A 72,089-nucleotide genomic window follows, 5' to 3' on the forward strand; every position below is an offset into this window, starting at 1 on the left:
AGCAGGAGTGACATTAGCAGTGAACACAACAACTCTAATTACAGCTGGAAAATAAGAATGAAATATTAGGAGTTTTCTATCTGGCTTAGAAACTGTAACACACATTATCTTTTCTTTGATGGGGCCTCCCAATTTAACCCAGGAATGGTCGGGACTGGCAGAATCATTTGCAATGCCAATGGAGATATTATATCTGCTTATGAATGGGGATTAGACCCCCTCTCCAATAATAGGGCTGAAGCTCTCGCACTATACAAAGGGCTCATTCAGCTTCAAAACTCGGCATAAGCACTGCAATGATCCTTGGAGACTCGGCCATCATCATTAGTCTGATGGTATATAATTGGAACGCCTCCAATGTGATCTTGCAACAAACAATAAGTCGATGTCAAGAACTTACCTAGTAAATGAAAGAAGTCTGTTTTTTCCATATACTTCGCTCCCTCAACAAGGAGGCCGACTCTCGTGCAAGCAGAGCCTAATCCAAATCCATAGGCAATCTCCGATGTAACGCCATCGAATCTCAATGTTACCTGCCATGAATAGAAGTGAAACAATCTTCAGATCGCCTGCAGAGGTATCTAACAACATTAGGTACCCCCTCACTGTCATTCGCAATGTCTTTACGCTAAATTTGGTCCTTGTTTCAGCAGAAATCTCCTTCGAATCTTATGATGATGATAACTCTGTCACAATATCTCTGAATCCAATTCGAAAATCTCACTTTGGTCCCTTCCCCCAAGAAATTTTGACTCTTTCATATCTTACCCATGATCTATCCCTCAATTTCCCCGTGACTCCCTCTTCGCTCCACCTTATCCCCCTGCCTGAGCCTCCTTACTTATCTGCGTTTTCCGACGTCCTGAATCTCACCTCTATCTCCCCTTTGTTGTGTTCGATCTATCCCCTGTTTGCTCTTGACTGATCCCATGATGCATTGCGTTCTTTCTTTAGGATTAACTTCTGTTATTCTTCACCAAGCTCCCTTTTCCCCTTTCAGTCTAGACCCCTGCTCTTTGGAACAATGCATTAGCAGCCCTTTGTTTTTGCTACGCATTGGTAAATCAGTCCGATTATACTCAATGGCGAGAAGTGAAGATTGCTTGCACTACGCTGATCTCCAGGCAGAACTGGAGCAAATCCGAGCACACCAGAAGAACTTGGACACCAAAATCGATACCCATGCTCAAATCACCAAGGAGAAACATGAGGCCAACCTCAATCTCTTTCTTCACATAGTTTCATCACTTCAGGAGCAGTTCAATGACCTCTCAAACATATGCAATCATGTCCAAGAGTCCATTGACATCCTGAAGTACATCCTGGAAAAAAATAACGCTCCTAGAACCAGCTCAACAAATTTAAGAAATGCAGGTGTTGAAGGCAATCCTGAAGAATCCACTGCCCGCCAAATTAGTCATATAAACATTGATTAAGCATGACTTGCAAATTCTGCCTTCTATTGTTTTCGTTTGTTAGAATCTACACTAGTTCGATATTTCAAAAAGTTAAGAATGATAGAAGCAAAAGGGATTTTGTTCCTCCTGTTATATTTCCCTACTCTACTTCTCATGCATATCGCCTTGTAATAATGGAGCTTAGTCTCCCCAATCTTTTTTGAATACAAACAACAACCGATTATGTAAAAAAAAGAAGGATTAATAGTCTGCTTTTCAATTTCAATGGCCTCTCTAAGCTTTTTATGATGGAAGTGATCAACCCTAGCGATGATCCGAGAATCTTCAATGTAGGCATGGTGTTTGAATTTCACTGCATGTTCAGCTAAAGTCGAGGAACGAGAACGGTTGTGCTTAATATCTGCTGCATGTTCTTGGATTCTTTGGTTAATGGAGCGAGGAGTTTCAATGTAGGGAATCCCACATGAACATGAGATGGAGTAGACCCCTTTCATGTCTTTAGGGTTTACAAGGTCTTTGACAGATCTAAGATAATTTCTAATGGTATTAAGGGCTTTGAAGGTAGCACAAACTTTGTTCTTTTTGAGAATGTGAGAAATCTTATCAGTGGTCTCCTGGATAAAGGGAAGTTGAAAGCTAAAAACTGGAGATTATATCATCTTGATAAAGTTAATCCTTGATTCTTTACTAGCCCATTTGAAAAGCTCTGAGGGTTGTTACCTGCTATAGCCATTATTTTCAAAAACTTTCAAAAGATGAGATTTTTCCTCTTCTAAGTGATTCTCATAAGAAATTCTTAGAGCACGGGTGGCAAGGGTGTTGAGAACCCTGAGTTTTTGTGCTGGAAATTAATGAGAACTTGCATGAAGATATTGTGGAAAAATGATCTCCCATTTGTGGGATGTATCCTTAATCTAAGGTTTGAAGTAATTTCTTTTGATGTCTATAAGATGCAATTTTGTTTTGAGCTTGTTAAGATATTTTTATTATTGTTTATCTCTTTCATCATGAGATTTGAACCAATAAATCCTTAGTTTTTTTATAAGATTGAATTAATGGATTGTTTGTAAGATCACTGTAATTTTATTGTTTTATGTTTAGAAAGGTTTTTGACATATTTTTTTATGGTAGAATTTGTTTTAAATCTGGGAGGGATGTGTTGAAATCACAAGTTTGAATTGTGAACTCTACACATTTTTTTGTGAAATCTAAGCGTCTTGTGGGTTTTTCAAAGTGTTGAATCCATTTTGGTTGGTGAAAAACTTCAAAATTTAAAATAGTTATACAAGTATAGATCCATCTTAGCCATGGATCTAGCAAGGGTTGAGACAGATGGTGCATACCTCATAGAGAGAGATTCACTATGCATAATTTTTTCTTTAAATCACAATTTTGACTGCATAAATGAACCTTGAAAATCTCTTTGGACACCTGGGTTGTGTAGCAACATAGTCTATTTAATAAACAAAATTACCTTTTTTGAGCTTTTTTTTAGTTAGTATATTTGATAAACAAAATTTCCTTTTTGATCATTTCTTTTTAGTTAATTTTGCCAAATAGAGATTTTTAAGAATCATAAGTTTAAGCTATTAAATTTGCAAAGCTCAAGTGCCCTAAAGGTTTTTCAGGGCGATGAATTCATTTATGTATTTAAAAATGCATTTTAAGCAATAAAAAAGCACAAATCTGCACAAATTAAATTTAAAGTTTCAATAATTTTTTGTTGAATGTTAGACAAAATTAACTGAAAAATATACCTAAAAAAACGAAAATATAAAATAGTAAGATTACTTAATATATTTTATTTAACATCAATATTGAAATATTTTATTTATGAACCATATTGTCCATATTAGAATGTTATATTTATTAATATATTTTTAAATACAAGTTAATATTTTTATTTTTATTTTTTTGGTTATCTAATCCATCAAAGTCACGCAGGGATCACACCTGAATGGGCCACATGAGCCCTAGCCCTAGGCTTACTGGATCTTTTAGCATGTCACATGAGCCCTAGGCTTATTGGATCTTTTAGCATGTCTCCTCCCCCTAAGACATGCATAACCACCCCCGTGAGATTTGATCACGGGTGACCTTGCTAATGAGGCCCATCCTCAATCCATTGTGTTAGTGAGACTTGACAAATACACGTTAATATTACTTAGCCCTCCAAACTAAAATATTTTATCTATTAAATTTTTTATTAGTAATATTTTTAAATGTCACATATTAATTTTATGTTAGTAATTTAATATATTTCACATCTTCTTTTTATTATTTTTATTAGTAATTACCTTTTTTTTTCAATTACTTTTTCTCTTTAAAAATCAAAATATTTCAATCATGATTACCATTATTATTATTATCTCTAAATAACAAAAGTGTCTAAGACTTGATCAATTAAACTAATTTTAGATATTATAAAATTATATTACTTTATATAGAAATCACAAAATATTATTTGTTGCTTAAAAATAAAGTGAAATAATTTTACCATATCTCCATTATACCTTATTGTAATATCAATAATAAAATAAAATAAAAAAATTCAAATATAAAACAAAATATTTTATTTTTGTTTAAAAAAAGGTACCTCACATTTTAGCAAAGTAGAACACAGAAAAATTATACACCTCCCATAAAGTAATGTTAATAAAAATAAAACCCAGAAAAACATCTAACCAACTTAGCTATACTTTATAAATAAAATGCTCCACACATTTATAAAAATGCAGCCTGTCTTGCCCTTTTTACTCGCACGCTTTCTGAAAGACAAATAACTGCAACCGAAGGTGCCGGGATCCAATCGCCCACACTCGAATATCTGAATTGCGTTCAAGGTTTTGTAGTGGCAATATAATAACATGACAGCTGCTGCTGAGTTTACTTACCTGGCGAATCTTAAAACATCGGAAGAAGCCAAAGAAAAAACAAAAAGGAAAAGAGGAGCGAAAGAATCTTGGAACGATGGAGGTATTTTGAGCAAGTGCCTATTCTGTAGGAGCCCCTGGATATGCCTCTCTCCTCATATGCATCTGGCAGAAGCGTAAGATGGAGTGCCGCCGCGGAAATGCATAGAGATTCCTGACCGTTGCAGGTCAGGGCGCCAATCAATTCATGCGTTTCTTTTCCTCTTCTAACCAAGGAATGAAGGATGGAGTTACGCTAATCAAATGAAATCTGTGTTTACAGTCCTCTAGGATTTTGTTAAATACTCTTTACTTTGATTGCCATATGAAAAACCATTTTCCAATCGAATTTTCGTATTCAGAATTGGCAACCAATATTTATTAGGTTATTAACTCATTCCAATCGAATTTTCGTATCCAGAATTGGCAACCAATATTTATTAGGTTATTAACTCATTAATGGGGAGAGCGGTATATGCTAACAGCTTAAATCTAACCGTGGGTATATATAGCCGTCTATTAACGAGCCAGGGCCGTAAGAGCTGTATATATTTATTGTTGGATTATGTATTTATTTGAATTTTTGGAGTTGTTTTTATTAAGATTTTTTTGGAATTTTTAGTATAAATTGCTTTTCACGGTATATATAAATTTAGAGCTATGAAATTTTTTTAAAGTATTTTAATTCTGCAAGGTTATCTATCAAAATTTTAATTTCAATAAATCCCTATAGATTAAATAAAAAACCCACTGAAAAAAACTTTAAAAAATCTGATTAAAACCAATATACATATACAACCTTAGCATTAATAAATCAATAATACTCGTTGCCTTCAAAATTCCACAATGTAATATATATTTTCTTATATTTATTTCTGGGCCGAACAAATTTCTGGTCAGAGTGTTAAGGTCTCCATATATTTAACCTCATTAGTATCATTCTGAAGAAATGAGTTCCTTAAATTGATTGGAGTGAGAATAAATGTAACAATGAAAACATTAGTCAATTTATTTATTTAATTTTAAAATCTCCAGAAGTTCTAAAAGAAGAGCCAACAGTCTATCAAACTCCACACTTCCACAACAGGATCCTATGAGATGCTTATATTTGCGTCACAGTACTATTAATAATGCTTAGATAGTGGGAAATAGCTCCTCGACCCATAAGGGAAAGAATGGACATAGCGCGGACTAGGTTTTTATCTTCCTGCGACAGCAAGCATGGCGCGGCTGAGAGGTTGGGGTTCCTTGCTGTGGGTCGCGGGGTCTCAGGTCAAGGAGAGATTGTCCATGGTGTGATTCCAGTTATGGCTGGGGCCGTCGTTTGCCCCTTCTGGCCTTGTGGCAGAGTTTCCTCTGGTTCTACCACGAATGGTGTTTAGGGAGCTATACGGTGGCGGGCGTTTGGACCCAGCTGCGGACTTATCAGTAAAGTTTATACCCAGGACGGTTTACTGGAACAACAAAGACGCAGAGGGTTGCGTGCTTTGCATTGTCGGCGCTTTTATGCTGCAGAGCCGGCATCTTGTGGTTGCTGCTTATGCTTCTCATACGGGCGTGCGAAGCTGGTTCCCTCTATCATCGGCCGCTGCGTATGATTGCGGCGACAGCAGGGTACTCATTGCTGCCTATATTATGTGTATGCGTCACTTCTTTTTTGGGGACCGACGGATAGCATAATTTCGAAGCATATTTGGCTGCCTTCATATCAATATGCGCCCTTCTATTTTCCCCGAATCTGAACTGAATGCATCACACTTTGGGTGGGATCAGAGCCCATTTCAAATCTCTATTAAACATTTTAAATGGGATGTCCTCAGTATTTGGGTCCGGAACTCAGACAAACTGAAACAGAGTATTGGGGTTAAATGGTATTTTCCTGAGTTTCTGCAATGCCTACAATGGGGAGGGTTTTTCAAAACTCAGGTCAGATCAAAGAATATAACATACAAAGGTACTCTACTGTAGTCTTGAATATACCGCTGCGGGGTGGAGCTCCTTAGAATGGCACCACCTACCTTCTCTAAAACTGCCACCACTTTTAATGATAAAGTGAAGAGATAATCTTCCACATTCACGGAACAATTTCAAAACAGTCCAGGCCCCTACATAGTTGAACAAAGGGAGTGTATGGAAAGTTTAACTCCCTCTTTTCTACCCTGTTATCAAAGGCGATTATCTGCAGGTTTATGGTTGTTGTTTTTGTTTTTTTCTTTCTTCGTCAAAACGACAAACATTATCTCAATTTATTTTTGCGAAATCCCTTTTCGACCGGGAACGACATTTATTTAGGTTCCAAAAGCTTTTTTATTATCAATTTTGATATATAGAAAGATTATGATTTTGTTTTAAATGAAAGTTCATGGTTCTGGGATAATGCAGGGCTCTTCACAACTCCATGTTTTCTATATTTTGATCTAATTAATATGGTGGTTTCAAAAATGTCCTTGAGTGAGGCTCTTAAGTCTTCCTCTTCTGTTTTGAGGTTCTCAAAACTTCCTTTTCTTTTTTGGCGCCATAAGGTCTTAGAGAATATTGAAAACACCTGGGCAAATTTAAAAAAATGGACTATGGAGAGATATTTTCACCTATCCCAGAATATGTGTGCAGATCAGCCTTAACAAAGGTTTACCAAATCACATAAATTTAAAACAAAAATCTTCAACAGTCCCAGGTTTTAGACTATGTTTTAGACTATGAAAATACTGCATTCAGATGTAAAAATTGTTTTCAAACAAGACATTCCCAAAACACATGTCCACAAATAAAAAAATAAGTCAAAAAAAAGACACATAAGCAATGAGGATGGCAATTTACAGATTCACATACATCCTCCTGAAAATGAAGATGAAGAAGCTATGGAGAATTCAGCGAAAGAAAAAAAGAACACTCGGAACAAAAATGTTACTGCTTCCCAAAACAGTGTGTGCTCCATACAATTGCACTCCAAAAAACAGAAATCAGTAGACAATGAACCAAATGGAGGATGAATCACGGGGTATAAAGCGTGTCCCTGGATAAGAAAGCTCAAATTCAGATAAAGAACGCCCTCCAAAGACAAAGGTGAGTGTATTGGTTGTTGTTCTTGTCTGGGGCTTGGCAACATGGCCTGGAAAAAAAAGAAATGAAGAGAAATAAGTCGTATCCACATTATTTGTTTTCTCTTATTATAATTATATTATTTTTCCTTTTTCCTTTTTTTTTCCTGTTTCAAAAACATTTCACACTTAAAATATCGGTAGAATATATTTTCTTTTCTACATAAATGGAAGTATGAGTTTGTTTTTAGCGAGAAAAGAAAATAAAGTATGAGTTTATTTTAGCGAGAAAAGAAAATAATGCTTATATTTGGAGGCTTTTTATGCCATGACAATAAAATTATGGTTATGTTATGTTGAAAATTACAATCCAAACCCCTATTTATTTGAACAGGATGAAACTACGATCATTTACCTCTTTCTTCGAGAAAGAAGCCCTCCTCGTGACATTATTCCTCAATTTGTTATCGAGCCAGAAAGTGAAATGCTCACATAGGGCAAAACCAATGGCCCATTTTACATATTCCTCTCTTTTCAGACGATTTTGTCCCTATTAATGCTCCATATTTTCCTGAAAGTCCTGTTCGATCCCAGATCATGATCTCTGGATTTGATTTGAATCTCCTACGCAAAAGCCTAACCATGAATTGCGACTCTGTTCCTGCTCTAGTTTATGGAAAAAATTAGAGGATGTTATAAACATCCACGCATGTGGATGTTAATGAGAAAACAATATAAATGAAAAGAAACCTCATAGAAACCAGAATCAAATTAAGCCCGGCAGACTTCCATTGTAAAATGACTATTGAAGGTTATTGCAATATAAAATTTACCTTATACAAAGGTAAATCTCTTGAAACAAAATGACCAAATAATGATATTAAATACAAGGCTTGTGGCATCGCTCTCCTATGCCATTAACATAGATACATAGATGTACTACATAGATACTATAACTTCCTACAGCCATACATACCCAAATCATAACTTCCTACAACCATCCAGATTCCATAACCAACTCATTTAAATACATGACAGACCCAGAGCGCGCTGTGTAATGTATACGATAAATGGATCAGGGGCAGATGAAATCCATCATGTTATAGATGGCCGAAGAAGAGGGCGACGAAATAGACAACCATTTTTCGAATTTGGCAGCAACAGAATTGTTACTATTATTTTGCACTCCTCCAATTAACTCCAACAGATGACTTGTGAACTGCGATGTCAGCGCCAGCGGTTGAGCAGTACTTGGAACTCCTTGCTGCCCCTCCTTTTGTGAGGTGCGATCACGCAACTTGTGCAACTCTTCACACCAAATTAGTGCCACAATTGACATTTTTCCCCGAACTCGAAACAGAAAGAATGAATATTTAATATTCTCGCACAGAACAGTCGCAAAATCCTGCTATCTTGCTACTGAAACGCTGTTAGTAGATACCAAGCTTCTCGAATTGATGGAGACTCTCACGAGTTTCTTCCTAATTTATAGGCGGCTGAGGCTCCACAGATAGATAGCGCCTTTTTCTTCTATGTGCGGCGAATGGAAACATTTCTGCTGGTTTTGGGTAAAATTACAAGAGCGGATGTTGGTTTATGGCATTCGGGGTTGAAGGCGACACGGCAGGCAACGTGGGTTACATCCTCAAACTTTAATCATTAAAGTAAATTGCCGATGCGCTGAAAAGGAAATGCATTGATTATTTTCGAGATTCGATTAGCATGTTTTTATAATTGTTATTTGACATTGAATGAAGTAATGGTTGCTATAAGTTAGATTTTCTCTGCATGTTTATACACGGCGATGTCACGTCAAAGCGTAAGTGGCTACATGTTTCAAAAATTCAAATTTAGTTTTGGGAAGACCTATTGTTTCACAGGATAGGCGATTCCATGGATTTTTAAAAGCACAGTTTAGCGTTAAAATTCCTATAATGATGGTTTATACTTGGAATTTAGGGTTTTTTTGGGAAGTGGTTAAATTTTCAATTTATTTGTGCATATGAAATTAAGTAGAAACATCGATTTGGAAAGGAAGAATACGAACGCAGTGTGAGATGTTTTTGGTTTTGTTTATGTAATTTGTTTTTGGAGTTGTTTTTAGTGGGATTTTTTAGATTTTTTGGTAGTGGAAAAATTTGAGGTGAAATTTTGATTTGTGTTATTTAAATTAGATTTTTTTATGTATATACGGGTCTGTGAAAAAAACCCCTAAAGCACTTCCAATGTGTAGGTGTTACCCATCAAACTTGTGATTTCAATAAATTTCTACAGGATTTTAAAGAAATTAAACCAGAAAAACCCACCGTAAAGCTTCCAAAAAGTCGCATTTAACAAAAAATTACAATCTTGCTTGAACATGCCATTTCTACTATATGTAAAATTTAAGTTGTGTAATATGCCCAAATCTAATGTTTTATTGGTTTTTTAAGTCTTGAATCCATCTATACAATTAAAAATGCAATTTCAACTAAAACTCACAATCTAACAAAAATTTGAATCTAATATTCATATATTAATTTTAAATAACATGGCACTTCTCTTATCTGCGATAGCATGTCGCACTTTTTATAGCCTTAGACATATATATAAATTCTCATTTCAAACTTATCCCCTGCGGCTTATATCCCAACTAGGACTGTTCTATTCATTTCTGCGGTGAGGGCTATCAAGTCTTCTGCAACTCAGATCAAGGCTTCTGCGGTGACTCAATATTGTGGGGTGTCTGATCTTCCAAGGTTAATTCTTGATGCGGATAGTTACCAAAATTGATGTGGTAGTCTACAATTAGACAAATGGTTCACTTAAAAACCAATCAGCTGCGCGTTAATAAGATTATGTATGTGTATTTCCTCCCAAGGGTCCCGCTAAGCTAACCAATCACTGCCAGTCCCACTTTGACTTTTCCACTCCCGAACGTTTCACTCTGCACCATTGATTTGTTTACTCGATTCTACGAATATTGTGATGTATCGTGCGCCAACTAGTTCGGTCGATCTCCACCGTCGATCTATCATGTCCGATCCAACGACTACCATGCAATATCACACGCTGTGTAGCACGATTGATATCAGATTGAGAGCACGCGAGAAAAGTGGTTTTCTCGTGCTATGTGTCACCAATTTAGGTAATCGTGTGAATTTGAGAAATACCATTTACCATTATTTAAACATGCGAGATACCGCTTATCACTTGGGAATATTGCTCACGTGCTTAATACGTGCTTTTAATAAATACGTTTTAACAAAGGTTCAATGTTTAAGCCTGTAATAACCCTTAATGCTAACCGATTGTAACTTATCAATAAAATGCATAAACATAAAATAATACCCGATTAGGGTCTAGAATGTCGATACACAGATTTGAGGGAATTTCACACCAGGAATAATACGCAACGCCACACTTAATCAATTATTTCAATAAAATAGAAATTACAGAGTCTTGGCCTTTTCAGCTCGACTGCAACAATTTGTCTGACCTCTGTTTCACTCGTAAACACTATCTCTCTCTCAATCTCTTGTCAGCTCTCTATTTGTATTTTCCACTGCTTTCCTACAATCTGTCTTTGACATCTTCTTGTAGTCTTTGCATCTGCTCTGCAAACTCTTCAGCCTTTGCACTTCTTGTCTCCTATTTGCCCAAATTTCTGAGCTCATACACACCTCTTGGATTCATTCCAAAAACAATCTGAAATGGACTCATCCTAGTACTTCGGTTTGGAGTGTCATTATAAGCAAACTTAGCTTGAGCAAGTGCTAAATCCCACTGCTTAGGATTTTGATACACTAAACTTCTCAATATGTTTCCCAAGCTTCTGTTTACCACTTCGGTCTGTCCATCTGTTTGAGAGTGATATGTTGAACTAAAACTAAGGTTGGCACCTAGTTTCTTCCAAAGAGTTCTCTAGAAATGCCCAACAAACTTTGTATCCCTATCAGACACAATACTTATAGGCAATCCATGTAACCTTACAACTTCTGAAAAAAACAGATTAGCAATATGTGTTGCATCACTAGTCTTTTTACATGCAATGAAATGTGCCATTTTTGAAAATCTATCTACCACAACATAAATGGAATCATTTCCTCTTTGAGTTCTAGGTAATCCCAAAACAAAATCCATACTAACTGCATCCCATGGTCAGTCTGGTATTGGTAATGGCTGGTACAATCCTGTATTTTGGCTTCTCCCCTTAGCATGCTGATAGATCTTGCACTTCTCAACAAATTTCTTAACATCAATTTGCATCTTTGGCTAGTAGTAAAAAGCATTTACCTGAGCAAAGGTTTTGTCTTGTCCAAAGTGCCCAGATAACCCTCCACTGTGTTTCTCCTTGATTATGTTTTCCCTCATAGAACATTTGGGAATGCATAGTTTGTTACCTTTAAATAGTAAACCTTCTTGGATAAGATAATCTAACCATTGGCTTCTATTATGAACTGCTGGATTTTGTACCACTGCATAAATATCTTTAAATTCGACATCACCTTTATACATATCAACCATTTCTTCAAATCCTACAACACCAACTCTTAATTCTTGCATAATGAAATTTACCCTACTTAGAGCATCAACAACTTTGTTCAACTTACCACTTGTATGTTTTATCACAAAGGTGAAACTCTGCAAAAATTCTACCCATTTGGCATGCTTCTGATTCAATTTTGGTTGGTTGATTATGAATTGTAATGCATCATTATCAGAACACAATACAAACTCTTTTGGTAGTAAATAATGTCACCATTTTTTTAAAGCTTGAACAATAGCATAAAATTCTTTATCATAAGAGGAATATTTCTTCTTAGTTTCATTTAGTTTCTCACTTAAATATGCTATTGGTCTCTGTTCCTGACTTAAAACTACTCCAATTGCAACCCCACTAGCATCAGTTTCAACTTGGAAATTTTTTCCAAAATCAGGCAAAGCTAAAACTGGTTTTTCTGTAATTTTCTTCTTCCGCGACTTAAAATTTCGGTCTACTGCCTCTGTCCACTTGAATGGCTGATTAGTCTCTTTGATTGTTTCAATAATTGGTGCACAAATTTGACTAAAACTTCTGATAAATTTTCTATAAAAACTTGCAAGACCATGAAAGATTCTTACTTCAAATATGTTTCTTGGAATAGGCCAGTTCCAAATTGCTTGGACTTTCTCTGGATCCATTTTCAGACTTTCTTTAGAAACTACAAACCCCAAATAGATTAATTCTTTTTTCATGAAACTACATTTTTTCAGATTTATCAGCAATTTTTCTTTTTAAAGAGTTTTTAGAACCAACTTAAATTGCTCAAGATGTTCTTCTTTGCTTCTACTAAAAACTAGAATATCACCAAGATAAACAATGACAAACTTGCCTATATATTCCTTTAAGACTTCATTCATCAATCTCATGAATGTGCTGGGTGCATTAGTGAGTCCAAAAGGCATCACTAACCACTCATACAGCCCACTGTTTGTTTTAAATGCAGAGTTCCATTCATCTCTTTCTCTAATCCTTATTTGATGGTATCCACTCTTCAGATCTATTTTAGTAAAATACTTTGACCCACTTAAACAATCCATCAAATCATCCATGCGTGGTAAGTGAAATCTATACTTGATAGTAATCTTGTTTATGGCTCTGGAATCAGTACGCATGCGCCATTCACCTCCTTTCTTTGAACTGAGTATTGTTGGTACAACACATGGACTAAGACTCTCTCTGATTAATCCCTTATCCATCAGTGCTTGCACTTGTCTCCCAATTTCTACATTTTCTTGAGGAGTTAACCTGTATGCTGCTTTATTTGGCAAACTTGCTCCAAGTATTAGATCAATGTGATGATTAATACTTCTGATTGGTGGTAATGCATTTGGTAGCTCATCCACAATAATATCAGCAAAATCATTCAACATAGTTTTGATTTCTTCAAATAAATCATTTAAGTTTGTGGAAGTCAAAATTACCTTAGGTCTCCTTATGACAACAAAATGTATCTATTCATCCTTCTTGACTTCTTGCAACAATTCTTTCCCACTTATCAACATAACACTGTTTCTAGGTGCTTCTTTGTCTGTTTCATTTTTCAATGGCACCAGTGTATGTTTATTCTAGAGTATAAGTGTTTCTTCTCCCATCATGTATAGCTTTCCGATCAAATTGCCAAGGTCTTCCCAGCAATACATGGCATATATCCATTGGCATTACATTACATAATACAACATCCTTATAAGTACCAATTTGGATTTCTACTTTGCATTGTTTTGTCACAATTATACTAAAATTTGTCACCATGACTATTTGCAGTTAGTATGGCTCCATCAATTGTCATACTATCCTCCTTGGCAAGTCTCATACCTCTGCTCCTCATGTCAAACTCCAAGAAAGAGAGAAAGTCCTTCAAAAGTCAATTAACTCTGGTTACGCAGTTTCTCTTAACCTTACCTGCGTGTACGCACCCCAAGTTCACAATACCTGCGTACTTGTATGCTCTGTCTGTAAAGGGGTGGGTGCGTACTCCTGTAAAGGTCAAAAGGCGCGAGTTTTACTTCAAAAAAGTTACTTGTGGTCGATTCTAGAGCATTCTAGAAGATGGTTTGACGTGTATTGAGCGCCTCCAGATGGTTCATGTATCCCTATGAAAGAGGAACTTATCCCATCAAGAGGGGAGCTATCCCATTGAAAGAGGGGCTTATCCCATTGATGGTGGACCTAATTAACTTCCTCCAAAGCATTATAAATACAGGCATTGGGCCAGAGGGAGGGGAGGTTGAAAGCTGAACATTCCTAAGGGTAGATGCTGCTGAAATTAGGACTCCCTTATAGAGCTTGAGAGGAGAGATTCCCATCCTTTCTTAGCTTCATTTGGAAGTGGGTGAGCTGATCAAAGTAAAGGAGAACTCTTGCTAGACCCTAGGAGGGACTTGCACAACACCAAGGCACTGGTTGTAATGGTTTCTTTTGTTTCCACTTAATACAATTAAGTTCATTTTTCTCAACAAGTTGTTATATATAATTTATTTCATATACTCCTTGGTCTTTATGATGAATATGTTTTATTTTATGAGTTATTCAGGTGCTATGTAATCGTTTGCTTGTTAGTGAATGCAGGTTTCAAAGAGAAGGAGGAGCTCATCTGGATCGAAGAGGCTGGATTGCTACAAACAGCGTTGGACTAAAAGTATGCTTTAAACACCTGGTTGCTTGTATTCTAAATGCATATTTAGGGAAAGATAGTGCTTAATTGTCTTGTTTGTCACTAGAAAGCCTTAGCTTCTAGGGAGGTCGGTTTTGTCCGCAAAATTGACTCTTTCCGCATGATAAGGTTTCTTCTGAGACAAAGGATAACAAATAGGCTCATTTTTCTCTCTTTTCCCCCACCATTTCTAGCAAGTACCTCTTTATTTTTTACAAGCTTGAGGAGGATAACATATGCTTGATTATAAACTCATCCTTCGGATGAGTCCAACTTAGTTTAGATTCGAACCCTAAGAAGGAGTGGTTCGTCCCTGTTTGTAATCAAACAGGTCCTTTACTGTGAAATTTTAACGAGTCCAGTATAGGAGAAACTCGGCGTTTTTCAATTTTAGAGAGTCTGAAAAACTTAAGAAGACTCCAGGGTTGAACTTTTTCATAAATTTGTGTCTCCCAAGCCCGAAAAAGTATAAAATAATACTTGAGAGAACCGTTTGATCTTTTACGACCAAGGAGTACTTTCATGATTAGTGTCTTTGACCTGAAAAGTAAAAAGCGATCAAGGACACGTCGTTTTATTTCTAATATCGAATTTGAAACGACAAAAATCCGGCAATCTTTTCCTGTTTTTACGGTCAGAAAAGGGCTATAAGGGGACCGTCTTTTAATTCCGTTTTAACGAGTGTAAAAGAAACGCTCGGCAACCTTTTCATGTTTTAGGAGTCAGAAAAGGGCTTAAAGATGACTCTGATGTTTTTGTTTGTGAAAAATGACAATTTTCCCTGAAAATCCTTTATCCTGCACAAAAACCAACACATTACTCATACCTGTTTAAAGATAGATAAAAATACTTTGAAAAATACCTTTTCATGGTGAAAAATAAACAAATTTACCATTTATTTACCCAAAAAACCTATAAAAAGGGGTTTTACCAATTCATTTTTACCGTTTTACTGTTGAGGAGAGAAAAAGGGCTTTTGGCAAGAAACTTCCCGTGGACATTGCGGAGAATCCGACCGTCGAAATCGAACGCTGTCTCATCAGGTATTCTACAACATCCTCCTCTTCATTTCCATCCGTTTAGAATTTGTTTTTAGGCCCTAGTTTCATTTTTTGGAGGCTTTGGGGTTTCAAGGTCCACCTTTCGGGGTACGCAGGTGCTCCACTGGTGACCTGCGTACCCAGACATTTTCTCAGTTGGGAAAATGCCGGGCGTACGCACCTTGCCTTAAGGGAACCCGCGTACCCACGCCCTGTTCCTAAAGGCGGGGTGCGTACCCCGCAAAACGAGTTTTCAAACCCCAATTTCTTCAAAATGGACCAAATTTTTTTGATTTCATTGACTCTAACAGATGTTTTTTGGTGTGTAGATTGCCCACCATGCTTGATTGGCGCGAGAGAGAGCACGAAGATGTTGATTTGGCCGCCATTAATCATCAACCGTCCATTGATGCTTTGAAGGCATGCGACCTTTACAAATACTGGGCCATACCTGGCATGAGGGCCCAGGTGCGCTTTCTAGAGTGGCTGGTAGAGAGATGGAACGTCCAGGACCAGTGCTTTTACATTGGAGGGCACCAGCTCGAGATAGAGCTCTCAGATATTTACTTTCTCACTGGTTTGCCCAAGAGGGGCGAACACTTGACTCTGTCTGGGACTAGGCCGGGTGGCCAGTCCATTGCTAGTCTCCGACTAGAGTGGTGCAACACGCAGAACCAGGAGAAGGGGATAGAGATCAAAACTATATCCCGCCCTGAACTTATGGTCATTGCTTTTACAGTTACCAGACTTTGCGGGGCTGCCACTTTACACATTGCCACTGGATCCCAGATGCGGATGGCGATTGATTGCTATCGAGGCATCATTTTCAACTGGTGTGATGCTGTGTTGGCTAACGTAAAAAGCCAACTGACTAAAGCCAAAAACGGACAGCTGAAGACCTTTGGTTATGGGGCTTTAGTTGTGAGTTTTGCTTTAGAGAGGGTTCCGATGCTGATCCCACAGCATCTCACTGTTGAGGCTGGGCTTCCCCGAGAGCCCAAATTGACGCGATGGGTTGCGGTTATGGCCCGTCATCCTGACGAGGGCACGGAGGTTGTCCGATTTAGACCGGAGTACTTTCACTGGTTAGAGGACCAGGTCTTTTCGATACAGGATTTTCCTTATGCCGGAGTTGATTTTCATGGAGATCCGGACATGGTTCTTCCACCGGGAGAACAATGGGATGACACAGGTAATTCATTTTTCACAAGTTTTTAAATTATCTATTTTTTTTTGTTTTTTATATCGTCTCAAAACTGACAGTAATAATTTTCAAAATGCAGATGTAGGCCCACGTCGTCCAGCCAATCTCCGGCCTTTCGAGAGGAGACTACCAGTTGCAGCGGCGCCGGCCCCACAGGACGAGGCCACAGAGACCTTAGCTGAGTTGGAACAAGACCTAGAGCGTCTGACGACAGATATACCAGAGACTACTATAGACGATATTCCTATCAGGCTTCAGCGCTACGTAGTCGCAGTCCCAGGACCTTTTAGAAGGTTCTTGTGTAGGGTAGCTCGTGCAGTGGTGTCATATAGAGAGCATCACCAGTGATTGGATGGTCGTTTTGTAGACACATGTGACATTTTGGTTTTTTGTACTTATCATTTTTGCCGATCATAAGGTGTTTTTCAACCTATGATCGAAGACGATGTATTTTTTGACACACTCCTATCTATATATATCATTATTACCGGCTTATCTTGTTAAACATGTGTGATGAAATGTTTTTAAATTTACATGTATGATTATTGCAAATGTCTGTCTAACATTCGAGAAGCAATTGCATCTGCTAATGTATTTAAAGACCTTGGAATATGCTGATATTCAATGTAATCAAATTCACGTTCCAAGAGACGCACTCTGAAAAAATAACCTTAATAACACTGGATTTCTAATGGCATACACTCTATTAAGCTGTAATACAATGAGTTCAGAATCTAACCTCACTATCAAACTCCGAATCCCAAATGAAATCGATTTAGACAATAACTCAATCACTGCACTGTACTCTGTAATGTTGTTTTTTGTTTGACCGAGGCTTACCCCATGCATAGAAACTAACTCGTTAGAGGGCGAATAGATAACCCAAGCTGCGGAAGAAATATTCCGTGTACTACGACAAGCACCATCAGCAAACCTAATGTATGTTTGGAGAGGCATCGACATCTGCAAACATCAAGCGTAAAACCAAGATAAGCAGAATAACGATGAAAAACACACTTTCTAAGCTAAGCACACTGTCTAAACTAACAAACACACCAGCTAGAAAGAAAAACCTAACCTAACTAAAATCTCCATACCCATCATTTAAGCATAATACCTCTTTAGGTAAAGTCCATTTCTGGGTTTACCCAAAGAGTCCCCGTCAAAGTCAACCAGCTCATAGGCCCCTTTTGCTAGCTTTCGCTTGACAATATAGGGCCCATGCCACATAGGAACGAATTTTCCATCACCTAATTTATCGTTAGCTTGATCATATAATAGCACTAGGTCTCCTTCCGAAAAATTTCGAGGGGTCACATTTCGATCATACTGAGCTTTCATACGTTTTGCATGAGTCTCGATCGCCAATGCAGCATCACGTCGAGTCTCATCTAATTGAGCTACGTATAATAAACGCTTCTCCTCTTCGGAAGTAGCTGGAAGTAATTCGACGGCCATTTGAAGTGACGGGATTTCGCATTCAATGGGCAGCACAGCTTCGAAACCATAAACTAGTTGGAAAGGAGTGAACCTTATTGATGTTTTCACTGAGGTTCGGTACGCCCAAAGTGCGGAAAATAACATGTTGTGCCAATTCGACCGATGAATACCAATGATTCGTCGGATCATGATAACTAAAACTTTGTTGATGGACTCAACCAGACCATTCGCTTGTGGATAATAAGGAGTTGAGCTATCGTGACGCAAACCAAGCTGGCCTGTAAGTTCTGTCATCATAACGTTTCGAAAATGGCACCCATGGTCAGTGATTATTGCTTGTGGGACACCAAACCTAGCAATAATGTGATTGAATACGAAAATTGCAGCTGTCTTGCCGTCTGCCTCGAATGTAGGCATCGCCTCGGCCCACTTAGTAAAATAATCTACCGCAAGGATGATATACGCATGCCCCCCGGCCGAGTGAGGGTTACATGTAATAAAATCGATACCCCATTTGGCAAAAGGACCAACGGCAATTATAGGGTGGAGAGGAGCAGGTGGAGCGCGCATCTTGCGATCAAACACTTGACAGTTGTGACATTTCCGGACCGCAGTAATACAATCTTTAAACAAGGACGGCCAGAAGTAGCCAACGCGCAATATCTTTTGGGCTGTGGCATACCCAGACATATGACCGCCACACGCTCCAGAGTGACAGTCATTCAGAACCCTTTCAGCTTCCTCATGAGTTAAACAACGTCGAAAAACCAAGTCCGCCCCACGGCGATAAAGAGTATCTCCAATACTGGACTCATTAAAATTTCACAGTAAAGAACCTGTTCGATTACAAACAGGAACGAACCACTCCTTCTTAGGGTTCGAATCTAAACTAAGTTGGACTCATCCGAAGGATCAGCTTATAATCAAGCATATGTTATCCTCCTCAAGCTTGTAAAAAATAAAGAGGTACTTGCCAGAAATGGTGGGGGAAAAGAGAGAAAAATGAGCCTATTTGTTATCCTTTGTCTCAGAAGAAACCTTATCACCACTCTTGAACACGACACTTTTCATTCACCTGGGTTGGGAAATCTTTTGCCTAATAGTTGATCAAACCACATTGAAAATCTTCAACCAGTTCTGGGTATTAACTTTGGGTCAATTGTCACCAAGCCATCTGTCGTGTCGTTATGTGTTCAAGAGGTCACTGCAAATAAACTATTCATCTGCAAAATACCTGTCATCCATTTTGACCATCCCTGAGTCAGTCCTTACAGCTACATTTCTTCAACTTGATCTATGATTTCGTGTCGAGGGCTTGCCTGCAACGGGTCGCTTTCTATCGACATCGGCACATTATCTAGAAAGATGACCTAGAAATCGTCAGTACCTTGAAATCTGCATGCATCAATGGCAGGTTTCTTGTCTTTGACGACAATTTACATCATTGACTTTCGATCGAAGGATTCCGTGACATGTTCGACATCAACACATTCATTCACATCTCATGGATTGTACTGGGTACTTTGAGAACCATTGACATCACTGGTGGTCTCTCTCACATTTGTTAACAGTTTACATCATCGACTGGTAATCAAGTGGTTTCTACCATGTTCGACATGAACTCATTTATTCGCATGGATAGAATCGTACCATTTCGAGAAGTAGGAATGAAGACCCTGGATCTAGTTTCCACCATCCAAGCTGCGAGGAGTTTTGTATTCATTATACAGTAGACTAATCATAAACAGATGGCTACGTCCATTCTGTGTCTACATGAGTCTATGATTATGATGTACTGCAAAATCATTCCTGTATCAGAGCAGTAGTTAGTTTGTTAGTTAAAGTTTTCAATCTGAGTATGGGAATGCCTACCTCAGTGATGATATGATCTTACATATGTATTTTGTGTTGAATATTTGCAGACTCCGACTGGGCTGTCCACAAGATAATCCTTGAAATGATAAAGTACTTCACCCTTCCTAGATGATATGAAACCCTAATCTACAACAGGCTTCGCACTTTAGGGGGCAATCTGTTACACAAAAATTTGTCACCATGACTATTTGCAGTTAGTATGGCTCCATCAACTGTCATACTATCCTCCTTGGCAAGTCTCATACCTCTGCTCCTCATGTCAAACTCCAAGAAAGAGAGAAATTCCTTCAAAAGTCAATTAACTCTGGTTACGCAGTTTCTCTTAACCTTACCTGCGTGTACGCACCCCAAGTTCACAATACCTGCGTACTTGTACGCTCTGTCTGTAAAGGGGTGGGTGCGTACTCTTGTAAAGGTCAAAAGGCGCGAGTTTTACTTCAAAAAAGTTACTTGTGGTCGATTCTAGAGCATTCTAGAAGATGGTTTGATGTGTATTGAGCACCTCCAGATGGTTCATGTATCCCTATGAAAGAGGAACTTATCCCATCAAGAGGGGAGCTATCCCATTGAAAGAGGGGCTTATCCCATTGATGGTGGACCTGATTAACTTCCTCCAAAGCATTATAAATACAGGCATTGGGCCAGAGGGAGGGGAGGTTGAAAGCTGAACATTCCTAAGGGTAGATGCTGCTGAAATTAGGACTCCCTTATAGAGCTTGAGAGGAGAGATTCCCATCCTTTCTTAGCTTCATTTGGAAGTGGGTGAGCTGATCAAAGTAAATGAGAACTCTTGTTGGACCCTAGGAGGGACCTGCACAACACCAAGGCACTGGTTGTAATGGTTTCTTTTGTTTCCACTTAATACAATTAAGTTCATTTTTCTCAACAAGTTGTTATATATAATTTGTTTCATATACTCCTTGGTCTTTATGATGAATATGTTTTATTTTATGAGTTATTCAGGTGCTATGTAATCGTTTGCTTGTTAGTGAATGCAGGTTTCGAAGAGAAGGAGGAGCTCATCTGGATCGGAGAAGCTGGACTGCTACAAACAGCGTTAGACTAAAGGTATGCTTTAAACACCTGGTTGCTTGTATTCTAAATGCATATTTAGGGAAAGATAGTGCTTAATTGTCTTGTTTGTCACTAGAAAGCCTTAGCTTCTAGGGAGGTCGGTTTTGTCCGCAAAATTGACTCTTTCCACATGACAGTCACAATAAGCTGATGTCCTTTTTGCAGCCATAATACTTTGTAAGGAGTAAGGTGTACTGTTTTTACTAATCCCAACATGTCCACCATTTCTGTAGAAACAAGGTTATGAGTGCTTCCACTATCAATTATGTTGGGTTGTATTATATTTTTTCCACGACTAGCCCACGTAGTTAACTGGGGGGTTAGAGGGGGGGCGGAGCCCCCCCTTCATTGTGTCGATTGCATAGCGGGGGGGTCACAGGGGGTTTGAGGGGTGCAGGTAACCCCACTCTATGGGGTTTGGGGCAGCGCCTTGAAAAATTTTGGTTTTGGAACCTATGTTATGTTGGACGGACCCACCTATGGTTTTGTGCATGATTTTCGCACATGTTTTTGGACGTGATGGTTTTCGGTCCATGGTATTGGACGCAATGGTTTTCAGTCCATGGTATTGGATGCTTCGGCATGTATAAATATGTATTATAACATTGAAAAGAAAATAATGAAAAATCAAGCTGGTAGTCTCAGTTTTGGGATCCAGGGGAAAATCTTTGTGTATATGTGTTTTACGTGTTATGCTCTCGCATTGTTTATTTTATGTGTTTTAGAATTCGTATGCAGGTAATTTTTGTACAGGGTTAAAACTTGCATTTGGTATCAGAGCTATTTTGGATTCAAGGGGACGCCTTTGTTGCTGAGGGGTTTCGCTTAGACCTGTGGTAGACCCTGTTCAGTGGGAGATCTACGAGATCGATTTTGGCGGTGAAAGAAAATAGTGAGCAGTGGAAAGATAAAGATCAAGAAATTTAATGGTCAGAGTTTTGAGTTATGGAAACTCAAGGTGGAGGATCTGTTGGTGGATAAAGATCAGTGGATCGCGGTAGATCCGGGTACTAAACCAAAGGGAGTGTCCGATGAAGAATGGAAGAAGTTGGATCGGAAGGCAAAGAGCACAATACAATTGCGTGTCTCAGATTCAGTATTGTTGAATGTATCAAGGGAAGCTACGGCAAAGGCTTTGTGGGACAAGCTAGGAACTTTGTACCAATCTAAGTCTCTGGTGAATAAACTGTTCCTACGGAAACAGTTGTATAACCTGAGGATGAAAGATGGAGACTCTGTGACAGAGCATCTGAACGCATTTAATATTGTGGTAAGTCAGTTATCATCTGTTCATATTAAAATTTTAGATAAAGATACGTGCATCAGTTTGTTGTGTTCTCTACCAAATTCGTGGGATAGTCTGGTTATTGCAAGAGGTAGCAATGCAACTGCCTTGCAGTTTGATGAAATAGTCTCATCCTTACTGACGGAAGAGATGAGATGGAAAAATATGGAGAGCCAGAATGGTGATGCCTTGTCTGTACGAGGATGGTCCGAGAACAGAAACAAAAATAAGTCATCAAGTGGGAGATCTAAATCTATAGGGAGATCTAAATCTCCATGAAAACTTGTAAAGGTGGTGTGTTGGAAATGCAGAAAGGAAGGGCACTACAAAAAGGACTGTAAATCTAAATCTCCTGATAAGAGAAATGAATCTGATGATGCTCCTTCTGCAGAGGTGAAAACCACCTCAGATGAAGGTGGGGATGTGTACTTGGCTTTTTCAAGTACACATGTAGATCATAAGGCATGGTTGATTGACTCAGGTGCATCCTTTCACTTCACTCTCCATAGAGAGTGGTTCTGTGAGTATGAAAAATACGATGTTGGTGATGTCTTTTTAGGGGATGATAGGAAGGCTAGAATCGTTGGTCGTGGAAAAGTAAAATTGAAGTTGCAAGGTGGAAGGGTTAGAACATTGCTGGGTGTTTTGCATATTCCTACTGTTATCTCAAAATCAGACCCTGATAGGCTGCTGGTTAGGTTGACTCTAAGTAACTATTTCAAACTTGCTTTAGGCTGAGGCTTAGCCTCCTCAACCTGAGAGGGCTCTCTCTAGATGGGTTAATGATTTTGATTAAGATAAGATGGCTAACTCTTGTAGAACAACTATGACAAATATGAATGCTGGAAACATATTAAACAACTATCCATTGGGCCTATGGAGTTAACAACACCTCAACATAACAGTGAACTCAACCTTACATAGAAGTCAGGGCACTCAGCATTTAGATATTCGGAACATAATTCATATAGGACCACAGTTTATAAATGCATACAGGAAATCAGAGCACATTCAGTGAGTTCTAAGTGATTATACATCTATACCACTGCAAACAAAACTAAGGAAAGGACAACATCACACATTCTGAATATAAGAAATCCTTCATGAATCCTGAGAAGTAAAATCAAAATTCTATTACTGAAATGAGTCTTTACATAAGCCAAATATAAGCTGTGTCATAAATTTTCCAACCCTGATTACATTGCTGTTTCAGCTATATATAGAGTTCTTATTCTAACTAATCGAGATTCCTCCTCAAGCATGAAGGGAACTCCAATTCTGCCTATGATGACACCTACTAACATTTGAAACTAACTAATAAATACAGAAGACTACAAATTGACAGCTCTAGACACCTAAAACAATTAGGATTCTAATTCGACATCATGTTGAACATAGCATTTATTACAATCAAAATGGTGCTCCTACGAGAAAAAGGAGAAAACAGGCTCATTCTCTGACAATTGGTCTTTTTTAGTTTAGCTGTGATGGATGCTCGAAGCTTCTTACTGGTCCTTAATGTCGTATCCCTTTACCTCTGCTGAGAAATAGGAAACTGTCCCTGTTTTTATGCCTTTGTTTTCCTCAAAGATATTCGGAAGTAATTAGCCATGTTCTTTATCCTTTAATTACCCAAAATGGAGCAGACTGCCACGTCCTTGATGTGCTGTAAGCTTTTCCCATGTACCTGCCAATGTTCGTTACAAGGACACCTTCTGCATCCTCAGGAACTTCAATGTCCACACCATCCACTTCTAGTCGAATATGCCAAGGCAAATCAGCTCATGTTCTATCCATAATGTCCTTGGCACCTTCTCTTGCATACAAAAGCTTATTCAGAAACTGGTTATAAAACTTCTCAGGGCTTTCTTCTCTTAGGATATGAATGTCTAATGCAACTTTTGCATCACATCCAATTTCAAGATAATTGTTCAAGAATTTCACCGTTTGGTCACTGTTCTGATACTCTTTCGTGGATTTTAATGATTGATCGCCATCACCATTCTGAATCTGCTGTGATATTTTCCCACTTATTGTGACTCGCTAGCGATCAAGCATCGTAACTGCTGCATGATCGATATGGTGCAGAACCATACTTAACCCCCCTTGTCTCTCTACTGCACCAAGGCCTCCTCCCCATGACAAAACTCTAGCTAAATCATTTCCTGTCCCAATAGGGAGTATGGCAACAGGTGGGGGGAATTCATAATTGTGCTTCTCAATAGCATCAAGCACCCACCCGACTGTACCATCACCATCACAAACAAGAACTCTGAAGTGTAGCACTTGGTCAAACAAGGCCAAACCCATCTCAGGCCCATGTTTAGAGCTCAGCTCAAACACCTGGATAGGGTTTAGAAGAATATTTAAGCGCCTTGTAAGAGAAAGGCCATGTTGAGCACTGCTCTTTTTGTTGACGAAAACCAAAAGAGGCCTACAATCAGGAGGTAAATTGACTAATTTATATTGCTGTTTCATCTCTTGCAAACCACTGCTGGGCTTTACTGATGCACACTTTGTCTGGCCCTCTTTGACTCCTGCTCCTCTGCTATTTTCATCGTCCTGATATGAATCTCTTCCATTTCCACAATCATTGGTCCTTTTGTCTCCTCCTGTAATTCCATTAAGTTCTTGCTGTGAATCTTTGGTACTGTTTCCACAAATGTCCAATATGCCATTGCTCATAGCATTCTGAAGTGAAGAATCATTCCCTCGTTTACTCTTCCGCCGCCTTTTTCTGATACGGCCCTGAACAGAGGATGCCAATTCATTTGCTCCCTGGGTAATAGAACACAAAAGCCCACCAGTAATAGTCTTATTACCCAAATCTTTAACACACAGTGGTGATATAACAAGCCTTTTGTAAAAACCCAAATCACAAACAACGTCCAATTTTTCCAACATTTTTGTATGACATTCAATATGAACCAGACGTTGACACCACAGACAGCGCCAGATAGGAGAAACTGCCAGATACGAAGCACAGCATGGCTCTTTACAAAAAGTACAGTAATAAGATGTTTCAGGAATGTCCTCTATTTCATTCCATACTTCAGTCCAGTGATGCAGCAGCTGCTGAAAATCAGCCTGCGCAACACATTTACAATCTCTGGATGCAATCTTAGAACAGGACAGATGTGCCGCCACGCCACAAACAATACAGCATTGAATTGAAGAATTCGAAATTGCCACGGGACCAAGGGACTGCGGTGGCAGAAATGACTTCAAACACACACAACAGGTGGAAGGTTGTCCGCGATAACCAAAATCTTGGTTCCATGAATGGTGAGCCTCCAGGGTTCTCAACTTTGTTTTTGACTTTCACGTTGCTCTAGCTGCAGCTTTCATTGACATCCAACGAAGAGAAATATTTCTTTTCCATTGTAAAATAACATAGGCAATAGCTATAACCCCCACCAACGCAGAGAGTAGCAACGCCGACACAAATAAACTGGAGTCATAAAAGCTTGATCGTGAGAACTCAAGGACTCCGACAAACGCCTTGAAGCTATCCATTCAAAACTTGTTTCGCTTTGTCGGTTGCGAAGTCCTGTGCCTTGATTTCGAGCAATGCTAGGAAATAACCGTTCTTTATGTGAAGGCTGTTTCGTGTCAAGATATCTGTATCCTCCTGAAGGTGAAGCAAAAGCTCCTCAACAAAGATGGCTAACGGAAAACAGAAACCTGAGAATGAAATGCGCCCGAGCAATATAAATTCTCACAAGATACCATTCAGCACACATTGGTAGTAATCATACTGCCTTGTCCGTCAGGCATCTAAACTGCTGTTGATGAGAGATAGAACCAAAGAAACACATTGCTCTTCTGTCAAACTTAAATGAAAGCGCTTTCGCAAATTTTGTATTGTTTTTGGTCCACCTTTAAAACATGGGAAACCAGAGTCCTGCAACATTTCAACCAGTAATATGATCCGTTCTGCATGTTTTCTACATGTCAAAAATCCCTGAATGCATAGGACTTTGAAATAGTCGAAGAACTCGCTCGGACTACCCTCTGCATCAGAATCCATTACCTCTAGAAGTTCTCGAGTCAACTTTGAAGGGAGCACTTTCAAAATTCACACCACCAGGAGAATTGGATAGCATAAAACCAAAATCAATATGTATGATATGTCCTTCCTCATCCATCAACAAGTTTCCATTATGTCGATCTTTCACCTGAAGTAGGTAGCACAATATGGAATATCCAGCCATGCTCTCAACAAAGTTTCTCTGAGCAAGCTTGAAAGAAGGTGAGTTTTCCTTGTATTTGTCTGTAAAGAACTCCCGCAAGCTTGTGATGTTTGGATGCCTGCTTTTAATAGCATGTAATGATGCCGTGTCTGGAATCGTTTCGATCAAAGCAGTATACGAAGAAGTAACAAGAACTTCATAAGGACGCAACCAAAGCGGTAGCCCTGCCTCCTGGAAAATATCATAGAAATGAGAAATAAGTTGCACAGCAAGATGCTCCTGCCTGCAATCATCACCACTTTTCACAATAATAGAGCGGAGATCCCAGCCAGGTAATTTCCCATAGATAGAAGCCTTTCTGATCCTTTCCTTTTTCATCTCCCATAGCTCCCCTGCTAATGCATCTGTTGCCTATGGCTGGCCACCAGAGTCTTTTGATTGATGCCAGCAAGCAACTTTGCATTAAATGCATGCAGATTATAAACAGAACCCTTTGTCTCCTTCTTAGCAACAACTGCAACATGTGCCAGTACCACGACACCTAACGATCTAAAACACAATGGATTCTGATAAGTATGACAGCTGGGTGAGATTTGCTATGGATCAGCACAAAATCACTTAGACCGTGTTTCGCTACGAAATCACCAGAACATGTTGCGCTGCAAAAACACCTAAAATTGACTTATGCGCTACGAAATCACCTAAAGAGCTTTGTGGCACATAATAACCCTTGAAAAAAGTTGACACCTGGAAATTGTGTAAATTATGAGACTAGTGGTGAATGAGGATGCATAGTGTACTCCTTAGACTCAGACTCTAAGGCAAACAAAAACTCAAAACTAGACTAGCACTGGATTTTTTTTACCGTCATACTAATGTGAGCGGTTTTGAAGTTAGAATTATTAAGTGATAACAGTGGCTCCACTTGGGATAGTGTGCTCCTGTAGTACACTAAGAACTCGTATGTCCAGTGCCTTATCCATTTATGAAAAACAGAAATTTGCTTGACAAGCATCTCCTTTAAGCTTCTTGAGCCTTCACCTTAGATGATCACTGTAGAAGAAAGGAATCTATATCTACTGAAAAAATGCTCAGTCATCCTTAAGCTTATTTGCATTTTCCTACCTACCTACCCTATCAGCTACAAGCTCCACTTGTAGCTCAAGCAACATGATATTTCCAATAAAGCTAATCAATTGTCTTATCTGATATTGGAGGCTCTTGACTGCATCCGACCTCAAAATAACCAGGGTAGTGAGAGGACCACATCAACTCATAATATACTTGATCTTCATAATGCAAATGAAAATGAAAGACCGGAGTGCAAAGCTTGTCCATATATTCACTTATAGGGTCAAAGAATACATGGTTATGTTGATGATCATCATAACATTCTACATCTTTAGACAACTGATTCTCAACCACACAAGATTCTTTTGATATGCTATCGAACTGCTTTTCTGAATGCTGCCTACAAACAATGTAATTTTCCTCTTTCTTATGATCATTTATTGTTGTAAGCTGCTGTGAAGTTTGACATAAAGAACCAACCTTTTCCTCTGCCTGAGGGTCGTAAAAGCTATCTTCCAGTACTTCTTCTTGTTGTGTGTAATCATTTTTATCTTCATTATGATTCGAAGACTGAGAATATTGCTGCATCTCTTCATTCATATCAAAGGATGAAACATGGTTTTCACAAGTAAACCCCTGCTGCTCTTCATGCTGCGTTTCATGAGATGTTATACTTTCTTCTTGGTGCTGAAATGCATTGTTATGAAGAGCCTCTAAAATTTCTTCATCCATAAATTCATCATCATCATAACAATCCTCCAAATACTGAATAAGACTTAAATAATGTCTACAGCAATCTTTGAGCAACAATAAGGAAGGATGACATTCTTTATACATCTCATAGAATTCATCATGAAAACTAGCAAGCGAATATATTGAACCATTTTCCAAACTTTTATACCAAGACCATGCTTTTTCCTTCTAAAGTGGTCATAAACATCTTCATGAGACAATCTTCAGGAAAGTGAACCTTAAGACTGCGTACATGCATATGAAACCTAACCAAATGAAGAGCAGCATTGTCTTTCTTTTCATCTTTGAATATCGGAAGATCCTCTAACCAATCAACCTTTGGCATAGGATTTGGAAAACCAGGGATATGAGACCGATTCATAGGAGCATACCTGGCATTCATTCTTGCAGTGGAATTCATCTTGGAACTTCATTAAGCTACTGATCTTCTAGCAGTGGAGTCACCTTCCAATTTGTTATTTGATGTGTGGAGTCGCCAAGGTAGTTTTGCAGCCTCAAAAAGATGTCTGAGCTCCTGCTACCTTCAGAAGTTCAACCTCTTAATTTCGGGAATGAATAGACTTCAGGCTCCCGGCAGACGCACCAAAATGTTATGTCAAAATCAGACCCTAATAGGATGCTGGTCAGGTTGACTCTAAGTAACTATTTCAAACCTGCTTTAGGCTGAGGCTTAGCCTCCTCAACCTGAGAGGGCTCTCTCTAGATGGGTTAATGATTTTGATTAAGATAAGATGGCTAACTCTTGTAGAACAACTATGACAAATATGAATGCTGGAAACATATTAAACAACTATCCATTGGGCCTATGGAGTCAACAACACCTCAACATAACAGTGAACTCAACCTTACATAGAAGTTAGGGCACTCAGCATTTAGATATTCAGAACATAATTCATATAGGACCACAGTTTATAAATGCATACAGGAAATCAGAGCACATTCAGTGAGTTCTGAGTGATTATACATCTATACCACTGCAAACAAAACTAAGGAAAGGACAACATCACACATTCTGAATATAAGAAATCCTTCATGAATCCTGAGAAGTAAAATCAAAATTCTATTACTGAAATGAGTCTTTACATAAGCCAAATATAAGCCGTGTCATAAATTTTCCAACCCTGATTACATTGCTGTTTCAGCTATATATAGAGTTCTTATTCTAACTAATCGAGATTCCTCCTCAAGCATGAGGGGAACTCCAATTCTGCCTATGATGACACCTACTAACATTTGAAACTAACTAATAAATACAGCAGACTACAAATTGACAGCTCTAGAAACCTAAAACAATTAGGATTCTAATTCGACATCATGCTGAACATAGCATTTATTACAATCAAGATGGTGCTCCTACGAGAAAAAGGAGAAAACAGGCTCATTCTCTGACAATTGGTCTTTTTTAGTTTAGCTGTGATGGATGCTCGAAGCTTCTTACTGGTCCTTAATGTCGTATCCCTTTACCTCTGCTGAGAAACAGGAAACTGTCCCTGTTTTTATGCCTTTGTTTTCCTCAAAGATATTCGGAAGTAATTAGCCATGTTCTTTATCCTTTAATTACCCAAAATGGAGCAGACTGCCACGTCCTTGATGTGCTGTAAGCTTTTCCCATGTACCTGCCAATGTTCGTTACAAGGACACCTTCTGCATCCTCAGGAACTTCAATGTCCACACCATCCACTTCTAGTCGAATATGCCAAGGCAAATCAGCTCATGTTCTATCCATAATGTCCTTGGCAACTTCTCTTGCATACAAAAGCTTATTCAGAAACTGGTTATAAAACTTCTCAGGGCTTTCTTCTCTTAGGATATGAATGTCTAATGCAACTTTTGCATCACATCCAATTTCAAGATAATTGTTCAAGAATTTCACCGTTTGGTCACTGTTCTGATACTCTTTCGTGGATTTTAATGATTGATCGCCATCACCATTCTGAATCTGCTGTGATATTTTCCCACTTATTGTGACTCGCCAGCGATCAAGCATCGTAACTGCTGCATGATCGATATGGTGCAGAACCATACTTAACCCCCCTTGTCTCTCTACTGCACCAAGGCCTCCTCCCCATGACAAAACTCTAGCTAAATCATTTCCTGTCCCAATAGGGAGTATGGCAACAGGTGGGGGGAATTCATAATTGTGCTTCTCAATAGCATCAAGCACCCACCCGACTGTACCATCACCATCACAAACAAGAACTCTGAAGTGTAGCACTTGGTCAAACAAGGCCAAACCCATCTCAGGCCCCTGTTTAGAGCTCAGCTCAAACACCTGGATAGGGTTTAGAAGAATATTTAAGCGCCTTGTAAGAGAAAGGCCATGTTGAGCACTGCTCTTTTTGTTGACGAAAACCAAAAGAGGCCTACAATCAGGAGGTAAATTGACTAATTTATATTGCTGTTTCATCTCTTGCAAACCACTGCTGGGCTTTACTGATGCACACTTTGTCTGGCCCTCTTTGACTCCTGCTCCTCTGCTATTTTCATCGTCCTGATATGAATCTCTTCCATTTCCACAATCATTGGTCCTTTTGTCTCCTCCTGTAATTCCATTAAGTTCTTGCTGTGAATCTTTGGTACTGTTTCCACAAATGTCCAATATGCCATTGCTCATAGCATTCTGAAGTGAAGAATCATTCCCTCGTTTACTCTTCCGCCGCCTTTTTCTGATACGGCCCTGAACAGAGGATGCCAATTCATTTGCTCCCTGGGTAATAGAACACAAAAGCCCACCAGTAATAGTCTTATTACCCAAATCTTTAACACATAGTGGTGATATAACAAGCCTTTTGTAAAAACCCAAATCACAAACAACGTCCAATTTTTCCAACATTTTTGTATGACATTCAATATGAACCAGACGTTGACACCACAGACAGCGCCAGATAGGAGAAACTGCCAGATACGAAGCACAGCATGGCTCTTTACAAAAAGTACAGTAATAAGATGTTTCAGGAATGTCCTCTATTTCATTCCATACTTCAGTCCAGTGATGCAGCAGCTGCTGAAAATCAGCCTGCGCAACACATTTACAATCTCTGGATGCAATCTTAGAACAGGACAGATGTGCCGCCACGCCACAAACAATACAGCATTGAATTGAAGAATTCGAAATTGCCACGGGACCAAGGGACTGCGGTGGCAGAAATGACTTCAAACACACACAACAGGTGGAAGGTTGTCCGCGATAACCAAAATCTTGGTTCCATGAATGGTGAGCCTCCAGGGTTCTCAACTTTGTTTTTGACTTTCACGTTGCTCTAGCTGCAGCTTTCATTGACATCCAACGAAGAGAAATATTTCTTTTCCATTGTAAAATAACATAGGCAATAGCTATAACCCCCACCAACGCAGAGAGTAGCAACGCCGACACAAATAAACTGGAGTCATAAAAGCTTGATCGTGAGAACTCAAGGACTCCGACAAACGCCTTGAAGCTATCCATTCAAAACTTGTTTCGCTTTGTCGGTTGCGAAGTCCTGTGCCTTGATTTCGAGCAATGCTAGGAAATAACCGTTCTTTATGTGAAGGCTGTTTCGTGTCAAGATATCTGTATCCTCCTGAAGGTGAAGCAAAAGCTCCTCAACAAAGATGGCTAACGGAAAACAGAAACCTGAGAATGAAATGCGCCCGAGCAATATAAATTCTCACAAGATACCATTCAGCACACATTGGTAGTAATCATACTGCCTTGTCCGTCAGGCATCTAAACTGTTGTTGATGAGAGATAGAACCAAAGAAACACATTGCTCTTCTGTCAAACTTAAATGAAAGCGCTTTCGCAGATTTTGTATTGTTTTTGGTCCACCTTTAAAACATGGGAAACCGGAGTCCTGCAACATTTCAACCAGCAATATGATCCGTTCTGCATGTTTTCTACATGTCAAAAATCCCTGAATGAATAGGACTTTGAAATAGTCGAAGAACTCGCTCGGACTACCCTCTGCATCAGAATCCATTACCTCTAGAAGTTCTCAAGTCAACTTGAAGGGAGCACTTTCAAAATTCACACCACCAGGAGAATTGGATAGCATAAAACCAAAATCAATATATATGATATGTCCTTCCTCATCCATCAACAAGTTTCCATTATGTCGATCTTTCACCTGAAGTAGGTAGCACAATATGGAATATCCAGCCATGCTCTCAACAAAGTTTCTCTGAGCAAGCTTGAAAGAAGGTGAGTTTTCCTTGTATTTGTCTGTAAAGAACTCCCGCAAGCTTGTCATGTTTGGATGCCTGCTTTTAATAGCATGTAATGATGCCATGTCTGGAATCGTTTCGATCAAAGCAGTATACGAAGAAGTAACAAGAACTTCATAAGGACGCAACCAAAGCGGTAGCCCTGCCTCCTGGAAAATATCATAGAAATGAGAAATAAGCTGCACAGCAAGATGCTCCTGCCTGCAATCATCACCACTTTTCACAATAATAGAGCGGAGATCCCAGCCAGGTAATTTCCCATAGATAGAAGCCTTTCTGATCCCTTCCTTTTTCACCTCCCATAGCTCCCCTGCTAATGCATCTGTTGCCTTTGGCTGGCCACCAGAGTCTTTTGATTGATGCCAGCAAGCAACTTTGCATTAAATGCATGCAGATTATAAACAGAACCCTTTGTCTCCTTCTCAGCAACAACTGCAACATGTGCCAGTACCACGACACCTAACGATCTAAAACACAGCGGATTCTGATAAGTATGACAGCTGGGTGAGATTTGCTATGGATCAGCACAAAATCACTTAGACCGTGTTTCGCTACGAAATCACCAGAACATGTTGCGCTGCGAAAACACCTAAAATTGACTTATGCGCTACGAAATCACCTAAAGAGCTTTGTGGCACATAATAACCCTTGAAAAAAGTTGACACCTGGAAATTGTGTAAATTATGAGACTAGTGGTGAATGAGGATGCATAGTGTACTCCTTAGACTCAGACTCTAAGGCAAACAAAAACTCAAAACTAGACTAGCACTGAATTTTTTTTACCGTCATACTAATGTGAGCGGTTTTGAAATTAGAATTCTTAAGTGATAACAGTGGCTCCAGTTGGGATAGTGTGCTCCTGTAGTACACTAAGAACTCGTATGTCCAGTGCCTTATCCATTTATGAAAAACAGAAATTTGCTTGACAAGCATCTCCTTTAAGCTTCTTGAGCCTTCACCTTAGATGATCACTGTAGAAGAAAGGAATCTATATCTACTGAAAAAATGCTCAGTCATCCTTAAGCTTATTTGCATTTTCCTACCTACCTACCCTATCAGCTACAAGCTCCACTTGTAGCTCAAGCAACATGATATTTCCAATAAAGCTAATCAATTGTCTTATCTGATATTGGAGGCTCTTGACTGCATCCGACCTCAAAATAACCAGGGTAGTGAGAGGACCACATCAACTCATAATATACTTGATCTTCATAATGCAAATGAAAATGAAAGACCGGAGTGCAAAGCTTGTCCATATATTCACTTATAGGGTCAAAGAATACATGGTTATGTTGATGATCATCATAACATTCTACATCTTTAGACAACTGATTCTCAACCACACAAGATTCTTTTGATATGCTATCGAACTGCTTTTCTGAATGCTGCCTACAAACAATGTAATTTTCCTCTTTCTTATGATCATTTATTGCTGTAAGCTGCTGTGAAGTTTGACATAAAGAACCAACCTTTTCCTCTGCCTGAGGGTCGTAAAAGCTATCTTCCAGTACTTCTTCTTGTTGTGTGTAATCATTTTTATCTTCATTATGATTCGAAGACTGAGAATATTGCTGCATCTCTTCATTCATATCAAAGGATGAAACATGGTTTTCACAAGTAAACCCCTACTGCTCTTCATGCTGCGTTTCATGAGATGTTATACTTTCTTCTTGGTGCTGAAATGCATTGTTATGAAGAGCCTCTAAAATTTCTTCATCCATAAATTCATCATCATCATAACAATCCTCCAAATACTGAATAAGACTTAAATAATGTCTACAGCAATCTTTGAGCAACAATAAGGAAGGATGACATTCTTTATACATCTCATAGAATTCATCATGAAAACTAGCAAGCGAATATATTGAACCATTTTCCAAACTTTTATACCAAGACCATGCTTTTTCCTTCTAAAGTGGTCATAAACATCTTCATGAGACAATCTTCAGGAAAGTGAATCTTAAGACTGCGTACATGCATATGAAACCTAACCAAATGAAGAGCAGCATTGTCTTTCTTTTCATCTTTGAATATCGGAAGATCCTCTAACCAATCAACCTTTGGCATAGGATTTGGAAAACCAGGGATATGAGACCGATTCATAGGAGCATACCTGGCATTCATTCTTGCAGTGGAATTCATCTTGGAACTTCATTAAGCTACTGATCTTCTAGCAGTGGAGTCACCTTCCAATTTTTTATTTGATGTGTGGAGTCGCCAAGGTAGTTTTGCAGCCTCAAAAAGATGTCTGAGCTCCTGCTACCTTCAGAAGTTCAACCTCTTAATTTCGGGAATGAATAGACTTCAGGCTCCCGGCAGACGCACCAAAATGTTATCTCAAAATCAGACCCTAATAGGATGCTGGTCAGGTTGACTCTAAGTAACTATTTCAAACCTGCTTTAGGCTGAGGCTTAGCCTCCTCAACCTGAGAGGGCTCTCTCTAGATGGGTTAATGATTTTGATTAAGATAAGATGGCTAACTCTTGTAGAACAACTATGACAAATATGAATGCTGGAAACATATTAAACAACTATCCATTGGGCCTATGGAGTCAACAACACCTCAACATAACAGTGAACTCAACCTTACATAGAAGTTAGGGCACTCAGCATTTAGATATTCAGAACATAATTCATATAGGACCACAGTTTATAAATGCATACAGGAAATCAGAGCACATTCAGTGAGTTCTGAGTGATTATACATCTATACCACTGCAAACAAAACTAAGGAAAGGACAACATCACACATTCTGAATATAAGAAATCCTTCATGAATCCTGAGAAGTAAAATCAAAATTCTATTACTGAAATGAGTCTTTACATAAGCCAAATATAAGTTGTGTCGTAAATTTTCCAACCCTGATTACATTGCTGTTTCAGCTATATATAGAGTTCTTATTCTAACTAATCGAGATTCCTCCTCAAGCATGAAGGGAACTCCAATTCTGCCTATGATGACACCTACTAACATTTGAAACTAACTAATAAATACAGAAGACTACAAATTGACAGCTCTAGACACCTAAAACAATTAGGATTCTAATTCGACATCATGCTGAACATAGCATTTATTACAATCAAAATGGTGCTCCTACGAGAAAAAGGAGAAAACAGGCTCATTCTCTGACAATTGGTCTTTTTTAGTTTAGCTGTGATGGATGCTTGAAGCTTCTTACTGGTCCTTAATGTCGTATCCCTTTACCTTTGCTGAGAAATAGGAAACTGTCCCTGTTTTTATGCCTTTGTTTTGCTCAAAGATATTCGGAAGTAATTAGCCATGTTCTTTATCCTTTAATTACCCAAAATGGAGCAGACTACCACGTCCTTGATGTGCTGTAAGCTTTTCCCATGTACCTGCCAATGTTCGTTACAAGGACACCTTCTGCATCCTCAGGAACTTCAATGTCCACACCATCCACTTCTAGTCGAATATGCCAAGGAAAATCAGCTCATGTTCTATCCATAATGTCCTTGGCACCTTCTCTTGCATACAAAAGCTTATTCAGAAACTGGTTATAAAACTTCTCAGGGCTTTCTTCTCTTAGGATATGAATGTCTAATGCAACTTTTGCATCACATTCAATTTCAAGATAATTGTTCAAGAATTTCATCGTTTGGTCACTGTTCTGATATTCTTTCGTGGATTTTAATGATTGATCGCCATCACCATTCTGAATCTGCTGTGATATTTTCCCACTTATTGTGACTCGCCAACGATCAAGCATCGTAACTGCTGCATGATCGATATGGTGCAGAACCATACTTAACCCCCCTTGTCTCTCTACTGCACCAAGGCCTCCTCCCCATGACAAAACTCTAGCTAAATCATTTCCTATCCCAATAGGGAGAATGGCAACAGGTGGGGGGAATTCATAATTGTGCTTCTCAATAGCATCAAGCACCCACCCGACTGTACCATCACCATCACAAACAAGAACTCTGAAGTGTAGCACTTGGTCAAACAAGGCCAAACCCATCTCAGGCCCCTGTTTAGAGCTCAGCTCAAACACCTGGATAGGGTTTAGAAGAATATTTAAGCGCCTTGTAAGAGAAAGGCCATGTTGAGCACTGCTCTTTTTGTTGACGAAAACCAAAAGAGGCCTACAATCAGGAGGTAAATTGACTAATTTATATTGCTGTTTCATCTCCTGCAAACCACTGCTGGGCTTTACTGATTCACACTTTGTCTGGCCCTCTTTGACTCCTGCTCCTCTGCTATTTTCATCGTCCTGATATGAATCTCTTCCATTTCCACAATCATTGGTCCTTTTGTCTCCTCCTGTAATTCCATTAAGTTCTTGCTGTGAATCTTTGGTACTGTTTCCACAAATGTCCAATATGCCATTGCTCATAGCATTCTGAAGTGAAGAATCATTCCCTCGTTTACTCTTCCGCCGCCTTTTTCTGATACGGCCCTGAACAGAGGATGCCAATTCATTTGCTCCCTGGGTAATAGAACACAAAAGCCCACCAGTAATAGTCTTATTACCCAAATCTTTAACACACAGTGGTGATATAACAAGCCTTTTGTAAAAACCCAAATCACAAACAACGTCCAATTTTTCCAACATTTTTGTATGACATTCAATATGAACCAGACGTTGACACCACAGACAGCGCCAGATAGGAGAAACCGCCAGATACGAAGCACAGCATGGCTCTTTACAAAAAGTACAGTAATAAGATGTTTCAGGAATGTCCTCTATTTCATTCCATACTTCAGTCCAGTGATGCAGTAGCTGCTGAAAATCAGCCTGCGCAACACATTTACAATCTCTGGATGCAATCTTAGAACAGGACAGATGTGCCGCCACGCCACAAACAATACAGCATTGAATTGAAGAATTCGAAATTGCCACGGGACCAAGGGACTACGGTGGCAGAAATGACTTCAAACACACACAACAGATGGAAGGTTGTCTGCGATAACCAAACTCTTGGTTCCACGAATGGTGAGCCTCCGGGGTTCTCAACTTTGTTTTTGACTTTCACGTTGCCCTAGCTGCAGCTTTCATTGACATCCAACGAAGAGAAATATTTCTTTTCCATTGTAAAATAACATAGGCAATAGCTATAACCCCCACCAACGCAGAGAGTAGCAACGCCGACACAAATAAACTGGAGTCATAAAAACTTGATCGTGAGAACTCAGGGACTCCGACAAACGCCTTGAAGTTATCCATTCAAAACTTGTTTCGCTTTGTCGGTTGCGAAGTCCTGTGCCTTGATTTCGAGCAATGCTAGGAAATAACCGTTCTTTATGTGAAGGCTGTTTCGTGTCAAGATATCTGTATCCTCTTGAAGGTGAAGCAAAAGCTCCTCAACAAAGATGGCTAACGGAAAACAGAAACCTGAGAATGAAATGTGCCCGAGCAATATAAATTCTCACAAGATACCATTCAGCACACGTTTGTAGTAATCATACTGCCTTGTCCGTCAGGCATCTAAACTGCTGTTGATGAGAGATAGAACCAAAGAAACACATTGCTCTTCTGTCAAACTTAAATGAAAGCGCTTTCGCAGATTTTGTATTTTTTTTGGTCCACCTTTAAAACATGGGAAACCGGAGTCCTGCAACATTTCAACCAGCAATATGATCCGTTCTGCATGTTTTCTACATGTCAAAAATCCCTGAATGAATAGGACTTTGAAATAGTCGAAGAACTCGCTCGGACTACCCTCTACATCAGAATCCATTACCTCTAGAAGTTCTCGAGTCAACTTGAAGGGAGCACTTTCAAAATTCACACCACCAGGAGAATTGGATAGCATAAAACCAAAATCAATATATATGATATGTCCTTCCTCATCCATCAACAAGTTTCCATTATGTCGATCTTTCACCTGAAGTAGGTAGCACAATATGGAATATCCAGCCATGCTCTCAACAAAGTTTCTCTGAGCAAGCTTGAAAGAAGGTGAGTTTTCCTTGTATTTGTCTGTAAAGAACTCCCGCAAGCTTGTGATGTTTGGATGCCTGCTTTTAATAGCATGTAATGATGCCGTGTCTGGAATCGTTTCGATCAAAGCAGTATACGAAGAAGTAACAAGAACTTCATAAGGACGCAACCAAAGCGGTAGCCCTGCCTCCTGGAAAATATCATAGAAATGAGAAATAAGCTGCACAGCAAGATGCTCCTACCTGCAATCATCACCACTTTTCACAATAATAGAGCGGAGATCCTAGCCAGGTAATTTCCCATAGATAGAAGCCTTTCTGATCCTTTCCCTTTTCACCTCCCATAGCTCCCCTGCTAATGCATCTGTTGCCTTTGGCTGGCCACTAGAGTCTTTTGATTGATGCCAGCAAGCAACTTTGCATTAAATGCATGCAGATTATAAACAGAACCCTTTGTCTCCTTCTCAGCAACAACTGCAACATGTGCCAGTACCACGACACCTAACGATCTAAAACACAGCGGATTCTGATAAGTATGACAGCTGGGTGAGATTTGCTATGGATCAGCACAAAATCACTTAGACCGTGTTTCGCTGTGAAATCACCAGAACATGTTGCGCTGCGAAAACACCTAAAAATGACTTATGCGCTACGAAATCACCTAAAGAGCTTTGTGGCACATAATAACCCTTGAACAAAGTTGACACCTGGAAGTTGTGTAAATTATGAGACTAGTGGTGAATGAGGATGCATAGTGTACTCCTTAGACTCAGACTCTAAGGCAAACAAAAACTCAAAACTAGACTAGCATTGAATTTTTTTTACCGTCATACTAATGTGAGCGGTTTTGAAATTAGAATTCTTAAGTGATAACACCTACATTGGCCAGAAATCTGATTTTTGTAAGCAAGTTGGATGATGCAGGTGTAAAAAGAGTATTCGAGAATGATACCTGCAAGATGGTTCAGGGAGCACTGGTATTGATGCGGGGAGTTCAGATTGGAACTATGTACAAGCTACAAGGTAGCACGGTTGTTGATGGGTGCAACAGTTCTGTGGTTCCTGAAAGTGGAGCAAAAAATCTAGTGGTCTCTAGAGAGAAGACCATGTTGTGGCATAAAAGGCTTGGACATATTGGAGAGAAGAGCCTTTGAATACTTCATGGTAAAGGTATGGTAGAAGGTATGAGTAATAGCTCTCTGATTTTGATTTCTGTGAAAATTGTGTATATGGGAAGCAGAATTGAGTGAGTTTCCCCTCTGGTGGTAAGAAGGCGAAACATATATTAGAGCTTGTGCATAATGTTGTGTTTGGACTTGTGAAAGTTCCATCACTAGGTAATTCTGTGTACTATATATCATTTATAGATGAATTCTCAAGGAATACATGGATATATTTCCTTAAGAAGAAATCTGAAGTCTTTGACAGGTATAAAGAATTCAAGGCTCTAGTGGAAAATCAGATAGAGAAGAAGATAAAAGTGTTGAGAACAGATAACGATGGAGAGTTTTGCAGTAAGGAATTTGAAGAATTTTGTCAGAAGTGTGGTATAGCACGACAGAAGACTACTCCATATACAACTCAACAAAATGGAGTTGCAGAAAGAATTAACAAGACGTTTATGGAAAGGGCAAGAAGCATGCTCAGTGGTGCCAGGTTAGGACACGAATTATGGGCAGAGGTGGTGGAGACAAAATGTTACCTGGTCAATAGATCACCTTCATCAATGTTGGACGATAAAACTCCACAAGAGGTATGGACTGGTAAGAAACCCTTTCTTTCACATATGAGGTTATTTGGATGTGATGCATATGTACATGTTCTAAAGGAGAAACGAACCAAGTTGGATAATAAATCTAAAAAGTGCATCTTTATTGGGTAAAAGGATGGTTTAAAGGGTTATAAGCTTTGGAACCCAGTAACAATGAAGGTTTTGTACAGACAAGATGTGGTGTTCAGAGAGGTGAAAGATGTTATTAAACATGAAGTCCAACCAAAGGAACTTGAGAAGATAGAGTTTGAGCTAAAGGAGGAAGAATCAGACTCTACAGCAGAGGAGGAATCAAAAGATGAACAACCACAAACTCTGGGTGTGAGAAGATCAGTTTGAAAAAGAAGGTAGCCAGAAAAGTATAGTCCATCTGCTTTCTGTTCAAATTTTGTTTTATCTATTACTGATGATGATCATAGAACTGTGAGGGAAGCAGTAGATTTAGAGGATCGAAAACTCTGAAAAGAGAACATGGTTGATGAAATGACATCTTTGCACAAAAATGAGGCTTGAGATCTGGTGGAGTTGCCGGATAGAAGGAAACCCATTGGCAGCAAATGGGTGTTCAAGAAGAAGACAAATGTAGAAGGAAAGGTGGAGAAATACAAAGCTTGGTTGGTAGCAAAAGGTTATTCCTAGGTGCTGGGAATTGATTTTGGTGATATTTTTTCTCTTGTTTTCAAGGTAACTTCTATTAGATTACTTTTATCTGTTGCTGTTGCTTTTGATTTTGAGGTAGAACAAATGGATGTGAAGAGGAAATCTACATGAAGCAACTTGAAGGCTTTGCGGTGAAGGGTAAGAAAGAACTGGTATGCAAGTTAAAGAAGTCTCTGTATGGGTTAAAACAGTCACTAAGGATGTGGTATCAGAAATTTGATACATTTATACGGGGACTTGGCTTCACCAGAAGAAAAGTACATTTATTTGGTCTTGTATGTGGATGATATGTTGCTGGTTGGAAATGACAAATAAATTATCCAGGATTTGAAGACCCAATTGTCTTCCAAATTTGACATGAAAGATTTTGGTGCTGCAAACTATATTTTGGGCATGGAAATTAAAAGAGATCGAGCAAAGAGGAAGCTCTAGTTAAAATAGAGGAAGTATGTTGAGACAATATTACAGAGATTTAATATGCAGGATAGTAAACCAATGAAGGTTCCTATTCTTGTAGGTGTAAAGTTATCTGTTGAACAGTGTCCCAAGACAGAAGAAGAGGAAGAGGACATGTCCTGTGTTCCATATGCAAGTGCAGTCGATAGCCTGATGTATGCAATGGTCTGTACTAGACCATACATTGCAGATGCAGTGGGAGTATTGAGTAGGTTTATGTCAAAACTAGGAAAGGAGAATTGGACAATAGTGAAATGGGTTTTTCAGGTATTTGCGTGGCACTAATGATTATGGTTTTTGCTACCAATGAAGACTAGGATTGGACAGAGAGTTGGATATTTGTGGCTTTGTTGATGCAGACTGGGCTGGAGATCTGGATTAGAGAAGATCTACAAGTGGGTATGTGTTTAACCTATTTAGAGGTGCAGTCAGTTGGAGGAGTAAGAAACAATCTGTAGTGGCACTATCAACTACAAAGGCAGAATACATGGCAGCCACTCATGCAAGCAAGGAAGCAGTTTGGTTGCAGAGATTGTGTTCAAGTATGGGGTTAGTACAGGGAGCTATAAGGATAGACTGTGATAGCCAAAGTGCAATTTTCTTGGCAAAGAACCCAGCATATTATTCAAAGACAAAGCACATTGATGTTAAGTATCACTTTGTGAGGGATATGATAGAAGACAAAAAGGTGTTGCCGGTAAAGGTGGACACTTTGAAGAATATTGCAGATGCATTGACAAAATCTGTGAGCTCTGAGAAGTTCTCTTGGTGTATAGAAACAATGGGTATTGTTGGGTTGAATAAATGACTAAGCTCTCTTGTGGACCCCTATGGAAAGAAAAAAATAAGTAGGAGAACGTTGAGTTGTGCTATATTCTTTCCACGACTAGCCCACGTAGTTCACCGGAGAATTAGAGGGGGCGCAGAGCCCCCCCTTCATTGTGCCAATTGCGTAGCAGGGTGGTCACAGGGGGTTTGAGGGGTGCAGGTAACCCCGCTCTATGGGGTCCGGGGCAGCGCTCCAGAAAATTTTGGTTTTGGAACCTATGTTAGGTAGGGCGGACCCACCTATGGTTTTGTGCATGATTTTCGCATATGTTTTTGAACATGATGGTTTTCGGTCCATGGTATTGGATGTGATGGTTTTCGGTCCATGCCATTAGATGCTTCGGCATGTATAAATATCTATTATAACATTGAAAGGAAAATAATGAAAAATCAAGCTGGTAGTCCCGGTTTTGGGATCCAGGGGAAAATCTTTGTGTATATGTGTTTTATGTGTTGTGCTCTCGCATTGTTTATTTTATGTGTTTTATAATTTGTATGCAGGTAATTTTTGTACGGCGTTAAAACCTACAAATTATCACTTTACAACATTTTCCTTTGGACTTGCATGTAGTTCTGAATAAACTCTTTCTCTGAGCTGGTTCTCCTATCTCTTTCTCTGCTTTAAGCAATACCCATTTTAATAACAAAGATTCTCCTACTTTAGGTGATTCTTCCTTATTTGCAATTTGAGGTTTTTCTTCATTTCCCTCAGCCACATTCACATTCTGCTGATTTGTTGCTTTATTATGAGGACAGTCACATGATCCATGTCCCCATTCTCCACATGTATAACATTGAATTTCTCTTCCTCGTCCTCTTTTTCTAGGTGCAAATATTCCTTTATTAAAGTCTCCTCTCTGTGGTGGTCTACTACTTGAACCTCCTGCTTCACCCTGAGGGTGCTAAAATCTTGATCTGGTAGTTCCTCTACCTCTTACTGAACTTTTCCCTTTGTTCCTCTGCTTTTTTTCCTCAACATCTTCTCCTTTGCTTTCAAAGCTGCTTGATAGGCATCTTCAATTGTCTTCAGACTCAACAAGCTGATTTAATCCTGTATGTCATATCTCAATCCATTGATGTAACTGGCTACCTTTTCTACGTCATCCTCTGCATGTCCTGCTCTAATGCTCAACTTATAAAATTCTTTTGTATATTCTTTGACAGTCATCCCCTTTTGTCTCAAATTTTGTAACTATCTGAAAAGATTTAACTGATAATATTTTGGCATGAATTTACCTTTCAACCTACTCACCATTTTATCCCATTGTTTGATCTTGGGCTTCCCCTTTCTTTCTCTAGATGTTTGTAATTCATCCCACCAAATAGCTGCATGATCCTTTAGTATGGTAATTGGAAATTTCACCTTCTTTTTGTCATCGACATCCTCATAGTTGAAATACTTGTCTTATGAACTGATCCAGTGCATTAACTCTTCTACATTGAGATTCCCGTCATACAAAGGTATTTCCAGCTTTGGTCTTCGACTTACTTTGGCCAACGTTTTGAGAACTTTGGTAGCTTTGCTTTCATCCTCTTCTTCTTCTTCCTCAGAAGATTCCTTTGTATCACTGGCATCTCCTTCATCAGGTGCTCTCCTTTGAGCAGTTTCCATTGTCTCCATCCTTGTACACAGGTTTCGAATCTCTTCCAGCAAAACTGCATTTGCTATAGGTCTCCCTTGACCTATGCCAGCTCCTCTCCTAGGTGGCATGTTTACTATAGTAGACTTAATCCTTGAGCTCTGATACCAAATGATGCGGATGGTTACCAAAATTGATGTGGTAGTCTACAATTAGACTAATGGTTCACTTAAAAACCAATCAACTGTGCGTTAATAAGATTATGTACGTGTATTTCCTCCCGAGGGTCCTACTAAGCTGACCAATCACTGTCAGTCCCACTTTGACTTTTCCACTCCCGAGCGCTTCAATCTGCACCGTTGATTTGTTTACCCAATCCTACGAATATCGCGATGTATCATGCGCCAACTAGCCCGGTTGATCTCCACCGTCGATCTATCCCATCCGATCCAACGACTACCGTGCAATATCGCGCGCTGTTTAGCACGATCGATATCAGGTCGAGAGCGTGTGAGAAAAGTGGTTTTCCCGTGCTACGTGTCACCAACTTAGGTTAATCGTGTGAATTTGAAAAATACCATTTACCATTCTTTAAACGTGAGAGATACTGCTTACCACTTGGGAATATTGCTCACGTGCTTAATACACGCTTTTAATAAATACGTTTTAGCAAAGGTTTAGCGCTTAAGCCTAGAATAACCCTTAATGCTAATCAACTGTGACTTATCAATAAAATGCATAAATAGAAAATAATACCCGATTAGGGTCTAGAATGCCGATGCACAGATTCGAGGGAATTTCACACTAGGAATAACACGCAATGCCACACTTAATCATTTATTTCAATAAAATAGAAATTACAGAGTCTTGGCCCTCTCAGCTCGATTACAACAATTTGTCTAACCTCTGTTTCACTTGCAAACCCTATCTCTCTCTCAATCTCTCGCTTACTCTCATATTCCATCCGATCTTTATCATTACAATTTTTTCCTTTCTTTTATGGATCAAATGCTATCCTAACAACATTGACAACTCAATCTCTATTTTTATCAGCTCAACTATTAAATCCCTATTCTCAAGCTCTGATACACACCTATCCTAACACTTATCTCATGTTCTAAAAATAATACAATGATTTAATTTTTACAATAATTGAAGTAAAGATCAATTCGAGGGATCCAACCCTCTCTCCTAAGAATTGATTTTGACCACTCAAGTCAATAAAATCCATCTCTTGTTAGCCACAACATGTGAACATACAATCATATTGTTGGCTAAGTCTGGATGCTCCTACATCAGTTCTTCTTTGGGAGCTCCAGCTCGATGGCAAGAACCCAATGAAGCTCCATTACCACTATATCAATTCGCTCTGTGTATATTTAATTTATTCAACGTTTTATGTAAAGAAAAACAATCACAACGGCATTGGATTCTGATTTATATACGTACACTTCACTGCATCAAATTGGCAAGGCTTTTGTTTGGAGGAATTCAACCGATGTACTTTTAGCCAGGTGTGAATTAATCTCTGCCACTTCGAACCATTGCATTATAATATTTGTTGGTGTGAATTAATCTTTGCGGCCTCAGAGTCTTATATTATGGATGTGGTGAATTAAGTTATGTTGCCTCGCTTTGTATTTCCGTCGCTCGATTAAACAGAGGGTGTCTGATCTTTTGTGGTGAGTATGACATTTTATATTTTCTCTTGTGTTGTGCACATATATATTCACCTTCTCCGTTCTGTATAGGAAGGAGGTGATTAAACGGAGGCTCGATTTGTGTTTCCATCGCTCGATTAAACAGAGGTGTGACATTTTAAACAATTAATGCTCGAAGGTGTGGTGAATGCAACCTCACATTGGTTTTGCCTAACAGGTGCATGCGTTCCCACCTACCCTCTTGTTAAGTTTTGTTTTGTTACACTATGAGTACTTCCCCTCATATTTCTAAGCTCCCCTCTAACAAAGGCAGACCAAGTAAAATTACCTTAGAGAGTTTGTATGAGTATATTGAATCTTTAGAAAGACAAAGGGAAGAAAGAGAAAACCATTTTAAACTAAAATTAACTACAATGCTTGATAACAACCACAAATCATTAAAAAATAAAATAATCACACTCGAAACTGAACTCCAAGGAATGAAAGGTAAAATTCAAAAAATAAAACATAGTAAACAAACAATGGTTAAATAAAATGACACCATGAAAAGTGAGATTAAAAATCTAAAAGAACAACTACATAATAACTCAGCGCTAAATAACATAGAGAATAAATTAGATATTAAACCCATAAAAGAGGAAATTAATAAACTAATTGTACTCGACCATAAGCGCCACAAAAGAGCCTCAAACCTTATAATTGTAGGTATAGAAGGACAAAACAATGAAGACACATTAGAAATAGTTAAAGAACAATTAAAAACAAAATTTGAAATTCAAACAACTTATGTCACAGAAGAAATAAGGGTAGGAAAGATACTTGAGCATAAACACAGACTAATCCGTGTCAAGGTCAGTTGTAATGAACATAAATTGGATATATTCAGGAAATCCCCAAGCCTAAAATGAACAAAAATCTTTATAAATGAAGATATCATTCTGGAAGACCAAGCTGAACTTACGAAAGAAGTCCAAAAGGTCAAGGAGGGAAATGGGCAATCATTAGGAATAGGAAAGTTATTATTAGAGAAAGTTTCAAGCACGAGTGATAAATAGGGACTTGCATCACTCCAGATCCTCTTCTGGAATTGTCGTGGTTTTCGAAGGTGTAAATGTCCTATGTTAAGTTGGATCCCAAGTGATATTGACCTTATTCTTTCAGTCAAAACTTGGGAGCATGATGAATCTAGGGTCCCTCACCTTGACCATTTCACTCTTTGGTCAATTTGGAATAAGAAATCCTCTCGGAGAGGTTTTGGTGGTATATTATGCTATATAAGGAACATTTTTTCCTCTCACATCTGACTTCATAAAATCGACCCCTTCAATCAATACATTTGGATTGAAATCTCTGATTCTACCACCAATAGGTTCTTTCTTGCAATATTCTATTTTTCCCCTATAAACTCTACATCCTATAAGAAAAACAACTTGGATAAGAACTGTCCTTTCAATAACTTAGAAAAAGACATCTTCAACCTAAGGAATGAAGGTAATATCCTTTTGCTTAGGGAATTTAATGCTAGAATTGCTACTAACCAAGCTATTATGTTAATTAACAACTCTAACCCCTACCCCTTGTGGCTTGATGAAGATAGTAACTTAGCTAATAGATTCAAGAGAAAATCTGAAGACATAATTGAGAATTTATTCGACACTGAGCTCCTCAAACTTTGTAGTTCGCAAGACCTAATCATCCGTAATGGTATTAAAAAGTGGCCCCTCTTTGCTCAGATGCCCTGTTTCCGTGGGTTGGGTAGCAGTGTCGTGGATTATGCGATTTTAAACACCCTTGTCCTCAATCGTATTACAAACTTTGAGCTACTTAGCAGTTTCGAACCTGAATCTGACCACAAACTTCTATCTTTATCTCTCAATCTTGTTATGCATACCACCCACATGCAGGAGACTAATGAAAGCAAAAGACATTCGCTTCGATAGAAGTAAGGTTGACCTCTTATTAAGGGATTTAGAAAGGGATTTAGGCTCCATGACTTATAGTAGCAACATTGGCCAAATTTATTAACATTTTACTACTACCCTTTCCAATACCATTAGCAAGTTCTCAAATGAGACTTTGTATAAGCAGACTCATAGAAATTCCAATCCATGGTATGACAAAGACTGTAAAATTGTCAGGAAAGCAATTAGAGACGCTCCTAATGAAATCATTAAGCTCCAAAATATAAATATATACAAATATCTCATTAAGAAGAAGAAGAGGTCATATATTAATAAAAGGTAAGAACACCTTCTCCACCTTTCACGCCCAAAAAGTTTTGGCGGAATGTGCTTGCTCGTAAAACCAGAGATAATCAATCTATCCCCTTAGAAAATTGGGACAACTATCTTAAGAAGTTGTATGACTCTCCAAAATTTCTGGGCACCACCTTAAAGACTCCTGTTAAGGAGGATGTATTTTCTCTGGAAGACATTGAGTCTGGGATAAAAAAGCTCTCTAATGGGAAAGCTAAAGATATTGAAGGATGCCAAGTTGATACCTTTAAAATGGGAAGATCCATCCTCATTCCTCATCTCCACAAGCTTCTTAATTTGGCTTTAAAGCATGGCTTCCCTCAGATTTGGACACAAAGCCTTATTGTGTCTATCTTTAAAAATGGGGACAAAAGTGTTCCCTCTAACTACAGAACCATTATGATTAGCCACATCCTAGCCAAGCTATATGGGCTCATTTTGGAAAAGAATCTTAGCCTTTGGCTTGAAAGCCAGGGTAAAAGAGCTAAAGGGCAAGCTGGTTTTAGGAGACATCACTCGACTATTGACCATCTTGTCACTCTCAGGATCATTGTAGAGGAATGTCGCAACAGTAAACCTGATCTCTTCTGTTGTTTTGTGGACTCTAGAAAAGCTTTTGACACTGTTCCACGCGAGAAGATTTGGGAGAGACTTGAAGAGATCATGGTTCCTTCGGAACTGAGGACTGTGGTGATCCGCCTCTATGAGACAGTCACTACTAATCTTAAGACCAACAAAGGGTGGCCTAAAGTCATTAAATGCAATAACGGAGTTAAACAAGGGTGTCCCCTATCCCCTACCCTTTTTGGGACCCAACATGCCCTTCTCCTTCAAAAAAGTGTTGTCCTCGAATCTTGAGTAGTTCTGGATACTTCTGCATAAAATTCTCATCCTCCCATGTGGAATCTTCAGCAGATAAGTTCTTCCACTTGATAAGATACTCTGAAATTGATCGATTTCGTAGCTGTCGAGTTCTTGTTTCTGTGACTGCTTCCGGTTCCAATATAATTTTTCCTTCCTCGTCAAGTTCTGGCAATATTATTTGAACTGGGAGCTTGTCGCCTATAACCTTCTTTAAACATGAAACATGGAAAACTGGGTGCAATCGAGAAGCTGCAGGAAGCTCCAATTTGTATGCCATAGTACCAATCTTTTGCAACACCTTGTATGGACCATAATACTTTGGTGATAATTTATTATCCTTCTTAGCTTGCTTGAGGGACATTTTCTTATATGGTTGTAGCCGTAGGAATACCCAATCACCTACATCAAAACTTCTTTCACTGCGATGTTGATCTGCCTGTTGTTTCATTCTATTCTGTGCCAACACGAGGTTATCCTTTAAGAGTTGGAGGACTTGTTGTTGATGTTCGATGTGATGTTCCACTGCCTGAACCTTAGAATTTTCTCTTAAATATGATGTGATGGATGGTGGTTGATACCCATAAAGTGCCATAAATGGGGTCATTTTTGTTGCTGTATGGAAGGAAGTGTTATACCACCATTCAGCCAGAGGCAACCATTTGACCCATTGTGTCTGTTTATCAGATACAAAGCAACGAAGATATCCTTCCAAACATTTGTTTACTATCTCAGTTTGCCCATCAGATTGAGGATGATAAGATGAGCTATGAGCTAACTGAGTACCAAGACAAGAAAATAATTTTGTCCAAAAATTTCCAGTGAAAATGGGATCTCTGTCACTTACAATAATCTTTGGGTTTCCATGTAGCTTTTGAATTGTTTCCATAAATGCAGTAGAAACTGTACTGGCTTTAAATGGATGTGATAATGCACAAAAGTGTGCATACTTGTAAGTCTGTCAACTACCACCATGATGACACTCTTTCCCTCAGACTTGGGTAAACCTGTGATAAAATCCATTGAAACCTCCTCCCAACGTTGGCTTGGAATGGATAAAGGTTGTAATAGACCCGGTGTCTTAATTGTTTCAACTTTATTTTGTTGGAAAACCAAACATTCTGCCACAAACTTTTGAATATCTGATTTAAGGCCATCCCAAAAAATTCCTTCTTAACCCTGTGGTAAGTTTTTAAAAATCCTGAGTGCCCTCCTAAGGGAGAAGTGTGCAATTCCATAAGAATCTTTTTTTTAGCTGGGAATTCTTACAGAGGTATAAGCGATCTTTGTACCATAACGAATCATTTTGCCAGCTAAATGTATCAGACGTACTGGAATCTTGTTGTAACTTTCGAATAAGTGCCCACACTTCTTCGTCATTCTTCCATTCCTCCCTTGCTTCGTTTATCCAATCTGGTTGGATAATAGAAATGGCGCACAACAATGCTTCCACATCCTCATCCTTTCTTGAGAGTGCATCTGCCACCACATTTTGCTTCCCTTTTTTGTAGATGATTTCAAAGTCATAACCCAACATCTTTGTGACCCACTTTTGTTGCTCTTCAGAGGATAATCTTTGTTCTAAAAAGTATTTAAGGCTATCATGATCCGTTTTTACCTTGAAGTGTCTTCCCATTAGGTAGGGTCGCCATTTCTTAAGTGCATGGAGTATTGCCAACATTTCCTTCTCATAAATAGCTTTGCTTAAAAACTTTCCCTTGATTGGACGACTTTCAAAAGCAATGGGTCTTTCATCTTGCATTAGAACAGCACCAATTCCATTTCCTGAAGCATCACATTCCACAATAAAGGTTTTTGTGAAGTCCGGTGTAGCTAAGACCGGTGCTTGGCACATTGCCTCTTTAAGATGTTCAAAGGCCTTTGTTGCTTCCGGAGTCCATGAAAATGCATCTTTCTTCAATAATGTTGTTAGAGGTGCTGCTATTCTCCCATAATTCTTAACAAACTTGCGATAATACCCTGTCAACCCGAGAAATCCTCGCAGATGCTTTATGGATGTGGGGATTTTCCATTCCTTAATGGCTTTAATTTTGCTAGGGTCTACCTTAACTCCTTCATGAGATACAATATGACCCAGATATTCCACCTCCTGGACTCCAAAGAAACATTTGGATCTTTTTGCATATAATTGTTTTTCCTCCAATAGTTGTAGCACCCTGTCAACATGTTCAACATGATCCTTCCAAGACTTGTTGTAGATTAGTATATCATCAAAAAATACTAACACAAATTTTCTAAGGAATGGTTTGAAAATTGAATTCATCAAACCTTGAAATGTTGAAGGTGCATTGGTAAGGCCAAAGGGCATGACCAAAAATTCATAATGACCCTCATGAGTTCTAAATGTTGTTTTCAGAATGTCTTCAGTCTTCATTCTGATTTGATGATATCCTGAACGAAGATCCAACTTGGTGAAGTAAATTGATCCATGCAATTCATCCAGTAATTCATCAATGACAGGAATGGGGAACTTATCTTTAATAGTGAGCTTGTTGAGCTCCCTATAATCCGGACACATGCGCCATGATCCATCCTTCTTGTGCACCAATACTACTGGAGCAGAGAAAGAACTTTGACTCGGTTGAATTATACCAGCCTCTAGCATTTCTGCAACCATACGTTCAATTTCACTCTTTTGGACATAGGGATATCTGTACGGCCTGATGTTTGGAGGAACACTTCCTGGAATCAGATGAATAGCATGATCATGATCACGCATAGGTGGGAGACCTTTGGAGTCTCAAATACCTTGGAATGATTGTCCAGGACTTTTTGGAGATCTGGAGAAATAGATGATTCCGATGTGGAAACATCTAGCGAACATAATTGTGCAATTACACCTCTTTGCTCCTTTTTTAGAAGCTTTGTCATACCATTAGAGCTGATTATCTTTCCTGGTTTCCCTGCAATACCCCTTAATTCAACTTCCTTTCCTTCCGTAGAAAATTTGATGAAAAGTTCTTGAAAATTAAAAGCTATTGTACCCAAGGATTGTAGCCATTGGACTCCTAGTACAACATCAGCACCTCCCATTGGAATGGAAAGCATTGGGCTAGTCAATACATATTCTCCCATGGATAGCTTGATATTATGGCACTTTCCAGAGCAATTTATTGTTCCTCCATTTGCAATCATCACTTGACACTCTGGTGCTGGATATAGGAAGCAATTCAATTCTTTTGCTACCTTACAATGAATAAAATTGTGGGTGATTCCTGAATCAATCAACACTATTACCTTTTTTTCTTGATTTGTCCTTCTATCTTGATGGTTTGAGGAGTGGTAATTCCTGCCAATGCATTACAAGATATGGTCGGATTTATTTGTTCTTCATCTAGGCTTTGTTCCTGGAGTATATCCTCTTCTTTTGACCTTTCTTGCTCCTTTTCTTCTTCCTCTTCACAATCTATGTAGAATAATTTCTTCTCAGCACACTTATGACCTTTAGTGTATTTGCTATCACAACTGTAACAAAGCCCTTTTGCTCTTTTTTCTTCCAATTGTTGTGGTGTCAACCTTATAGGTTGTGGAAGACTAGGGGCAACAACACTTCCATCTTTATAGTTGTGAGTGGTATGCTTCCTGGTTGCCATAATTTTGCTTTCCATTTTTCTTGCTAACCTGAATGCCTTCTCTAATGAATCAGGTTCCCAAAGGCGAACATCATGTTGGATATTATCCTTTAAAGACCCTATGAACACATCAATCCTATGCTCCTCTGGAATATTTTTACCCTTATGTTCAATTTTTGGAACTCCTCAATGTGCTCCATTATTGAACCCTTTTGTTTGAGACTTATCAATTGGCTAAAAAAAGTGTTGCTTTTTGTATCCTCATAATGTGCTATCAATTCTTCCGTAAAAATTGCCCAAGTGATAAATTGTTTACGAGAGCAAAGCCATTGATACCATACAAACTGATTTGGTTCCAAATATAAAGTTGCCATACGTACCTTTTGTGTGTTTTGCACATTATTGAGATCGAAGAATTGCTCCATCTGTAATATCCATGTGGTGGGATCCTTGCCATCAAACTTCCTCATATCGATTTTTGGAATATGGTGAGTCTTCGATCCAACATTAGAGTCTATGGAATCATGATTAACATTTCTTTTGTTCTCATCATGAGTTTCCTTTAGTACCCTTTCACCCTTAGTGACCATTTCTTGTAGCAACTTATTCATATTTATCTTCAATTCTTCCATCTTATCATCCATGCCATCAATTTTAGCTTCTACGCCTTTCTTTAAACAATCCATCTTAGCTTCTACACCTTTCTTTAAACCATCCATCTTAACTTCTACATCTTTTCTTAAACCATCCATCTTAGATTCTGTTGCTTTTTGTGCAAGTGACACTTGTTGCACTTGTTCTTGTAATTTTGATATATCATATAGCATTTCTTCTTCTTCTTCATGAGTCATGCTAGAGCTTTCAGGTTCCTTACTAGGTGTTTGCATTTTCTTTCCTCGGGGCATCAGTTACTGATAATAATGCTCTATTATGCCCTTTGAATTCCTTCAAAATAAATTTTCAAACCAAGCTCAAGCAAAAATTTAAGAAAATCTACACACCTTTTTTCACTTTGTAGGAGCTCGATATTGCTTCTGATGTATCTTTGTACTTTCCAATCATCTAGTTCTGAATTTGTGACCTGGAGTAGCCCTTTGTGTTCTCTTTCCAATGCCACAAGTCTGACCCAAATTGGATTCTCCAAGGAAGAGTTATGCGAAATCTCCCACAGTGACTTGATTATAGACTAGTTCAGTAGAGCGAACTTGTACGACGTGCCACGAGTCACTGTTTCGACCTTTGATCTGAAAAATGCATACAAGAAACTACAGTCCGTCCTCTTTCTATACCTTCTTACGAAATTTCAATCCGATCTACAGAGAGAAAGTTATGATGATTTTTCCTAGGTCACATTTTTGGAATGTAATTCAGGAGTTTGCAAAAAGACCAACTTCCTCAGATCATAGCTCCGCAAATATATCGCGAAACGCTCTGAAATTTGGACCCGAGGTTCAACATGATTGCTTCTCAAATGGGTTTTTTTTTCAACTTCTGAAACGTCTCAGAAAAAAAGTTATAGCGAAAATTCCATGATGACCTGTTTGGAGCAGTGAAACCCTAGAATCCAAAGCTCTGATACCAAATGTTATGAAACCAACTCAAGAAAAGATAGAAAAGATAGATCAACCCCTTAGAATTCAGCCTCTTCGAGGGGGCAACCTACTTTACATTACATAAATGAACAATTCTTGGATGATTCAAATGACAAAACGTCCTTTCTATATATAGGAGTCTAAGGAGTCACAATATAATCCAGCCGACCTAACAATAATAATATAAAGCCACAAAAATAACAATAGAGGGATTCTATGGGGCACAAAAATAACAATATGGGGGCAATAGGGGCACAACAATATTAATAAGGGGTATAAATACAATAGTAATGGGGTAATCACTAGTATTATAGGGACCCAACAACCATACCATTTCCATGTATTATTCGAAGGCCCTTCTCTCCAATGTGTCATAGTCTTTGATGCCACAACATAGTCTTTTCACCAGAGACCATTATTTTCTGCTCCACTTTTAGGAACCACAAAAATATTGCACTCATCAATAATAATAATTCCCAACAACTTGTACAGAGTTATGATCTAGACTCCCCTCATAAATACTAGTGATCCCCAAACCATCTTGTCAGCATCTTTCTCGAACACTATTTTTACACTTGCATCATCTATCTTGCTTACATAAATTATATTTATGGCCAATGTAAGAATGTGTAAAACACCAGGAAGCATTCTAATTCTCCCACCTTGCAACTTCATCTTGACTTTTCCACGTCTTATGATTATGGTCTTCCTATCATCACTTAGGAAGACATCACCACCATCATATTTCCCGTACTTAAGAACCATTCCCTATGGGGAAATGATGCACCTAAGTCAATAAACCATGCTTGGTGATCTACATTTGTACTAAAATAATCCAAGTACACATCCCCACCTTTATCTAATTTATTTTTCTCCTCTGCAGAAGGAGCATTGTCAAATCTCTTTCCTTTATTAGGAGTTTTAGATCTACATTGCTTTTTGTAGTGCCATTCTTTCCTGCTTTTCTAGCATACCTTTACATATTTTCCTGGAGATTTAGATCTCCCACTTGAGGAATTATTTTTATTTTACAGACAAGGCATCTCCATTTTGGCTCTCCATATTTTTCCATCCCATCTCCCCCACCAACAAGGATGAGACTATTTCATCAAATTTCAAGGTAGTTGTATTACTACCTATGGCAACAACCAAGCTATCCCACGATTCTAGTAGAGAACACAACATATTGATGCACTTATCTTCATATGGAATTATAGTATCAGCATATAATAATTGAATTACCATAATATGAAGGTGTTCAAATGCTCTATCACCGATTTTCCATCCTTCATCCTCAGGTTATACAACATTTTCTACAAAAACAATTTTTTCACTAGAGACTTAGATTGATACAAATTCCCTAACTTGTCCCACAAGGCCTTTTCGTAGATTCCCCTAATACATTCAACAATACTGAATCTAAGAGACATAATCGTATTGTTCTCTTTGCCTTCCGATCTAAATTTTCCCAGTCTACTATCAACATTCATGTTGGTGTCATACTTGGATATACAACAATCCACTAATCTTTGTCCACCAATAGATCCTCCATATTGAGTTTCCACAACTCAAAAATATGTCCATTGAATTTCTCAATCTCTCTCTTTCCACTGTTTTCCATCTCTTTTCACTGCAAGAATCAATCCTGCAGATCTCCCATTGTAGCAAGGTCTACCATAGGCTCGAGAAACAAACCTATCAGCTGTAAATGCGCCCCCTTGAATCCAAAACAAATCTAATACTAAATGTAAGTTTTAATCCTACACATAAATTACCTGCAAATGAATTCTTAAAAACATAAAAATATACAATGGTGAGAACATAAAATATACACAATACACATAGATTTTCTCCTGAAACCCAGAACTAGGAAAACTAGATTGATTTTTCATTATATTCATTTTAATGTCACAATATATTATATACATCTGAAAGCATTCATAAACTTGATCCATTAACCATAGATTAGAACATAATCATAGTTCCCTTGATTAGATCTACAAAATACCATGGGAATAACCATTATGCCCAAAACCATGCGCAAAGCCATGGGTAGGTCTACCCACCATCTATGGATCCACCAAACCATTATTGGGTCTGCTTAAAAACAAATTCAGGGGCACTAACCCGGACCCTGTGCAGGGGGGTTATTGCCCCCCTACTGCACCTAGCTCAACTTAACAACACCTAGAGCTAGTCATGGAAATAATATAACACATACCCAACAAAAGCATGGAATATATAGAAAACATCTAGTAAGTAAGAAGCGTGTGAAATGCAAAGTGTGTCCCCATCATTATGCATTTAGGCGTTAAGATGGTTTCTTCTAGAGTAGTGGAGAGAATGACTTCTCAATTGAACATTGTGTCACTTTTGATAAATATGAATTTTAGGGAATCCATGATTCTTTGAAAATCAGGGAATCTTTTGGCCCATATAGCCTACTTAGGAGGGTACAACAATTTTGTAAGGTATCCTTAGCAATTCCATGGGCTAGGTTGTTTTTCCTCTTGAACTAAACAATGTCGCATGTACCCACCAACGTTTTTTCACTTCTCTACAAACATATGGGAATTTTTGCATACAATCTCTAGTGAGGTCAACCTTTGATGGAGGGAGTTCATATTATTTGTGTAAGATGGAGGTATAAAATGATGCAATAAGTTTCCTACTTTTATCATTGATGAATCTATTAACTACATCAATGTGTCTAATGATCTAAGAGAGAACCTCTACTCAAGGAAAGACACTAGGGTGCACAACTATTTTTCCCAACTAGGAGAATTTGATTTCCTAGTAGACTCCCATCGATTCGAATATTGGGAAAGGACCCCAAGATTTGATAAATTGAAATGCCAAAAATTAGAAGAAAAAAAGAAGGAGAACACCCAGTAAGCCAAACCAGAAAATAAATTAGGAACTAACTTTTATTAGATAAAAAATGATGGTTGCCACTACATTGTGTTTGTTGGGTGTGTGTTATATTCTTTCCATGATTAGTCGCATGCGCAGGGGGTCACTGGGGGGCGATAGCCCCCCTTGTACATTGCGTCGGGTGCAACAATGGGGTCACAAGGGGGGTGCATCCCCTCTTGTTGAGGGGTTTCAGGGGGGCGGTAGCCCCCCTGTACGAGGTGCCCCACGATTTTTTTTTTGGACCTTATATTAGGTGGGCGGACCTACCTATGGTTTTGTACATGGGTTTTGCACATGGTTTTGGGCATGATGGTTTTCTACCCATGGTATTTTGTAGATCTGGTCAAGGGAACTACGATTATGTTCTAATCCAAGATAAATGGATTGGGGTTTATGAATTCTTTAACATGTATATATATGTATTATAACATTGAAAGGAATATAATGAAAACTCAATCTAGTAGTCCCGATTTTTGGATCCAGGGGAAAATCTCTGTGTATTTATTTTGTGTTTCTCGCCATTGTATATTTTCTGCTTTTTGAAGAAATCATTTGTAGGTAATTTCTATACAGCGTTAAAACATACATTTAGTATCAGAGTTGTTTTGGCTTCAAGGGGATGCCTTTGCGGCTGAGGGGTTTTGCTCGGGCCTGTGGTAGACCTTATTCAATGGGAGATCTGCGTGATCAATTCTTGTGGTGAAATAAGATGGCGAGCAGTGGAAAGATAGAGATCGAGAAATTTAATGGTTAGAGTTTTTAGTTGTGGGAACTCAAGATGGAGGATTTGTTGGTGGATAAAGATTAGTGAATTGCAGTAGATTTGGGTACTAAATCAAAGACAATTTTAGAAAAAGACTGGGTGAAGTTGGATCAGAAAGAAAAGAGCACAATACAATTGTGTATCTTAGATTCAGTATTGTTGAATGTAGTAGGGGAATCTACGACAAAGACTTTGTGGGACAAGTTAGGGACTTTGTACCAATCTAAGTCTCTGGTGAACAAACTATTCCTACAGAAAAAATTGTATAACTTGAGGATGAAGAATGGAGACTCGGTGACAAAAAATCTGAATGCCTTTAATATTGTGGTAAGTAATTTGTTATCTGTTGATATTAAAATTTCAGATGAAGGTAAGTGCATAAGTTTGCTATGTTCTGTACTAGATTCATGGGATATTCTGGTTGTTGCAATAGGTAGTAATACAACTACCTTGATGTTTGATGAAATATTCTCATCCTTGCTGTCAGAGGAGATGAGATGGAAAAATATGGAGGGCCAGAATGGAGATGCCTTGTCTGTACGAGGACAATCCCATAACAGAAACAAAAATAAGTCCTCGAGTGGGAGATCTAAATATAGAGGGAGATCTAAATATCTAGGAAGCCCTGTAAAGGTGTGTTGGAAATGCAGAAAGGAAGGGCACTACAAAAGGAATTGTAGATCTAAAGCTCCTAAGAAAGGAAAGGAATATGATGATGCTCCTTCTACAGAGGAAGTAAACTGAGATTTCTCCCTCAGGCTTTACCATGTATCCCGCCAAAACCTGTCAAGGACTATGTAAGCCTTTGGGAATGAAACTTGAGACCACCTCTGCCCTAGATTCTGAAATCCTTTTGGAAAACCAAAGCTTAAAACTGAGATAAAAATCTCAACATACCATGGCATTTAGAAAAAGGAAAGGCTAGGCTAAAAACCATTGGAATAACCCAAAAAAACCATGCCACCGACAACAAGAGAACCATATACCAACATACAAAGCCATGCATGTCCAAACCAGCTAGGAAATCACACATGCAAAAGGTTACCTGAAAGTATTCCTGTTGAAGTTGCTTGATCCCGCTCTTCTTCCTTGATCCTTGATTTCCTTTCCTTTCCTTTCATTTCATTTCCTTTCATATCCTTTCCTTTCTTTTCCTTCCTTGATCCAAAGCTAGAGTGCTGCAAGAAAACTCTAAGTGACCAAGAGAGAGAGAGAGAGAATATTAAGAGAGCTCCAAAATTGAACTAACAAAAGGTTACCAACTAATCCTCATAAGTCTTTTTATGAATGAGGCCTCTAATTTCTTCTTTTTCCATTATTTTCCTTCAATTTCCTACTCACATGCAACCTGTGACCTTTCGTCTTACTTTTCTCCTAATTTCCTTTAGTTTAATAAATAAATGTGCCAAAAATGCCTTTTTTCCTTTTAATGTCTTTGCCTTAGCCTTTGCCAATTTTCCTTAGCCAAAACACACATCCAATGATTCCCATTAGGATATATTTCCCCAACATTTAGCGTGGAATAAGTGTCCCTTAACGTGGTCTTATTTTGCCTTTATTAACTTTTATTACATGGAATTTTCACCAAGGTTATTATAGAACCCTCCCCCTTAGGGAACAATGTCCTCGGTGTTAAACCTCACCATGACCTAAACGAAACCACTTAAAAGGAAACATACTGCCCGTGGGGCTTTGTAACATAGCTCATTCCAGTATTTACAATGAAAGACCAGCTTAAAATAAAAACATCCTGACAACATGAAAAGATAACAACCATAATAACATGACACCAGTACTGCTCATTGGATCTTTATCCCTTAGCTCATGACGGTATTTACATCCATATACATATACAAAAACATTAGCTAAACATATGCCAAACATATACCAACATCAAACCAAAACTTCTTTGCCTCAACCGGAAAACAATGAAGGATACAGGGCCCACATCTGATCTACCATCTCCCATGTAGCTTCTTCAGGCCCAAAGTGCCTCCACTACACTTTAAATTTCTCTATGGCTCTATTCCTGAGCATGAGATGTTTCTGTTGCAATATGAATTGAGGCTCCGACTAGAACTCTCCTTCTTGCTCCACCTGCAATACAGACCAATCAATAACATGATCAACATCCTTTATATACTTCTTAAGTAATGAAATATGGAAAACATCATGGGGTTTCATTGTTAGAGGCAGTGCAAGTCGATATGCCACTGGTCCAATCCTCTCAAGGATCTCGAAAGGCCTGCAATATTGTGATGCCAACTTGGCACATGAACCAACCCTCAAAGAGATTTTCTTGAGCTTGATGTACAAATACACATGCTCTCTAACCTGAAACTCCTTGAATACCCTGTGTTGATCCACATAACTTTTTTGTCTATCCTGTGCTGCCTTTAGATTCTTATTTATAACCTGCATTTCTTGCTCCATGTCGGCCAACATATCTGGTCCAATAAGTACCATGTTCATTGGATCATTCGAACTGATGGGAGTGTTACAAGTTCATCCATACAATGCCTCAAAAGGACTCATCCTTAATGACTCCTAATAACCATTATTGTATGTGAACTCAACCAATGGAAGATACTCCTCTCATTTCCTCTGTTGGTGCATCAGGTACATCGTCAACATACCCTCCAAGATCGTGTTGACCCTCTTTGACTTCCCATCTGTCTGCAGATGATAAGTTGTACTGAATGGAAAATATGTACCCAAGCTTACAAATAACTCCTTCCAAAACTTGGAAGTGAAATTTGCATCCTTGTCTGACACAATATTCTTTGGAACACCATGCAATATTACCATCTCTCTAATGAACACTTGTGCTACCTCAATCATTGAATATGTAGTCTTTACTAGAATGAAGTGAGCTACCTTGCTCAACCTATCAACCACGACCATAATAGAATCATGTTGCCTCACTATCCTCGGAAGACCTGTAATGAAATCCATGGAAATGACCTCCCATTTCTATTCCGGAATCACAATAGGGTGTAGTAAACCACCTGGATGATTACATTATACCTTTACCTATTGACAATATAAACATCTAGCCACAAAATCTGCCGTTTATTTCTTCAAATTTGGCTAATAGTAGAAGTTCTTCACCATCGTCAACGTCTTCTGATATCCTGTATGACCCGAGTATGGCTTAGCATGAAACTCTCTCATGATAAGCTTCTTGACCGCACTGCAATTCGGCACATAGATCCTATCTCTAAATCTTACCAAACCATCTGCGATGTGATGATAATTTGCATCATGATCACCTGTACTTGTACCTGAACCTGAACCTGCACCTGTACCTGTACTTGTACCTGTGCTCTGCTGTAACTTGTGCATGATCTCCATGTATTTGTCATCCTGATGTCATGCCTGCAAGATCCTATCCTATAACTCTATCTAATAAGAGCTCATAACTGCTATATGATTTAATTGTACCTTCCTGCAAAGACCATTTGCAACCCGGTTCTCCTTCCCTGTGATGTATCTGATCTTGAAGTCGAACTTTGTAAGGGTTGCCAACCATATAGATTTCCTAGCATTTAGATTTGGCTGGTCAAACAAATACCTCAACCCATTGTGATCACTCATCAATGTAAACCTCCTTCCCAGAAGATAGTGCCTCCACATATTCAATGCATGTATGATCATTGCTAGCTCAAGATCATGCGTCAAATAGTTCTTCTCAAAATTATCCTCACATTATTCTGTCCATTCGAATTTCTTACCTTTCCGTTGCAATGATGTGATAGGATGTGTAATGCGTGCGAAGTTCCTGATGAACCTCCTGTAGTAACCTGCCAATTCCATGAATGATCTCACCTCATCCAAATTCCTAGGAACTTCCCACTCTTTGATAGCCCTTATCTTCTCTGGATCTAATTTTATGCCATCCTTGGAGACAACATGCCCCAAGTAATGTACCTCAATCTGAAAGAAACTGCACTTTCTATGTTTAGCATACAACTGATGCTCTATTAGCAATCTCAAAACCGCTGCTAAATGCTCAGCATGTTCTTCCTCATTTTTAGAATATACTAGTATGTAATCAATGAATACAATAACCAACTTGTCCAGATAAGGACACAACACACAATTCATCAAACACATGAATGTATCTGGAGCATTAGTCAAACTGAATGGAACAACAACAAACTCATAATGCCCATACCTGGTCCTGAACACAGTCTTGAAGATATCCTCTTCCTTGATGTGTACCTGATGGTATCTTGATCTCAAGTTGATCTTAGAGAACACGGCTGCTCCCTTCAACTAATAAAACAAATCATAAATCCTTGGAAATTGGTACCTATTCTTGATCGTTACTTTGTTTAGCTGCCTGTAGTCAATGCAGAATCTAAGAGTACCAACTTTCTTTTTTACAAACAACATTGGTGCACCCCAAGGCAATACACTTGGCCTAATGTATCCCTTGTCAAGCATCTCCTTTAACTTCAAATTCAACTCTACCACCTCAGGTGCGCTCATTCGGTAAGGTGCCTTTGATGCTAGAGCTACCCCTGGCACCAACTCAATAGAAAAGTCTACCTCCCTGTGAGGTGGAAACTTTGTAATGTCCTCAGGAAATACATCCTGAAATTGCTGCAAAACAGGGTACCTACTTAACACATCTACATCCTCAACTTCCTTACCTTTATCACTAGAAATGTGCACTGCAAATATCACACAACCTTTTCTGCAACTATTGTTAGCTTGCATAATGGTAACCATCCTCACTAATGTAGACTTCTTCTTCCCCTGCAAATTCCTCCTTTCCCCACTATCATCCACACACTTAATGGCCTTGTCGAAGCAATCTACTTTAGTTCTATGAAGGTATAGGCAATCCATACCCAAAAGCATATTGTACAATCCCAATGGCAATGCATTCAAATGTGTCATTTTAGGCATACCATTTAACTCAAATGTACAAGCTCTCACCCAATGGTGAAGTCTCTTCTTCATACCTAAAGCCAATTGTACCAACCAATATTCTGCATACACTTCTTTTCTAAAACCAAACTTATATACCAGGCCATGATTAATATAACTATAGTTAGATCTAGGATCAATCAAAATAGAAACAACATGATCACAAAACTTATCATCCATCTCAATGATCAATGCCTGATGATCCACCTACCTATTGTCCACGACTGTATAGATCTGAGGAATGATATGACCAACATCACCAACTATATGCACCTCCTGATCACTGTAGATATGGGGTCTACCACCACTCTGATACTGCAGACAATCCCTCTTACGATGATCCTTACTGCATATCCGACACTGCAATGGTTCCCTACCATCGCCTCTAGGTTGCTTCTCTCCACGTCCCTTCTCAGTTGTATTTAATCTCTTGTAAGGAATTTCATTTTCGTTCTCACTTGCATCTTGAGGTCTTCCTCTCTTAGGTGGCCATTTTCCTTTAGGTTCCTCATTTCTTTTCAAGTCATGCTTAGGCTCAACTTTGCGCTTCGATTTCTCATAACAATGCTTCAACATTTGAATGGCCTCCTACAAGGATCTAGGCTCATCAAACTCAATATGGTCTTTGTATGCTACTGGCAGCCTAATGAATCTTGGAACCGTGGCCTTCTCCTCCCTAAGGTAAGGCGCATATCTCAAAAAATCCAAAAATATTCTAGTATACTCATCATCTGTCACAAAACCCATCTGCAACTCATAAAACTCCTTAACTCTGTCATCATAATACCTCTTACACAAGTACTTCTTCTTGAAGAGCCTTTCAAATGCATGCCAAGTCAAATATTTCTAATGTATACCTTTGACATTCTTCACGCCTTCATACCAAATATCTGATTTACCTTTGAGACTCAAGTGGTTATCATTGCTTTCATGTTTTCTGAATAATCATGCAATCAAAAGAATTTCTTCATACCAAGAAACCATGCCTCTGCATCCCATGATATCTTCATTTCTCCATCAAATGTAGGTGGCTTTGCTTTCTTAAACTCATTCGTCAAGTAAACCCTATCACTCTTCGTGTAAGGATGATAATAATGATGATTGTGATGCTTATCAAAGCCAAAACTGGAATAGTACCCGTGTCTATCACATCTCTTATCCGGAGTGTCCAACAACCTACCATCTCTGATAGTGTCAGATCTATCTGGCCCGTGTTTACTAGGAGACCTACTGCCATATGCCCCATTAATTTTGTCCTCTTGTCCATGGCTAATTCGAAGTGGCCCCTGTCGCTGCAATTCTGGCAGACTCTAAAGAAGTATAGAATTCACCTCTGCTTGTTTCTCTTGTGTTTGCATGATTTTGTCATTGTCTGCTTTGCAACTCCTTATTTCTTCCTTCAGGCTTCTTAATGTGTTTTCCAAGTTAGGAGAGTGACCCACGCCACATTGTTCATCTGATCCATAGGGAGATTCTATGTAGTCTACCACCTTGCTAGCCATTTGATCTCTTTCTTGTAAGGCATACTATGCCAGCTAAACCAAATCACAATAAACCAACGTACCTTAGGATAATTCGGGGAGGATACCTTGTCTACAAGATCATCAAATTAGCATGATACATGTATAACATAATGATAATAGCATATAGACATATATCGAATGAGTGCGTTAATGCATAAACATCATTATAGCTAGGGTCCAACCATCAATGCAAGGCCATATCAACAATGCATGTTATGACCTCATGCATGGCAAAAAAGATTACTCCATTGTACACATTGTCATAAGAAACTATCAACATGCATAATCTATGCCTAATCAACTACACATGCACATAAACACATGTAGTCAAGCATAAGAAGTCAATTCTTGTAACTAGCCTACAAGACTGATACATGTAATCAAACATACCAAGAATGAAACCTAACATACAAGGATGTAATCACACTGCATATAATCCTGTAACTAGTCATATACTTCTGACATACATTCCTCAAAATCAACATCAATTTCCTCATGACAACCTTACTACAATCATGATCAACATGATGCAATGCAACAAGTACACATAATGCAAGTGTAAGAGACACACATGCAACTTACATGCATGCGTGACCAACACATTCACCCAAGGAGAGCATAACTATGCTCTGATACAAATCTGAAACACCCCCTCCTCCTAGGTCTACCCAAGCAACCAACCAGTCGAGGTAAAAATGCGACGAGAGAGGTCACTATAAGGGATTCAACCTCCTTGGTGACCTTAAGGAAGTGGAATCGACATAACATATCAAAAAACCCATCCACATCAGCGACAACACCCTCAAGAGACATGTCAGCCACTCAGACATCATATCCCCGAGTCCCACTAATGTTTTAAGCCTTTTGACCCCTGGTTGCTCTCATGTTATAGGCATGACAATGTCCATAACCCAAAGTCATTCTCACAGGCCTCTGTGCCAGCGTCCCTGGACTCTTTTCAACAAATCTGTGCTAGCATCCCCGAGATTTGAGCCACTTTTCTAGCCCAGAATCTCGACCGCTTCCAAGAACTTGTTACAACCTCCATAATCCATCAAAGACATGATGAAAAGATAAACAAATCAAAATTTAACCTTAGGACTAGACCTGGGCATCCCCAACCGAGACTGACATTCTGTCAAACACTTGGCATCAAAGCAACCTATAGGTCTTGGATACAAGACAACGCTTGAATGACTGAAAGAACTTATGAAAAATAACCTGAAGGGTCACCACCTTCTCCATTGAACTATTATAACATCAATTAGGTCTTGCATCCGTCAATTTAACAATTACAAGTAAATACATGAAATAACCATGACATGAACGAGTCATATAACCATGTTTATAACCAGCATAAAACCATATAAATATCAGTGATATGACATCAATTAAATCCACATATAATTAAGTGTAAAAGTAAGATAACTTATCTTTTATTAATCATAGGCAAATCCGACCAGGTTCGAGACTTCCACGTACCACCCAACCATAGACATGGCTGAACCAAATCTTTCTTTCAGCCAGTCACCCCCATGCCATATTCCAAGCATGAGTGTGATCTCATAGAATAACCAATCCAAGAACAACCAAGGGAATCGAGAGGTTTAAACACCTCCATCCTCATCAAATCGTGATCACACCAAAACTAGTTCTCTGACCACAACCGAACCAAACTTGGAATGCCATCCAGAATCCATCACTATCCTTGAGGAATTTTTGTCTCCTTATCTCTCAGGATTTACCGCAATCCAATCCTAGATCACTAGGTCCAAAACTGAGACCAGTATCACAGTCTTTACCGCAATCCAAACCCAGATCACTAGGCCCTAAACCGAGACTTCTCCCTCAGGCTTTATCGTGTATCCCAACAAAACCAGTCAAGGGATTCCTAGGCCTTTGGGAATGAAACTTGAGACAACATCCCCCCAGATTCCAAAATCCATTTGAAAAACCAAAGCTCAAAACCGATATAAACATCCCAACATACCATGGCATTCAGAAAATGGAAAGGCTAGGCTGAAAACCACTATCATAACCCACAAAACCATGCCACCAACAGCAAGATAACTATATGCCAACATCCAAAGCCATGCATTTCCAAACCAGCTAGGAAATCACACATGCCAAATGTTACCTGTAAGTATTACCACTGAAGCTACTTGATCCTTCTAGTATTCCTTGATCCTTGCTTTGATTTCATTTCCTTTCCTTTCCTTTCTTTTCCTTCCTTGATCCAAAGATAGAGTGCTCCAAGAAAACTCTAAGTGACTAAGAGTGAGAGAGAGAGAGGATAATTAGAGAGCTCCAAACTTGAACTGAAAAAAGGTTACCAACTGATCCTTAGAAGCAATTTTATTAATGAGGCCTCTAATCTCTTCATTTTCCATTATTTTCCTTCAATTTTCTCCTCACATGAAACCTGTGACCTTTCATCTTACTTTTCTCCTAATCTCCTTTATTTTCATAAATAAATGTGCCAGAAATTCCTTTTTTCCTTTTAATGTCTTTGCCTTAGCCTTTGCCAACTTTCCTTAGCCAAAACACACATCTAGTGATTCCCACTATGATATCATTGCCCAACATTCAACTTGGAATAAGTGTCCCTTAATCATGGTCTTATTTTTTCCTTTATTAACTTTTATTACATGGAATTTTCACTAGGATTGTTACATCTAGCTTTGGAGCAAGGAAGGAAAAGCAAGCAAAGAGAAAGGAAGGAAAGCAAGGATCAAGGAAGGAAAAGTAGGATCAAGAAAATTCAGTAGGAATACTTGTAGGTAATCTTTTGCATGTGTGATTTCCTAGTTGGTTTGGACATGCATGGCTTTTCATGTTGGTGTATGGTTTTCTTGTTGTCGGTGGCATGGTTTTGCAGGGTTATGGTAGTGGTTTTAAGCCTAGACTTGCCTTTTTCCGGATGCCATGGTGTCGGGATGTTTACTTCGGTTTTTGAGCTTTGGTTTGTTTGGATGGATCTCAGAATCCATGCTGGAGGTGGTCTCAATTTTCATTTACAAAGGCCTAGGAATCCCTTGACCGAGTTTGGTGGGATACACGGTAAAGCCTCAGGGAGGAGTCTCGGTTTAGGGCCTAGTGGTCCAGGTTTGGATTATGGTAAAGCCCAAGAGACTAGTCTCGGTTTAGGGCCTGGTGATCCATGATTAGATTGTGGAAAGCTTGAGAGACAAGGAGATGAAAAATTCCTCGAGGACATGGATGGCATTCCATGTCTGGTTCGGTTGTGATCGGAGCACCGGTTTTAGTGTGATCACGGTTTGATGAGGTTGGAGGTGGTTTAACCTCTAGATTCCCTTGATTGTTCTTGGATTAGTTTTTCTATGAGATCCCACATTCATACTTGGAATATGGCACGGGGATGACTTGGTGGAAGAGATATTTGGTTCATCCATGTCTATGTTTGGGTGGTATGTGGAAGTCTCGAACCTAGTCCGATTTGCCTATGATTAATAAAGGCTAAGTTCTCTTACTTTTTCACTTGTTTATATGTGGATTTGATGGATGTCATATCTCTGATATTTATATGGTTTTATGCTGGTTGTAAGCATGGTTATATGATTGGTTCATGTCATGGTTATTTCATGTATTTACTTATAATTGTTAAAATGATCGATGCAAGACCTAATTGAAGTTATAACAGTTCAATGGAGAAGGTGGTGATCCTTCTAGTTATGTTCCATAAGTTCTTTCAATCATTCATGCTCTGTCTTGTATCCTAGACCTGTAGGTTGCATTGATGCCAAGTGTTAGACAAAATGTCAGTCTCGGTTGGGGATGCTTAGGCTTAATCATGAGGTTGGTTTTGATTTATTGGTATTGTCATAATGTCTTTGATGGATTATGGAGGTTGTAACAAGTTATGGGCAGAGGCTGGGATTCTGGGCTAGAAAAGTGGCTCAAATCCTAGGGACGTTGGCACAGGTTTGGTGAGAAGAGTCCATAGACGCTGGCTCATAGGCTTGTGCGAGTGACTTTGGGTTTTTGGACGCTGTCATGCCTATAAAATGAGAGCACCTAGGGGTTAAAAGGCTTAAAACATTAGTCCGACTTAGGGGCAGGAGGTCTGAGTGGCTGAAATGTCTCTTAAGGGTGTTGTTGCTGATGTGGAAGGGTTTGTTTGATGCCTTCCGTCAATTCCATTTCCTTAATGATAGCAAGGAGGTTGAATCACTTATAGTGGCCTGTCTCGTCGCATGTTTAACCCGACTGGATGGTTGCTTGGGTAGACCTGGGAGGAGGGGGTGTTACACATGGATTTTATTATTGTCTATAAATAGGGTGATGTTACCAAATGTTTTAGGAGGATAAATATCTAGCGATGCTACTCCTACCTAGGGATACTAACACAAATGACAGAATCTACTAGGCAATCAAATCCTCCTAGTTAGGGAAAGCAACTGGGGAACCTATTGTATTTCCTTGAGTAAAGGTTATCTCTTAGTACATTAGACACATTGATGTAGTTAATATATTGATCAAAGATACAAGCAATAACATTATTGTATAATTTTATACATCCATCTTACAAAAATATTATAAAATCCCTGCATCAAAGCTTGACCTCATGGAATAATGTATGCTAAAATTCCCATTTGACTATAGATAAGTGATGAAGGGTTGATGGGTACCTAGGGCATTGTTCAGGGCAAGTTGAAAAACAACTTAGCCCATGAGATTGTTAAGAATATCTTACAAAATTGTTTTGGCCTTCCTTAGTAGCATATATGGGCCAAAAGATGCCATGAATTTCAAATAATCACATGTGCCACTACTATAAATAATTACTAAAAGTGACACAATGTTCAATTGGGAAGGCATTCTCTACACTACTTTAGAAAAAACCATTTCAGTTCCCAAATGCACAGTGCCTAGGACACATCCTACATTTCACATAGCTTCTTACTTGCTAGACATTGTTTGTGCAATCTATGTTTTCTAAGGTACGAGATGGCAATGGTAATTCAATGACCCCTCTTTACACATCTATTATCAAACTTATGGGAGCATAAATACTAGATTCATTATCAAAAAATATATAAACAATTCCTAATTCCTGTATATTAGCTATTATTATGCACTTGAACATAATGTATGTCTAAAAGGGCATTGCAAGCAATAAGAAAATTAAGTGACTAATATATCATGGAGAAAGGGAGACACATCAAAGTTTATGAGACCATGAAAGCACCCCATTTATTCCCAAAGTTTATACCATGTAAGTTAGCTCTCCAACAGGTTACATATTATACATTAGTACATGGAGATGGGGCAACCTTATCTCAAGATAAAAAGTTATCTTGGCCCTCCACTTCCATTATATGTAGGATCATGCAATTTAAATACAAGAAGGAGACAACCATAAAAGTAGAAGCCTTAGAAGGTTTCTATTTTGGGGAAGAAATATTCCACAAACATGACCCCTTACACATTAACAACTAACATTGTAAAGCATTCAAAATAACTAGCACTACCATAATGAAGTACGCTAGGGAGAAAACTTGGTATATAGTAGGGTCATTAACTATGATGACATCATGTTCAAAAAGGGAGGTAGCTCAGGACCTAAAAAAGACAAGTTAGAAAGGTAACCCCTAGAAAAGGAAAGCATAGCAAAGGAATTTGCGACTAAGGTAGTAATAGAAAAAGAAATATTGGAAAAAGAAGTTGAAGCACTAAGGCTTCAATAGGAAGTAGATGATAGAAAGAAGCAAGAATAATACAAAATGAAGAAAATGGAAGAATAACATGGAAGAATAATAAAAGAGCAAGAGGAAAAGGTAAATGAGAAGAATAAGAGAGGGATCAAAAATTAAAAGAAGATAATGAAGCTAAAGCAAGCTTTGTACTTGCTTATTTGCTTATGCATTTCTTCACAATAGTACCCTCATTCCAACAATGCCAATATTCTCTGTTGTTCTAGGTCGATAGCCTAAGGAAATTCATGACACTTCGTTATGAGTTCCTTCTTGAGTTTGGATGACTTGGGGACATAGATCCATTCACCAAAATACAAGATTGCATTGCTTGTCCAAAACTTTCATGCATTTCCTTCCTTCACCCACTTGATTATGTTCAAAGCCATGGGATCCAAGCATAATCTCTCGTTAATCTTCTCTCGAAGATCCATTAAGGCTTGAGTTTGACTACCCATAGCGCTGACAACTCATCCTTCTCTAAGGTTGCAAATTGAAGAGTCCTACTCAAGGTGTTGGTAATTGTGTTCAACCCACTCAATCGATGCTCAATTGCTTCATTTTGAGGCATGTTGAAGAGCACCCAACACAATTTTGAAATCAACTGCTTGGAGAAGTTAATCTTTGATACCATCTACCATGGACTTAATTGTCTTGCCCAATTTTTTTTGTTTCATCATCTCTATTTATGTGGCACTATGTTGCCTTAGATGTAGTATGATTGTAGGTTTAGACTATACTTATAAGTTTTAAAAATATTTTTTCTATTATATCTTATTATTTTAATTTAAATTATTTGAGTAAAAAAATATAAGCAATATATATACACTCTCGAGGGAATTGAGAACTCAGTTGGATTAGGCTTGCCTTAGGTGTACTTACCCTTCCTTCAAACACATGTTAGTCAGTTCACGGGATTGAATATGGTTCTTTCAACACTCACATAAATGTACATAACATAAACTTGCCAAATAAAGTAAACCAAAAAGAAATTTAAATTTAATATTATTATATAGGAATAACTAAAATTAATTTGAAAATAGATAATAAAATAATAAAAAATTAAAATTAATTTGAAAAAATAAGATAAAAATTATTATTATTATTATTTTACTAGCAATTGTCCCAAAAGGTACAATGAGAGGCCGATAGGATTATTAAAAGGAGGAAACCTCTATAGATAGGCAACGAAACTATTGAACATGGTAATTGAAAAGCGGCGAATTACATTTGCAAATATTAAAACAAATCACTTACATTGGTGGTTCACATTATAACTAAAACATTAATTAAAACAAATCACTTACATTGGTGGTTCACATTATAACTAAAACATTAAGTAATTGTAAGATGCTTTTCATAAGATGCGAAATAATGGACAAAAAGCCAATCCGGGAAAAAAGCATCTCATCCTTCTTGACATTGCAAGAACCCTAGTAGCTTCATTAAATAGTTGAGGCAAGATACAAATAACAGAATTACCTCTCCTCCTCCATGCCTAAAAATTGCTTCCTTTGCATGTTCCAGAATTTAACTTTGTCAGATATGGATTGTCATTTAACCATTGCTTCCTCTGCTCTGTTTCTTTGGCACCTGAACCTTGTTTTCCATGGAACAAAGAGCGATTGGCTAGTTCACGGGAGCATCAATGCACTCTCATCATCCCAAATAGAACAAATCCATTGAAAAGTAGCATAAAATATTGTTATCAAGCAGCAAAATCTGACCTTCATGATGACCTGTATATGCAGAAATGGTCCTCCTATTTCCTCATTTCTTGTATTGAAACACACTGTTTTCAGTTTAAAGAATGGGTATTTGCATATTAGATATGTTTGGGTTTGTACGTATATCTCATGTAATAAGGCACTGATGAATGCCCGTCACATAATGAAGCTCGAAAACCAGAAACGATGATGATCATTTCCCTTTTGAAAATGCTCCTTCTTTCACATTCAATAGAACATCAAGGTAGTTGCATGACTGACATGTTGTGGGAATCATATTACCACTATTGCTTTCAAGGCAAACGTTTCTTGAAACAGTACTAACAAATATCGTATATCTTTTTTAGTATAATCTGTAGAATTTTGAAACTTTTCCAACATTTCCTGTGAACTCTCATCAGGGAAAATAGATATGACAGATATTCATATAGAGATAACTTAGATCAACATCATGACATACAATTAGTCTCCTAAATTAAGAAAAAATATCATCCTGTACAAAGGTAATTATTCCATATACCATTATTGGCTCTGACTTTTAAGTTTTCACCTAAACTGAGAATCTTCCAATGCTAACATAAACAAAACAAAGGTAACATTTGTCATTCTGTATTGTTGTTCTGTACAAAAGTGGTTTTGAGGGGAATATCAATGGAAGAAGGCTAAA

General features: G+C 38.6%; 6 pseudogenes; all 6 read right to left on the minus strand.

The window, feature by feature from the left end:
* Positions 1-24,078: 24,078 nt before the first annotated feature.
* LOC149261722 (diacylglycerol kinase 1 pseudogene) lies at positions 24,079-25,977 on the minus strand (annotated as a pseudogene).
* Positions 25,978-26,110: 133 nt separating this feature from the next.
* On the minus strand, positions 26,111-27,525 carry LOC149261723 (phosphatidylinositol 4-kinase beta 1-like; annotated as a pseudogene).
* Positions 27,526-30,024: 2,499 nt separating this feature from the next.
* Positions 30,025-31,923, minus strand: LOC149261724 (diacylglycerol kinase 1 pseudogene; annotated as a pseudogene).
* Positions 31,924-32,189: 266 nt separating this feature from the next.
* On the minus strand, positions 32,190-33,698 carry LOC149261725 (phosphatidylinositol 4-kinase beta 1 pseudogene; annotated as a pseudogene).
* Positions 33,699-35,999: 2,301 nt separating this feature from the next.
* On the minus strand, positions 36,000-37,868 carry LOC149261726 (diacylglycerol kinase 1 pseudogene; annotated as a pseudogene).
* Positions 37,869-38,070: 202 nt separating this feature from the next.
* Positions 38,071-45,670, minus strand: LOC149261727 (phosphatidylinositol 4-kinase beta 1 pseudogene; annotated as a pseudogene).
* Between the last annotated feature and the right edge of the window lie 26,419 nt (positions 45,671-72,089).

This window comes from Pinus tabuliformis, chromosome 6 (assembly GCF_031772625.1).
Source record: "Pinus tabuliformis cultivar Carrire ecotype Pingquan chromosome 6, CPIR1, whole genome shotgun sequence".
Lineage (NCBI taxonomy): Eukaryota > Viridiplantae > Streptophyta > Pinopsida > Pinales > Pinaceae > Pinus > Pinus tabuliformis.